General features: G+C 43.3%; 1 protein-coding gene across 1 annotated transcript; it reads left to right on the plus strand.

The window, feature by feature from the left end:
• Window positions 1-11007: 11007 nt before the first annotated feature.
• Window positions 11008-37841, plus strand: LOC310864634 (acidic mammalian chitinase-like; the record flags this gene model as incomplete). The annotated part of the gene is made up of 16 exons (XM_083773322.1): window positions 11008-11032; window positions 11299-11328; window positions 11421-11625; window positions 11736-11789; window positions 12095-12260; window positions 12355-12479; window positions 14240-14363; window positions 15212-15397; window positions 16559-16681; window positions 17136-17270; window positions 18063-18138; window positions 29487-29763; window positions 30829-30949; window positions 31371-31502; window positions 34650-34727; window positions 37821-37841. 16 exons carry the CDS (start codon window positions 11008-11010, stop codon window positions 37839-37841), a joined length of 1878 nt encoding a protein of 625 aa, XP_083629448.1.
• Window positions 37842-72089: the final 34248 nt, after the last annotated feature.

Raw genomic sequence — 72089 nt, forward strand, 5'->3', positions numbered from 1 at the left:
CGGATGTGTCTGATATTTCATATTCCATCCTAATTGGCTAACATTGGCTTTCAAATTTTGCAGGATTGGCCTGTTTTGAACAAAAAGCCTCAAAACATGAACGCAGCGTGAAATTTGACGTGAAATCTTTCACGCACTTTCCTACTAGGCTGAGGAATATAGCCCACCCATTTCACATTGGCCTGTTATAGCGCCACCAACAGGTGGATTGTGCATGCGTGCGATCAACACGGATCTGCACCATTTCCCATATTCCATCCTGATTGGCAAAGATTGGAACAAACAAACAAAAAACATGTTTATATTACTCCTAAACATTCCTATCCTCCTGGTGGAGACCTGTGCCCAGAAGGGCACTTTTTCTAGTTCTGTTTGTAATTGCACTAGAAAGTGAAAATGAAATTGGTCTAGTAAATTAGCATTTCTAATAATTGTAGTGAAGTAAAAAGTACAATATTTGCCTCTGTGATGTAGTGGAGTAGAAGTAAAGGTATCGAAAATTGGAAATACTCCAGTAAAGTAAAGAATACCTCAAAATTGTACTTACCCCATTTTGGCCTGACGTCGAAATTTAAAAAATGTCTTCTAAATTTCTGACAGTTTTCTGAAAAACCCATGTTTCTATGTCAGTCGTTCGTTGTTCTGCACGTCAACTGTGCATGTGAATTGCATGTGATTGAGAACCTGTCTTCCTTCCTTCACCCCCCTCATTTGAGAAAATGTCGGCTTTTTGGATTTATTGGTGACGACGTTGACGACGTTGACGACTATGAATAGGCCTTTACACACACTGATGGGAAATGCACAATTCCATACTTAACTGCAACACACGCACGCGAGCACACACACATTAATTTTAATAGATCAAATTAATATTAAATACTTAATCAAGCAACTTCACGGCAATTATATATTGTATTTTCTTTCGGGCAGAGAGGCTGTTCAGTGAGGTGCGTCGAATCGAGCCGTGCAGAGTCGAAGGAATGGAGATTTATTCCACGACTCTCTGGCATCTGCAGAAAGACATCTGTCCACGCTGTCCAAAGACCTGACCGACATCGACAAGAACTGTCCTGAGGTGAGGAACTACATACATAGCAGGGCGTTTTAGAGAAGGGAGAAGAGTCTGGGACGTGTGGAGCGTTGTCCAGGGTGTTTTAGAGAAGGGAGAAGAGTCTGGGACGTGTGGAGCGTTGTCCAGGGTGTTTTAGAGAAGGGAGAAGAGTCTGGGACGTGTGGAGCGTTGTCCAGGGTGTTTTAGAGAAGGGAGAAGAGTCTGGGACGTGTGGAGCGTTGTCCAGGGTGTTTTAGAGAAGGGAGAAGAGTCTGGGACGTGTGGAGCGTTGTCCAGGGTTCTGGTTAATAGCAGATCTACAAGCTCACAACAGACTAACACTAAGACATTCCCGTTGACTAAAATGTAACGGCTAAATGAAAACTATTCAAGAGACGCTGCCAAAAACAACACTGGTTCCGTACAGTACTTGTTCAGGTTATTGAGGTTCACACGTGACACATTTCTGCAGTAAGGTTTTAACCCATTCAGGACGGGAACCCCATTTGGTGTTTTTTAAGCATTATGTTATACTTAAGCTGCTGAAAAATAGCAGATCTACAAGCTCATATAGCACGGCACCGAGTATAATTATTTTGAAAACGAGTGCAAATCTTTGAATATATATTCTAGCACCGAAGTCCTGACGTAACTCGCTCATCCCTTCGATTCCCCTGGTTCGCGGAAATAATTTCTCTATGGAGAATAACATGGGGTGATCTTAATATCGTCTACTATAAGCGTTGTGGTCCAAAAATAAACAAGCTGTCTCTGCGTTATTGTCAGGGAGGTGTCTCTGTATCGTTTGCAACAGTCAGTCACTCATATATGATACAGTCTGCTTCTAGAGAAAATGTAACTAATTCAGCAGCAGTAACATTAGCGTTTTCTCTCAGTCAGTTGATTCTTCATATCCATATGAGTGAAGCGGCCGGGATGACATGTTCATTTTTCAAACACAGTTCTTATATGAAGCAATCTAAAAATCCTCCTATGGCGATTTCAATGCAACTAAAAAAATACATGAACCTGGGGACTGACGCCCTCTACTGAAAGTGACGTCAGACTTCGGTGCTCTATGGTGTGAACACAACTGATAAAGAAACATGGGTTTTTCAGAAAAAAAACTCGTTGGATTTAGAAGACATCCTCAGTTAATGTCTCCTGTTTGCCTGTTTGCTGCGTGTGTCTTTCCTGTTGTGTCTCGGACCGGTCACTATAGCGTGAACAGCACGGTGGCTCCGCTGCCGTTTGCTGACCAGTACCTGCAGCTGTCCATTGCTCTGGCCTCCTCGCTGGTGACCGGCCTGGGGGAACACTACGCCCCTCTCACCCTGGACCTCAACTGGACCTCCCTCACGCTGTGGATCAGAGACGTGGCCCCTCACGTGAGTCAACAAACCATGTACAACCCAGATTCGGCACAAACAAGGGACTAAATTATTTTCGCTCCTATGCCACCAAAATGTGGAACGCCCTACCAACAGTCATTAAGACATGTGAATCCCTTGACTCCTTCAAAACTGCTCTCAAAGGGCACCTACGGACGGCTGCAATTCGAAACTGGCCCCTGTAAAATCTGAATCACCCCCCCCCCCCATTTCCCCTCACTGTATATGTATCTTTTCCCTTTTTGCTTCCTTTATGATGAATTCCTGTTCTGTTCTTTAACTATATAGAAGTGTCTATTTGTACGTCTCTAAATGTTTTGATGAATTGAACAAAGTGGACCCTGTTGTAAACAAGTGTAATGCTTAATTGGGTCGTCCACTCACAGTTAACAGTCTTTGTATTGAGTTTGTGCTTGAAATGTACTGTAATTCTGCAAACTGTTAATTAATAAATATTTCAATCAATCAAAAAGTCACGATCTGTGGATCGGAGACGACAGTGCGTGAGTCTGTGGAGTTAATGCACATCTCTTAACCCCTTTAGGCCTGACGTCGACATTTAAAAAATGTCTTCCTAAATCATGACAATTTTCCGACCCCCATCTGAAAATATGTTGTTCTAGGGAACCCCCTCCCTAGAAGCAAAGATTTGAGTTAAAAACGTCTGAACGAATATATATTCAAAGATTTGCACTACATTTTCACGATTCTTCAAAAATAGCAGACCTACAAGCTCGGTGCCGCGCTATGAGCGTGTAGATCTGCTATTTTTCAATAGCTAAAGTATAACAACACCAAACACCAAAATGGGTTCATGTCACATTTCAGCTCTCCATAGCCAGTGTCTCTTGTATAAGAGATTTCTGATCTCAGTGGGAACCTTTTGTGAAAAGCGAAGCAGTGTGAAATATAACAGAAATATTGCTAAATGATCAGCATGAACCATTCCACGTTCTGATTTAAAAGAAAGGTACGGTATGGATAGTTGTTTATTTCATGTTATTGTCTGTAGAGCGATGCTAATCTGTACGGCTCCCATCCATTCTACCTGGTACAAGAAGAGGATGGTCTGGCCCATGGAGTCTTCCTGCTCGACAGCAATGCCACTGGTACGTTATTAATGTCATAGGTACCTGGATATCAGCTTATTAATGCCATGGGTACGTTATTAATGTCATAGGTACCTGGATATCAGCTTATTAATGTCATGGGTAAACCTGGATATCAGCTTATTAATGCCATGGGTACATTATTAATGTCATGGGTACCTGGATATCAGATTATTAATATCATGGGTAAACCTGGACATCACTTTATTAATGTCACGGGTACTACTGGGATGTCACTTGTGTGAGTACAGAGGTGATCCTGTAGGCTGTAATGTACTTATTAACTGTGCTGTGTGAGTACAGAGGTGATCCTGTAGGCTGTAATGTACTTATTAACTGTGCTGTGTGAGTACAGAGGTGATCCTGTAGGCTGTAATGTACTTATTAACTGTGCTGTGTGAGTACAGAGGTGATCCTGTAGGCTGTAATGTACTTATTAACTGTGCTGTGTGAGTACAGAGGTGATCCTGTAGGCTGTAATGTACTTATTAACTGTGCTGTGTGTGTACAGAGGTGATCCTGCAGCCTGTAATGTACTTATTAACTGTGCTGTGTGAGTACAGAGGTGATCCTGCAGCCTGTAATGTACTTATTAACTGTGCTGTGTGTGTACAGAGGTGATCCTGTAGGCTGTAATGTACTTATTAACTGTGCTGTGTGAGTACAGAGGTGATCCTGTAGGCTGTAATGTACTTATTAACTGTGCTGTGTGAGTACAGAGGTGATCCTGTAGGCTGTAATGTACTTATTAACTGTGCTGTGTGAGTACAGAGGTGATCCTGTAGCCTGTAATGTACTTATTAACTGTGCTGTGTGAGTACAGAGGTGATCCTGTAGGCTGTAATGTACTTATTAACTGTGCTGTGTGTGTACAGAGGTGATCCTGTAGGCTGTACTGTACTTATTAACTGTGCTGTGTGAGTACAGAGGTGATCCTGTAGGCTGTAATGTACTTATTAACTGTGCTGTGTGAGTACAGAGGTGATCCTGTAGGCTGTAATGTACTTATTAACTGTGCTGTGTGAGTACAGAGGTGATCCTGTAGGCTGTAATGTACTTATTAACTGTGCTGTGTGAGTACAGAGGTGATCCTGTAGGCTGTAATGTACTTATTAACTGTGCTGTGTGAGTACAGAGGTGATCCTGTAGGCTGTAATGTACTTATTAACTGTGCTGTGTGTGTACAGAGGTGATCCTGCAGCCTGTAATGTACTTATTAACTGTGCTGTGTGAGTACAGAGGTGATCCTGCAGCCTGTAATGTACTTATTAACTGTGCTGTGTGTGTACAGAGGTGATCCTGTAGGCTGTAATGTACTTATTAACTGTGCTGTGTGAGTACAGAGGTGATCCTGTAGGCTGTAATGTACTTATTAACTGTGCTGTGTGAGTACAGAGGTGATCCTGTAGGCTGTAATGTACTTATTAACTGTGCTGTGTGAGTACAGAGGTGATCCTGTAGGCTGTAATGTACTTATTAACTGTGCTGTGTGAGTACAGAGGTGATCCTGTAGGCTGTACTGTACTTATTAACTGTGCTGTGTGAGTACAGAGGTGATCCTGTAGGCTGTAATGTACTTATTAACTGTGCTGTGTGAGTACAGAGGTGATCCTGCAGCCTGCTCCTGCTCTCACCTGGGTGACCATCGGTGGAATCCTGGACCTCTACGTCTTCTTGGGTCCTGACCCCCAGAGCGTCGTCCGACAGTACCTCCAGGTCATCGGTACGGTACGGTGGTGAAAACTACACACACTGACTGAACCTATCAGGGCTCTGCCAGCCAAACCATGTTTTACTGAACCTATCAGGGCTCTGCCAGCCAAACCATGTTATACTGAACCTATCAGGGCTCTGCCAGCCAAACCATGTGTCTCAACCAGTGCACACTTCCCACTAAATCAAAAAACATCCTGGGTTCCATCCCTGCCCCATTTCACCCCATCTCTCTTTCACTCAACAAAGTCTAGCTTTTTTTTCTTTTTCTTTAACAAAAGAGCTATTAGCTGCAAAAAGTCTCTTTTAACACTTAATTTGCTAAGTAAGTAGCTATACGTCATTTGTCAGCCGATCGCCGTTTGCGGATGACGCGATCTATACGCAAATATAACTTTTTTATTGAATACTTTAGTTCATCTTTCTATGCGACCGGACAATATATAAATAACCCCGATCGCATCTTCAAAGATCCCCCCCCCCCCCCCCCTCCTGAAAAGTGGCGGCGGTCTATGGGCGGGCCGCTTCCTTTACGTGTAGATGTCAGGGGATCTAAAATGGACGCGCCCATGATCTAGTGTGTGAATAGAAGAGTCACATTTCACCCAACACCACAACACTCGATTCCCCCCTCCCCTCCTGTTTCTACATGGTTTCTCCCGAGGAGGAGGATGGGGGGGGGGTCTGTCTCTCTCCCGTTCTCGGAAAAGTATTCAGTGATGCTTGCGGAACTCGACTTTGTCTCGTTCCTTACCGCATCACTGTCGTGGCAATAATCACGTTAAACAACACCCTCTCGTGTAATATTGCTTAAGTCTTAAACAGGCCAGACACGATGTACTCTGAGGCATCTCCATCTAGGAGGCCTGTTCCATTACCATGAATGAACCAGCAGGGAACATTGACTCCATTCCCACAGTCCTTCTGCCAGCCTCTGTGGACTAGAGTCCATTACTATGAATGAACCAGCAGGGAACATTGACTCCATTCCCACAGTCCTTCTGCCAGCCTCTGTGGACTAGAGTTCATTACCATGAATGAACCAGCAGGGAACATTGACTCCATTCCCACAGTCCTTCTGCCAGCCTCTGTGGACTAGAGTTCATTACCATGAATGAACCAGCAGGGAACATTGACTCCATTCCCACAGTCCTTCTGCCAGCCTCTGTGGACTAGAGTCCATTACTATGAATGAACCAGCAGGGAACATTGACTCCATTCCCACAGTCCTTCTGCCAGCCTCTGTGGACTAGAGTTCATTACCATGAATGAACCAGCAGGGAACATTGACTCCATTCCCACAGTCCTTCTGCCAGCCTCTGTGGACTAGAGTTCATTACCATGAATGAACCAGCAGGGAACATTGACTCCATTCCCACAGTCCTTCTGCCAGCCTCTGTGGACTAGAGTTCATTACCATGAATGAACCAGCAGGGAACATTGACTCCATTCCCACAGTCCTTCTGCCAGCCTCTGTGGACTAGAGTTCATTACCATGAATGAACCAGCAGGGAACATTGACTCCATTCCCACAGTCCTTCTGCCAGCCTCTGTGGACTAGAGTTCATTACCATGAATGAACCAGCAGGGAACATTGACTCCATTCCCACAGTCCTTCTGCCAGCCTCTGTGGACTAGAGTTCATTACCATGAATGAACCAGCAGGGAACATTTACTCCATTCCCACAGTCCTTCTGCCAGCCTCTGTGGACTAGAGTTCATTACCATGAATGAACCAGCAGGGAACATTGACTCCATTCCCATAGTCCTTCTGCCAGCCTCTGTGGACTAGAGTTCTCAACTCTAGCACACACCACCACCTGTGCCCCATGCGGGACTGTACCGCCCGTTGAGAAACATTACTTCTAGAAGTTCAACCTTTTTTAGGTGTTAACCCATTCTGACCGGGCACCCATTTTGGTGTCAGCATCATGTTATGCTTTAGCTATTTAAAAATAGCAGATCTACAAGCTCATATCGCGCCACCGAGTGGCGCGATACGAGCTTGTAGGTCTGCTATTTTTTGAAAAATCGAAGAGCGACTGGCATTTTTTAGAATCTGATCTCAGGTCAGAATGGGTTAATCAGACCCAGTGTGTCCAGTGGAAAACCTCGTATGAATCTGATCTCAGGTCAGAATGGGTTAAAGGTGTGCCCCAGGGGTCAACTTTAGGACCCCTTCTTTTTTCTATTTATGTGAACAATCTGCCATCAATTTTTAGACGCAGTTTTCCCAGCTTTTTGCCGATAATACGGTCATCTACACATCTAACTCTTTCAACTGTGTTGAAGGAATAAAAGTTAAATAGCGTTTGAGGTAAATAGGATAATTTAAATAGATACATTTAAAAACCAGTTGAAGCCAGTGCTTGTGTCTTCAGATATGTAAAGGTGTCCATTGAAGTCTGCCGTACATTATGCAATGGTGTGTGAGAAAAGGACAGCCAAGGACAAATCGACAGTCTATTGTATGCAGTGTTAAGCGGAACAAGATCAGATTTCGAGGCATTTTGATAAACCACATCACAATAGTCAAATAGTGGAAGTACTAATAAAGCCAGTTTCTTGCGTACACTGAGTGAAAAGCAGTTTCTGGATCTATATAAAGCATTTATTCCGAAGTTAACCTTTTTTTTAAACATGGTTAATGTGAGATTTGAATGCGAGTTCTGGGTCCAACCATACGGTGATATATTTAATGTTGTCAGCTTTTTGCAAAGCCGTGCCATCATTACTGGTTATAGTAAAGGAATCTGTTATGGATTTGAGTTTAGGACTAGTACCAAAAATCATAATAAACCACTTTGACGTATTAAGCAGTAATTTATTATGTAAGAGCCAATATTTTCTTCATTTAATCCTAGACCTTTTTTTCATTAACTCTGCAGTCAAATGAGGCGTGGTTTCTGAATTGTGTGTTGTTTGCTTATCTTTGCTTATCATCCAGATAAAAAGAACATGAAACAACTTGTTTCATGTTTTTTTATCTGGATGATAAGCAAAGATTGACTACATTTGTGTTATTATGCATCAGTAGCCTTTCCATGTCTACTTTAATCTAATTTATAAACTCTTTTTTTGAAGAATTTTTATCCCACGATTTTGCTAATATTTTTTTCACCCAGTGTCGATTATCTAATGTAATCCTGGGTGCTACACTTCCTCTGCCAACCTGGGGGGGGGGGCAGCGGACTGACCTCATGCTTCCTTCTATGCATGAGGAGTCCAAGCTGCTTCTTTTCACCTGACAGTGGGGAGTTTCCCCGGCCATTTATAGTTAGGCCTATACTCCATTGTAAGACGGTGTTGCATCCTGAAAAGCCCAAAACTTGTCACAATGCAACGTGACATGTAGATTTGACATGTTATGTTATCATGTTATCATGATACTGACATTATACCGACCATGACACTGACCATGATACTGACCATGACAATTACCATGATACTGACATTACTGACCATAATATACTGTCATGATATGTCAGTAGTTTATCGATCAATAAATAAATAAATCAATCAATGTTTGGGAAACACTCACCCATACCTACCTTCGGCCATGCATTTATGCACAGTATAAAACATATTTAGATTTTTCTTGGTCATATTCTCCAAATCATAATAATAATAACTAAATAAATATTCACTAAACACCACTGAGCCACTAAGGTCACATTCTCACCCAATACTTCGGTAGACTCAATGCGTATGGGCGGAGAATTTGGGATTCTTGCATATTTAATTTGCTGCGGTTTGCCTTCACACTGTCATCCGCAGCAATTGGAAACGCAGCAGGGGGGACCTTTATCAATGTGTTCCATTCATAAACTAGCCTACACAGTGAAATCTATGGTGATAAAATTATACTCATAACGTGCATGTGTCGTGCCGTCTGGGACTGGACCCCCCCCCTCTCTCTCGCTCTCTCACTATATGCACGCAGCCACACTCTGTTCTTTTGGGCATGGAGGCACAGCGCTGAGCGCACTGATATAACAGACAGCAGCGCAAAATGTTTACACATTTATTGAGATGAAAGTTCCTACTCCCCACTAGTCCCCACACAGTGACAGCACTCCATGTTTACGGCACGCACAGACAGACAGAATATTCTGTAGGCTATAATACTATTACACTGTGTTACAGTGTTTATGTGTTTTCTTAAGCAATTGATTAATGTACTCGTCCTCATTTCAATCAGGGCTTCAGTCTCCTCATTCGACCACGTCTATCCACGGTAACGGGACATCTTTGCGCTGCGTGAAATATGCCTTCTCTGTCTCCAACTGTGTTCAGCTCCTCATCCGCCACATTGTTTGCTTCATTTCCTTTATTTACTGCATTCACACCTGCACCGAATCGTAATCAAGTGCGATTGGAAGCGAAGCGAAACCCCCGTTTCTGCTCGGAGTATAATGCGGTTCTTTGATTCGAATGAGCCTTCACACCTGCCAAACGAAGTGCACTTTCTGAAAATGCACAGCAGGATTCGTTTTAATCGCAGCAAAACTCTCTTGTATGAATGTGACCTAAGAAGACGAATTGGTCGAATTGCATTATGAACATCATTTCTGGCTAGACTTTTCAAGTGAATGTACACTTTAAGTCATTAAAACACCTTGATTATTCAACTTTATGCATTATGCATTATTCAACGACAGAAAATAACAAACAGCATGGTAAAATTGTGTGTGTGATTACAGCAGCACTGAAACACATGAATTTATCCAACGTAGTTTCAGGAGTGGAGACCAGCCTCTGCATAACACTGAAACTGTTGTTTGTTTGTTCTGCTCCACGACAGACCAAGCATGGGTTTTGAGTACAGCTGCACTTGTAGATTGGCTATTTTCGCTATTCTTCAAATTTGCCATCCTCCTCCACCCCAACCTCCACCGTGCGTGGGTGCGTGCGTCCGTGTGTGTGTGTGTGTGTGTGTGTGTGTGTGTGTGTTGCTTATCTTTTCTTATCATCCAGATAAAAAGAACATTAAACAAAAGATTGACCACATTTGTGTTAATATGCAACAGTAGCCTTTCCATGTCTACTTTAGTCTAATTTATAGTTATTCTCCACTGTAAGACAGGACAGAAACTTTACTGTTCCTTTGGTTAGTATTGAATTTGGTAAACATTCCTTTTCTTTTAAAGCCCCTACAGACTGGAATAATTTACCAGCTAACATTAGATCCATCCCAACATTCACAGTTTTTAAAAGTGTTTCTTTAAAGTTGTATGTTCTTGCTATCGGTAAATATGCCATATGTTTATTTCTTTATTTCATTATTTTGGTCTGAAATGTTTAGTGTTTTGTCTCGTCCATGTATGTTGTATGTCATTTGTTTTGTTTTATTGTTTACATGTACAATAATGTTGTAACATGTATCTGTGAAAACGAGATGGTACATCTCAAGGCGTCTTTTTTTCCTAATAAAGAAACTTGAATCATCATCATCTTTCACAGCCTTGTAAAAGTGCGTGCGGTGGAATGTGTACAAACCTGTATAACCTTCATTTGACTTCTAAATGTCTGCAAATCATATCATTGTTGAATAACACTTGAATGTTATCGGCACAATTAACAACGCCAGTGGAAAACTGAAAAGGGCAATTAACTCCTGACCAAACAAATGATTTATCAGAATAACGAACATTATCAAACAGATCAAACCGTTTTACAGATATGGAGAGGAATATAAGGTATATAAGAGGCTTCTGGCCTTCAGTTGTACAGACGCACCATGGGCAAGCTTCTCATCTGCGTTGGTAAGTCGAGTTAATTGCTATCGAGGAAAACATTTTTCTGTGCCGAGCAGCAGAGGAAATGAACTGTATCTTTAGATTTACCATGAAACGGATCTACTTTTCTGTTCCAAACTGTTGTTTAACAGTATGATCCATATAGTAACAGGATTTATGTATCATAATAGATTAATAACCGGAGGATAAATCTTAGTGCTTGTCCTTACTGACCCAACCACCACTCCTTTTCCTCTCTCTCTCTCTCTCTCTCTCTCTCTCTCTCTCTGCAGGACTGGCTCTCCTGCTGCACGTGCAGCTAGGTAAGACTTTGTCCACTTGGTGTGTTGCTCTCAAACGGCAAAAGACAAAAACATCAACAACAAGCCCTTATTTTGACACTCGTCCCTTGCAGGATCCTCCTACATCCTCTCATGTTACTTCACCAACTGGGGACAGTACCGTCACGGTGCTGGGAAGTTCATGCCCACAGACATCGACCCGTGTCTCTGTAACCACATCGTCTATGCCTTCGCTGGAATACACAACAACGTGATCACGACCACTGAGTGGAACGATGAGTCTCTCTATGGACAGCTCCAAAATCTCAAGAGAGTCCCGTGAGCGCACACACACACACACACACACACACACACACACACACGTACGTTCTGAAAGTGTAAACATTATATTTTATCATAAAATGTGCATGTCATTTTAGCAGCGATAGCAGCAATCTGAAGACCCTGCTGGCTGTTGGTGGATGGAACGTAGGAACTTCTCAGTGAGTATTAAAACTCCTTCAGCGCCACCTGGTTGCTCTGAGTGCCAATTCTCCCATTATAAAAAAGAGGGCGTTTAAGAAAAAAAATATATTTTTTCTTTTTTTTTTAATTACGTCTTGTCGTATTTGGCACTCATTGCAAAGACGTCGGGCTTACGGGATTACGTCCCTGGCACTTAAACAGTTCTCACATACTTACATACTGTAAAGGCACTCTTTCTTTTACTCTTTTGGATGAATCTCTCTCTCTCTCTCTCTCTCTCTCTCTCTCTCTCTCTCTCCCCCCCCCCCCCCCCTCCCCCCAGGTTCACATCCATGGTCTCCAGTCGTCCTAACCGTTGGATCTTCATCCAAACCACGATCCAGTTCCTGCGTAAGTACGGCTTTGATGGTCTGGACATCGACTGGGAGTACCCAGGCTCTCGTGGCTCCCCACCTGAGGACAAGGCTCGCTTCACCGCCCTGTGTCAGGTCAGCCTTCTGTCATGTTACAAGACATAACCACCTTAATGGCACCTTGAAATGTTGGAAATCTTTCTCTTCACCACCTCCTGTCTCTCTGCAGGAGCTGTTGTATTCCTTCGAATGGGAAGGTCGACCGAATGGCCAACCTCGTCTGATGCTCACCGCTGCCGTAGCTGCCGACAAGGGAGTGATCGACGCTGGATACGAAATTTCCAAGCTCGGAGCGTCAGTATAGATAACTGTCACACTTGCCTAGTGCGGGTAGTGTGCAAAACCGGGAAAATGTATATAAACTAGTAAATTCGCAATTTCAAAATATTGCAGAGTGTGGTTGCCGCAGTGGCTTACATATGCCCTTCCCACTAATATTGCCAGCCAATTACAATGTCGCGTCACCCCTGTGATCATGCGTAAGTAATTCGGAGGGGACTTAACCCCCAAAATTAATGTTTTTGCGACAAACGGTTACATTTATTTTTTCCGGTCAATTTGACATATGGCTCAAGTGCGTACAGTCAAAATTGTGGGAGGAGTAGTGTGTCAAACAAAAGACTAATCCAATGGAATAATAAAGTGTTGCAATTACTAGAGTCTGGTTGCAACCACACTAATAACCTCCAGGCAGTCCGTGATGCAGAGATGTTCGTCTTTATTCACTCAAACAAAAGTATTTACATTTAATACTGGACAGATGGCCCTCGCTCCTTCCACCTCCACAGCCCCTCCCACTGGAACATACCACCCTGAATTGATTCCACAATTTACACCAGTATTTCATAATGTCCAGGGACAACACATATTCATCACATTATTATAATACATCACTTATTCAATCACTTAACCATATCTAAACAATGAGAAAAACAGGTTACTGCCATACTGTAAAACCCTCATACTGTTGGTATGTTCCCCACACCCCACAGCTGATGGTTGCTCGATGGAGACAACAAGCAATTAGCAATCAACCCATAATCATACACATCCCAAAATAATATAAATCTCTGCAACATACAATACATAATAATTCAAACTTTAACCCATTTGTGTCCCGACCCTCCTGTTACATTAGAAATAACATAATCAGAACTTAATACAGGTCGGACTCGTCCAATAAATCCTCAGTGGCAGGGTGAACTGCCACAATAACACACAAACAAGTATTTGGCTGCATGGGCATTATAGGCTATATAATAGTAATATATAGTATTTGTGTCTGTTGAGCTCCTACAATTTTCATGCTTCCGTCATACAGTCTGGTGCAACGAAAGCTAAACCTCCCGTTAACGGAAAAAACGGAATGACAATCAATATCAGTTATCGCGGGGTCAAAAGAGCAAAAAATAATATTTTTTCGCTAATATCACTAATGTTGGATGTAATTTACCAAAAAACGGCCGAAATCCGCGTGATCGTGCGCTATCGTGCACGCGCGCCGTCTCTATGTGCGTCGGTGTAAAAAATGTGATATTTTGCGATCTTTTGGGGTTGATTTGAGGTTAATTTGACTTAGTTATGAAAAATATAGCATTAGCTTAGCAATCCGGACCAGCCAAACTATTGACTAGGGTCAAAATACTACAGGATGTTGTTGATCGTTCAACCGGAAGTGACTTAGGAAGATCCGTCTATTTTAGCCAAAATCAGCATAATGATGCTTTCCCGCCATCTGGTGGCGAATCAAGAGAATACATTTGCAATGAATGAACAAAAAAAAACATCTCTTCAATCCACCAGATCTTTCTTGTATGTTAAAACGATGAATTAAAAATATGCCAATTTGTTACCCAAACAAAAAAATTGGGACTGGCATTCCAAGGGTTAAGCAGTTTCCCCAGACAGTGTGTGCGGGACCTTAAAAAAAGAAAGAAAAAAAAGAAAATTATATCATAGATTTCGGAACAATTGGACCTTCCTGGTTGTCCTATGCACTTTCACTAATATTTTCTTCAAATCCCCCTGACTCCTGTACATCCTTTCATCATCAGTACCCTGGACTACATCCATGTGATGACCTACGACTTCCACGGCCCCTGGGCGCACGTTACTGGAGAGAACAGTCCTGTGTGGCAGGGCCCAGCTGACAAGGGTGCCATGATGTACTTCAACGTGGTGAGTGTGGAGGTTCCTCCACATTCAAAACACAGTGAACCCCATTGGTTCATAGTACAGACCCGTACCGCGACAGACCGCTTGGAAGACACGTTTTCGGCGAAATTAAATCCGATGGTGGCGGGCATCTTCAGAGCAGAATCCCGAGAAACATACCGAATTTCATAATTAACCTCGTCGCCATGAAACCGCGGCACCGCGGGTTATCATAATTACCCTTTGATAGCCGAACCTTTATATCAAAATGGACCGGCAGAAGCCAAGCACATACCTCTTTAACCTCTATACCTCGCCCAGGTTGCTATAGGCAACCTTCAGCGTCCCTCCAGGCACAAGGCGAAATGCGTGTGCACTAGTGTTGCGCGGGTCAGTGTTTTTCATGACACGCAGGTCCCGCATGAATTAATAATTTGACTCACCCGTGCGTCGCAGACATAGACAGTACAGTAGAGTTATGCCAACAACAGGACTGGAGACACAGAGACGCTGAAAGAAAACGCCACTAAAGACCTGAGAAAAACTATTTGAAAACGTTTGTTGTTAACGTTGTCCAACTCCTCACTTAGCCTATACAATCCACACACATGCAAACTCACACATGCACGCGCGCACGCACACACACACGCACACACTCGCGGGTGCGCTGAAGGAAGGGATAGGTGCTGCTGGACTGCTGGTGGTTATAAAAGATTTTCACTCGCTCTGGAGTGTCGGTCAGATAATGTCAGAATACAAGGATGGAAGATGGTAGTAGACAACTCACCACTGTTCAAGGACAGCACGGGGACAATAAATGTGTGCTGAAAGGCTACTGTATGCTGTATATTGTTTCCTTGTCCATATTATAGAACTACGCTATGAACTACTGGAAGAACCAGGGCGCCCCAGCTGAGAAGCTGCTGGTTGGTTTCGCCACCTATGGTAACACCTTCAAACTGGCTTCCTCTTCCAACACCGGTATCGGTGCTCCAAGCACTGGACCTGGACCTGCCGGTCAATTCACCGCCACGCCTGGAACCTGGGCCTACTATGAGGTATTAAACTCACCCTGGAACCTGGGCCTAATATGAGGTATTTAACTCACCCTGTGAACCTGGGCCTACTATGAGGTATTTAACTCACCCTGGAACCTGGGCCTACTATGAGGTATTTAACTCACCCTGTGAACCTGGGCCTACTATGAGGTATTTAACTCACCCTGGAACCTGGGCCTACTATGAGGTATTTAACTCACCCTGGAACCTGGGCCTAATATGAGGTATTTAACTCACCCTGGAACCTGGGCCTACTATGAGGTATTTAACTCACCCTGGAACCTGGGCCTACTATGAGGTATTTAACTCACCCTGGAACCTGGGCCTACTATGAGGTATTTAACTCACCCTGGAACCTGGGCCTACTATGAGGTATTTAACTCACCCTGGAACCTGGGCCTACTATGAGGTATTTAACTCACCCTGGAACCTGGGCCTAATATGAGGTATTTAACTCACCCTGGAACCTGGGCCTAATATGAGGTATTTAACTCACCCTGGAACCTGGGCCTACTATGAGGTATTTAACTCACCCTGGAACCTGGGCCTACTATGAGGTATTTAACCCACCCTGGAACCTGGGCCTACTATGAGGTATTTAACTCACCCTGGAACCTGGGCCTAATATGAGGTATTTAACTCACCCTGGAACCTGGGCCTACTATGAGGTATTTAACTCACCGTCGCCAATTAAGCCTTTTGACGCCTATTTTAATATCAATTGATTACGGTGATCAACTGCGTCTAGTATGCCCTCATAACACTCCGGTAGCGGTCAGCTGGAAACCCCCCCCCCCCCACCCCTTTTTGAACGCTAATATCTTGGATTCTTCTTTTTGTGTCAAAACAAGCTAGATGTGCCTAATTTTTTAAAACGATATGATCCTCGCTTACGAAAAGTATGTTTTCTTACTGTACATTTATATTTTATGTTTGCGGTCGCCGTTAAATATCAGATGTTTTCTTATAGGTGGAAATGTAGGCAAAAGGTGACGTGCATTCACCAAAACAAACTGCACATAAATAGACTTGTACAGCCATGTCAGAGGCAGAGATTGTACACTTCTCCAGTGCAACAAGGTTTTGCGTTCTATATAGAAACTAATACATACAGTATAGATTTCACATTTGTTTCTAATGGCTTGTCTCTGCTTCATTCAGATCTGCCACTTCCTGAACCAGCAAGGAGTCACAGACGTCTGGGATGTCGCCCAGCAGGTGCCTTACGCCTACAACAGCCAGACCTGGGTTGGATTCGACAACGTTGTCAGCTATCAGGGCAAGGTGCATAGCAGCATTTCACATAATCGCTCAGATTTGTAGACACTACTAGTTACTTGCGCGAGCAGAGCGGCGCAAGTATTGTATTCGTATGTCCGGGATCAGGGAATGTGTATTGTCTTTGGTGTTGTGTGTTGGTGGCATCGCTCGGCCAATCAGGGATTGGGTGATGACGTAACTATGTATGTTTATCTAAAAACATGTGTGACATGTGTGGATGACGTAACAGATTTAAGTTATTTATGAGGGAGGAAGTTACAAGCGTCAGATATAAGTTGCGTGCTCTGCTCGCGCACAAGTAGGCCATTCATGGCCAACTTGTGTGCGAAGCGCAAGGTGGCAGCTCGATAAGATAATTTCTAGTTCCTGCTTTTGTCATTTATTTTAACGCACTGGTACAGGTTGGCTGGTACACTGTTACAGGTACAGGTTAACTGGTTACTGTTAACTGGTACAGGTTGGCTGGCTGAAGAGGAGTGGTTTTGGTGGAGCCATGGTCTGGACTCTTGACCAGGACGACTTCAGTGGCACTTTTTGTGGCCAGGGAAAATACCCTCTGATCAACGCCCTCAAGAAGGGCCTGGGAGCCAGAGTGTGCATGTCTCCGCACACAGGTCAACCTGTCAACAGGTCAACCGGGTGTGTACACACGCACACACACACACACACACACACAAATGCACGCACGCACGCAGGCACGCAATACAAACTTCAGATTGATCATGGGGAAAGGTAGCAGAGAGGGGCAGTTTAGTGACAAGAACACACACCCTCAAAACTGTTCAGAGATTGCTACCATACCGTGAGAGTCAGGATTGCTAAATTGGAGTAAAAGACATTCCTGGACCCAGGAAACGGTGCAGCAGAGGGCAAGCAACATCAAAGCTTGGCTATAGAACCAGGCCGTATACATCTTTGCCTGTTTCTGATGTGCTCAGTACTTGACCTCTGGCTATGCTCCTACACGAGTCTGATTATTCAGATAATGGATAACAGTCTACAGTATAGTGGGTTATTGGGTTAATTCAGCGGTGACAATACTACGTAGGCCTATTTCTAGTACAGAGTTCCATCTCTTGAGACATAGCCTCGGTACCAGGCTTTCATTTTTGTTGGTGCAAAAATTGAAAGCCTGGAGGAACGCATTGGCCGCTCTGGTCTAAAAGTGGGAGTCAACCCTTCCGGGTGGGCGTCGCTCCAAATGATGTGACGTTGCGCTGCACTAGGGGGGAGAGGAGGGGCCGGGGGTGACGGACAGATCGATGAGATCCAATCAGGGTGCGCGTTTTTCTGAGCCGCGACCCTCCCATCTAGGCCAGAAATGTCTAGCGTTAGCTCAGGCTACTTGAGACATAATCCTCTTCTTCCTCCATGTGTCATGCAGGCGGCTGCTGAATTGATCTGTCTGAAATCTTCCAAGACCACGCAGGCCCATGTGGGTGGTGGGAAGGACCTGCTCCGTAGTCTAGTGATCACTGATGGAAATAAAACTGTACAATTCAAAACACCTGTCCAAGTTATTATTGGGATCCTATTGTTTTTACTTCCGTTACTTATTGCAGTTCTTAATAATAATAATAATAAACTGCATAGTATGCATGTAAGAAAACAAGAAATGAAGATCACTTAATAACATCAACAACAAAATAAATAAATACTGAATGTCTGTCCATCTTCCTCGTCGTCATCGATGCCCACCATGTGTACATTTCCACACATCTCTTCATCTGCCGCTCTTCTCGGGCGCGTCTCATTAGAAGTATGTTTTTCGATAATGGTGGCATTCATGTTAGATGGGACTTTTTGAACATTGCTCATCATTTTCAGCACATTATCTTTCAATGGGAAACACTGATTAGAAGTATATTTCTGGTGGGTGCATGAAGTAACAATTCATCACTTGCAAACATAAATGAAGATGTAGAAATAGCTTTTCTGTGACTGCCATTTTTATTTGTTATCACCAGACGACTCCAACCATTCACTTAAAAAATATATAATCTTATAATACACAGTTTATAATAATGCACTTTACATTCATGTCACTGCAAGAGCTTGTAGCTCTGTTATTTTGGCAGAATGTTCACACTGAGATGTTCTACACACTTCAGCCAGCCAGAGGACAGTAGAATCAGTCTGTGATCAACAGGTACAGCATGTATGATTGATTGATTGAAATGTTTATTTCACAGTATGTAGAACAAAAGTATACAGGTCAATACAAAATCTACTGCTACGACGATAAAACCAGAAAAAACACTTGTTTACATCAGTGTTGATTTCGTTGACTAAAACTAAGGGCCGATTCATACTCCTATTTTACCGCTGTTTCGGCGCTGTAGTGCCCAAATGATTTCGACTCGTCAGAAATTTTCAGTAGCACCGAAGAGCCGACTTTAGGACGGTCCCCGCCCCCCCCCTGAACCTCAAATGACGTCAAATTGTAGGCTCTACAGAGCCAAATGACGTCACATTGTAGGCTCTACAGAGCCCAATGACGTCACATTGTAGTCTCTACAGAGCCAAATGACGTCACATTGTAGGCTCTACAGCGCCGAACCGACTTTTATTCGGCTCTAAAATAGGAGTATGAATCGGCCCTAAGACGAAAAATGTTCATCGATTTTTTCATTTTTCACTGACTAAATGAAACTGTAAGCTATGATTACTAAAACTGATGACTAAATATACTAACAATTTTGTCAACAGATAAAAACTAAACTTTAAAATGCTATAGGAAGAGATCCAGTATAAGTCATTTTACACTTGATTGCATGCTGAAAATAGCTGAGATCTACAAACTTGTGTGTCGCAGCGCAACACGTGAGCTTGTAGATCAGCTATTTTCAGCAAGTGTAAAATCAGTCATCACGACGGCATCACGGCTCACCAAAGTACATTTTAGTCTACTAAATCAACTGTGGATTTAGTCGACTAAAATCTTATGATATTTAGTCAACTAAAACTAGACTAACACTAAAACATTCCAGGTGACTAAAATGTGCCTGAAACTAAATTAAAACTATTGAGAGAGTAAGAGACTTTGACTAAAACTAAAATCAAAATTTGCTGCCAAAAACAAGACTGGTTAACATCAGGGTCCATTGCAGCTGTCCGTAGGTGCTCTTTTTGAGAGCGGGTTTGAAGGAGTCTAGGGATTCACACCTAACTTTATATGGCATAGGAGTGAAATGCATCACAGTTTTACAAGTAAATGGCTGAAGTTTGTTTTTGTGCATAGTTCCACCTATCATTAATTCATTCATTTAAATTAAACATTTATGAATATTCATATATTTTTAATGCTCATGAATATGATCACTGGATAAAGCCTGATAAATGGATTAATGCCTGATAAATGCCTACATTGCAATATAAAGTAATAATAATAATAATAGTTGTAGTTATATATAATGTAATATTATACTAGTTTAATTCACAAACATTAATTTAAAGTTTGTATATGCTGTCATTAAAATGCTTACTATAAAAAAAATACTAAAACAGCTAAAATACTAACATTCATGGTCATAAGCTCATAAAACAAATAACAATGCATAGTGATTCCATGATTCATAATAAAGTAACAGAGCAGGCTCTGAATGAGAAGAGCCGCCGGGCGAATCCCCGTCATTAAGAACGGACGCAGAACGGATCGTTCACGGAAGTGACCGGATCGGTTTCGTTCACCAAAAAGAACTAGTTATTTTGATTCGTTCGTTCATGACCGACTCATCTCTGACTACACTGGACCATTGATTGATTGATTGAACACAGCTGGTGCAAACAATTCGTCTCACTCAGGAGTCTGTACACTACTATAATATATTACTACATAGCCTACATAGTTACTGTACTATACTACAACTCTACACTTGCAGCTTATATTGTTAGTGTTTAGTTGTTATTTATAATAATAATAATAGTTATTATATATCGCGGTGCTAACTGCTAAAGACGTGTGGAACAGTGGAGCCATGATGGAAGGACAGTCGACGCTCAGAACAAGAAGTAAATGTAAAGAACGTATTTTCCACAACGAGAGGCCAGACAGGTAATAATAATAATAATAACAATAGCGGTCAATGTAACGAGGTATTTTATTTTAGAGTTCTGTGTTGTGTTTACTTTGAGGGACGAGTTCAGCTTCTACATGTTTTCTATTTACACATGTGTGTTTGGTCAGTCTTATATTGGACCGTTGCAGCTGCGCATTATACATGTTTTATCAATTTACACTTTTCTACTGTATGTATGTCAGTAATATTGGGCGCGTTCTGAAATGAGTAACATAATAATCATTAATTTCTGTATCAATGCGGACATAACGTGGTAAATGTTCATAAGCACACAATTGTACAAAATGCTTTTTACACTTGACTTATCTCCATAGTCCTCAGTACTGCAGCCCCATCATGCCATATAGGCTATGCCAGTCTAGCCTTAACATCTACATTTATATGTTATTCAATATATTACTTTAGCACAAAATATAGGCTTTTCTAAACCAAGCCCTCATTCAAAAGTTATGTAAGTGAGTAAAAATAAATGTTATTTATAAAGCACCTTTCAAAACAAAGTTAGAAGGTGCTGAACAATTTGCACAGTAGCCTAAACAAAAGAAGAAATTTTAAAACAAGGAACATATCACAGTTGTGACTATCAGAACAAAAACAAACAAGGCAGAACAGAAACATAGGGCTATAAAAATGAATGTAGGCTGTCTGTCATTGTATTTTCTGTGAATTAACTCACAGTTTAATCCACTGATCCTCAGCCATTTTAATTTCAAGGACCCCCAATTTAAATGTATATGAATTAGCCTAGGGTGACAGGGTCCTAGAGGCCATTTCATTATGATTTTCATCTCTGCACTGGGACCCCATGTTACAGACATGTTTACAATATTTTACAACAGTAGCTACTTATATTTTGTTATTTAAAGCTGTGATTATTTATTTAAGAAGCACTATTCTGAACCAATGTTCGCCTTTAAATTTAAAAAAAATGTAATCATCCTTAACCTTTAAGCTAAGGGGACTTAAAATCATTGTTTTAATCGATGGCCTTCATGCCCTGGCAATTGGCCTTGTGCCCTCAAAAAGCTGACCACACTAAAGGCCAAGTGGCTCCCCCCCACCCCGCGAACCCCCACACGGAGTTGCACCACTGATTTTTTTTGGGACTCATACGAATTTTTTGGGACTCATTTGAATGACCACCTGTGCATCCCGGGACCCATTACATTGAAAACCTATTTACATCACTATAGGCGAGTTAATGCTTTAGCTCCGAGAGGAGGGTCCGTGTCAGGATATCCCTGAGCAGGTAGAAATGGAGTCGAGCCATACTTAAAACATCAGGTTTTCACCCCAAGGTCTCTACAGAATGACCTGGCTTATTAATATTTATGCTGACAATCTCCCAGAACAGAGCCATGCCTCCAAACATGAATGTTGAATATTGTAATTAAATTACTGTATGCAAATTTAAATTGTATTAAAGCTTGTGTTGAACTGTGCTTTCTACAAACTGTTAATGACTGTGACTTTTAGGCCAACACTTCCCTCTAGTGGTTACTCAGAGTAATGACAGCCTTACGCGTTTCACCACGCAGAACAAATAATGTAATAAAATATCATTTAACAATCTAATTAATATATTCATTATTAGGAAAAACGAGTTATTAGATAATACAATAAATAATAGACAATGTGTTTATTTTCTTAAATAAATAAATATCATTTAAAATGTATTAATTAATAGAACTAGTTGTCACGATCCGTGACGTTTTCTGTTGTGCTTTTGTTTTGTAGTATTTTTGGTCCCTTGGTTTCCTCTGTTGCTTTTGTTACCTGTGTTGTCTCACCCCCTGTGATTATTAGTTTTCTCCACCTGTGTCTTGTTTGTCTCTCAGCCAATCCCTGTGTTGATTTTGTTAGTTGTTCACCTGTGTCTAGTCAGTCTTTGTTTATTTATATGCCCCAGTGTGTTTCAGTCCTTTGTCAGATCCTCATTGTATGTCATGAGTGTACGTCCTAGTTTTTCTCCTCGTGTTCCAAGTACCTAGTACCTTTGTTCCTAGTAGTCCTGCAACAAACAGTCAAAAAGTGCTTTAGTTTTCGAGATACCCCTACCGGAGTTAGGACCAAACACAACATAGTTTTTCCTCATCTCTAAGGCCTCCCATACATGAAATGGATTCTTGTATAAAAATATTTTACTGCAAAAGTGGTGAAATTGTTATTTAAAGTTATACACCTCAAACTAAAAATAAAGCCTGTCCGTCTGGTGGTTGAGGCACTTAAAGGCATGTAGATTCACAATGGAAGCTCTGAGAGGTTCAAAACTTGGCATACTTGAAGCCAGAACATACCTCTACATTCTAGAAAAGACTGAATGTCAATATCTGAATGTCAATATGAGATATAGTCATTTGAACACATACTTACAGTAGGCGGAATTGTACATCTATGTAGATGTCTTCTCTACTTTGTAGTGACTCTGGAATGGATTGTCATAGCAACACATATGATGGCTTGTAGGAAAGGTGAGGTTCTACTGAATCCAGCAATACCAATTGTGTAAATGTAGCTTGCATAATAGTGGAGTTATGGCACAAAACATATATGGTGTCCCAAACGGGGGGAAATAAAACTAATGAAATCTACAGTATCACATTAGTTTTATTTTTACTTCACTTATCAAGGGTGGGAAAACATAAACAAATCACTTGAGTAGAAGTCCCTAAAATGTATGAAATGTCTCAAACTTGAGAAATGAGAAATTGTGAACAAATAGATGCCGCTTCAATAGAGAAATATGCAAGCCTAGATTGGAACTACTAACTATTATTATGTTGCAGCACATGACCTGGATGTTCCCTCATCAAGCTCAAATCTCAATATTATCCTCATAAATATAAATAATCAAGTTATTCATTTCTGTTATTTGAGTTATTTGGTTACAGTCAATTTATACTACAGTATTTGGCTCCACCTATGTGCATCTTATGTGATCTTATAATGTGAAGTGTATCGGAAATCGGGGCCGATCATGACATTTTTAAATGATCAGATCAGGAGCACAAAAATGTGATTGGGACATCCCTAGTATCAATATGATAGCCATATCATGATATTAGACTGTATATTGTCCGTGGTTTGGGATATTGTACTATTGTGATATTGGAGGAGTTGCATAAAAATATAATTTTCAGATGGGGAAAAATCGGTATCGGCAGATACTCAAAATTAAAATGATCTTACTAAATGTTGCTCAACAGAGAGATGATGATGTTCATAAAACCGTGGCTCTATATACAGACAATATGCTGCAGTAATGAGCAAGTTGCAAATGTTGAGTGAGAGCATGCCTGCACCAGTCTCATCAAGAAGTCTGAATAGGGTTGATACAACATTGTTTAACATACAAAGATATTTTTCAAAGATATTTTTCATTTGTGTGAAGGCCAGTACAAGACCAGAACATCTGACAGCCATTATGGCTGGTACTGGTATGTGTACCAGAGACTTATGGTCCTTCATGCAGCATCAGAAAGGTTGATGAAGTTGTACATCATCTGCTCCTCTCGTACCCAGATCTCTTTGTGTATGATGACAAATATACAATAATACTGGTAATATGCCGAGGCGGCAGTGCCTCAGGGATAGAGTGGCCAATAGAGCGGCTGGATGGAGAACCGTGAGGTTCGCAAGACAAATTTCAGTGTGAACTAACAATATACCGTTAGTACTATATCATACCATATTCTCAGTTCGATCCAGGGCTCCCCCAGAGTTAGACTCTGAACCCCTAATTGATCCCGATGTGCAGGTCGGTGCCTTGTATGGTTTCCTCTGCCATCGGTGTGTGACTGAATGTGTGAATGTAATGCACAATCTATGTAAAGTGCTTTGGATAAAAGCTCTATATACTGTAAATGCACCAATTTCCATTTACGGTATATAAACTCCTTGACTGTTATGATGACATACTGAAGACACTGACTCTGAGGAAGAAGATGATATTGTCTAAATACAAACCCTGGAAACATACAGCATTATAATTTGTAGAACATGGAAAGTCTGATGTTGCATGCTCTAAAAGTGTGCCCATGGGAAATGGGCACAATGAGAGAAGATGCAAATATCCAAGAAAATCCAGAACTACTACATAGACCTGCAGATATATCGATGAAGAAAACCATGGACCAGTGTCTTCAGTATGTCATAACTCTTATTTATTGAAAGTGATGACTTGTCATCACTTTCATTTATTTAAAGAAAGATGTTAACTATTTCAGTGAGATTAATAAAAGCTTTGACATAGATACTGGTCTGCTGTTCTAATTCTTTGTTTTATAGCTGCTATATTTCGTTTAGATATTTAGTGTTTTAGGTAGCATTTATGATATTTGTCATCATATGCAAAGAGATCTGGGTACGAGAGCAGCCGATGTACAACTTCATCAATCTTTCTGATGCTGCATGTGAAGGCCCTGTCTCTGGTACTCTGACCAGTGACCATGTGAAGGCCCTGTCTCTGGTGCTCTGACCAGTGACCATGTGAAGGCCCTGTCTCTGGTACTCTGACCAGTGACCATGTGAAGGCCCTGTCTCTGGTACTCTGACCAGTGACCATGTGAAGGCCCTGTCTCTGGTACTCTGACCAGTGACCATGTGAAGGCCCTGTCTCTGGTACTCTGACCAGTGACCATGTGAAGGCCCTGTCTCTGGTACTCTGACCAGTAACCATGTGAAGGCCCTGTCTCTGGTACTCTGACCAGTAGTCCTGGTTTTGTCTATGAACTGATTGCAACAAGACCGCGAGGACTTTTTTGTGCTATCCCTTTTGGACTAATTGTATGACTGTACTCTGTTGCTGTTTTTACATTTATGTCTAATAAACTATTAAATCCATCAATCAATCAAGCAATTGTGCTGGCCTTCCCACAAATGAAACAATATATTTGTATGTTAAACAGTGTTGTATCCTATTCAACAATGTTGTACCCTATTCAGTCTTCTTGACGAGACGGCATGCTCTCACTCTGGTCTTACTGGAGTAGTTTTCTCAACATGATACAGTATATGATGAGGAGAGGAGAGTATATTGAATTTGGGTTTGCCAGGGTTTTATGAACATCATCTCTCTGTTGAACAACAGTTAGTGTTGAAGGTCTTCTGCCGTGGGCTTTATACATTATGGGTCTTGTTTCGTGCCTTTTTCCAACTGTTTAGCAAAGATGATACAAAGATTTGGATCCAATATTCCATTTTGGTAAAAGTTTAAAGATACACTTCAGAATTTGTACAGTATCTATGTTGTGCATTGCGCACACTATTTTTAGGCTATAGTATGTGCAGTAACCATATTACAAGTGATACTAATTAAGTCTATTTTCCATTCTGGTGAAATAGTGTCAGGGCAGGGTTCTGCTATTGTCAGTGTAGACTACTGGACAGGCAGTAGGCTCTGTTACACTAAAGAGAACTAAATGCTAGGTCACTCTCCACTCCAGTCAGCTAAATAGCTACTTGATTTGACAAGGTTCATCTCATCTTTTCACATTCCAAAATATGTGAAATGATTTTACCTGTCATTTTATGAAGAAAGCCACATACTGTAGGCAATAAGATGCAGGTGGAGCCAAATACTGTAGTGTAGTATAACTTGACTGTAACCAAATAACTCAAATAACAGAAATGAATAACTTGATTATTTATATTTATGAGGATAATATTGAGATTTGAGCTTGATGAGGGAACATCCAGGTCATGTGCTGCAACATAATAATAGTTAGTAGTTCCAATCTAGGCTTGCATATTTCTCTATTGAAGCGGCATCTATTTGTTCACAATTTCTCATTTCTCAAGTTTGAGACATTTCATACATTTTAGGGACTTCTACTCAAGTGATTTGTTTATGTTTTCCCACCCTTGATAAGTGAAGTAAAAATAAAACTAATGTGATACTGTAGATTTCATTAGTTTTATTTCCCCCCGTTTGGGACGCCATATATGTTTTGTGCCATAACTCCACGATTATGCAAGCTACATTTACACAATTGGTATTGCTGGATTCAGTAGAACCTCACCTTTCCTACAAGCCATCATATGTGTTGCTATGACAATCCATTCCAGAGTCACTACAAAGTAGAGAAGACATCTACATAGATGTACAATTCCGCCTACTGTAAGTATGTGTTCAAATGACTATATCTCATATTGACATTCAGATATTGACATTCAGTCTTTTCTAGAATGTAGAGGTATGTTCTGGCTTCAAGTATGCCAAGTTTTGAACCTCTCAGAGCTTCCATTGTGAATCTACATGCCTTTAAGTGCCTCAACCACCAGACGGACAGGCTTTATTTTTAGTTTGAGGTGTATAACTTTAAATAACAATTTCACCACTTTTGCAGTAAAATATTTTTATACAAGAATCCATTTCATGTATGGGAGGCCTTAGAGATGAGGAAAAACTATGTTGTGTTTGGTCCTAACTCCGGTAGGGGTATGCCGACTTCTGGGGGCCATTGTCGCAGTACTATAGTTCCTAGTTATCAATAAACTCTGTTGCATTTGACATCCTCTGCCTCCGCCTGTCTGTCTGCACTTGGGTCCTACACCTTCTCTGCCCTGCACTGTGACAGAAGGATCTGACCATATTGGACCCAGCGGACAGAGGTTTGTTTTTTTGATTTTTGCCAAGCTGCTTTGGCTGTCCACCATGGCTGAGCTGCCTTTTTCTGCCAAGGACTTTGGTATTGCTAAGGACACCTTTAATGAAGATCCTCAGTTCCTTCACCAACTGGCTATTTATTGGAGGCGGGATCCAGTGTTTGCCCAGTATATGGGGTTTTTCAAATGGGAGAGGCAGGGAGCCATTTTTCCCCAGCTGCCTCAAGAGGTAGTCCCACCGGCCTCCCCTGCTCTTCAGCCCACTACCCCTCCAGTTCTCCAGCCTGTTCTCCAGCCCAGCTCTCCGCCACCCAGCCTGCCTGGCCCTCCGCTGTCTGGCACTCCGCTGCCTGGCCCTCCGCTGCCCGGCACTCCTCTGCCCGGCACTCCGCTGCCCGGCACTCCTCTGCCCGGCACTCCGCTGCCTGGCACTCCTCTGCCCGGCACTCCGCTGCCCGGCACTCCTCTGCCCGGCACTCCGCTGCCCGGCACTCCGCTGCCCGGCACTCCTCTGCCCGGCACTCCTCTGCCCGGCACTCCGCTGCCCGGCACTCCGCTGCCCGGCACTCCTCTGCCCGGCACTCCGCTGCCCGGCACTCCTCTGCCCGGCACTCCGCTGCCCGGCACTCCGCTGCCCGGCACTCCGCTGCCCGGCACTCCGCTGCCTGGCACTCCTCTGCCCGGCACTCCTCTGCCCGGCACTCCGCTGCCCGGCACTCCGCTGCCTGGCACTCCTCTGCCCGGCACTCCTCTGCCCGGCACTCCTCTGCCCGGCACTCCTCTGCCCGGCACTCCGCTGCCTGGCACTCCTCTGCCCGGCACTCCTCTGCCCGGCACTCCGCTGCCTGGCACTCCTCTGCCTGGCACTCCGCTGCCCGGCACTCCGCTGCCCGGCCCTCCGCTGCCTGGCACTCCTCTGCCCGGCACTCCTCTGCCCGGCACTCCGCTGCCTGGCACTCCTCTGCCCGGCACTCCGCTGCCCGGCACTCCGCTGCCTGGCACTCCTCTGCCCGGCACTCCTCTGCCCGGCACTCCTCTGCCCGGCACTCCGCTGCCTGGCACTCCGCTGCCCGGCACTCCGCTGCCCGGCACTCCGCTGCCTGGCACTCCGCTGCCCGGCCCTCCGCTGCCTGGCACTCCTCTGCCCGGCACTCCGCTGCCTGGCACTCCTCTGCCTGGCACTCCTCTGCCCGGCACTCCGCTGCCCGGCCCTCCGCTGCCTGGCACTCCTCTGCCCGGCACTCCGCTGCCTGGCACTCCTCTGCCCGGCACTCCGCTGCCCGGCCCTCCGCTGCCTGGCACTCCTCTGCCCGGCACTCCGCTGCCCGGCCCTCCGCTGCCTGGCACTCCTCTGCCCGGCACTCCGCTGCCTGGCACTCCTCTGCCCGGCACTCCGCTGCCCGGCACTCCGCTGCCTGGCACTCCGCTGCCCGGCCCTCCGCTGCCCGGCACCCCTCTGCCCGGCACTCCGCTACCCGGCACTCCTCTGCCCGGCACTCCTCTGCCCGGCACTCCGCTGCCCGGCACTCCTCTGCCCGGCACTCCTCTGCCCGGCCCTCCGCTGCCCGGCACTCCGCTGCCCGGCACTCCGCTGCCCGGCACTCCTCTGCCCGGCACTCCTCTGCCCGGCACTCCGCTGCCCGGCACTCCTCTGCCCGGCACTCCTCTGCCCGGCACTCCTCTGCCCGGCACTCCGCTGCCCGGCACTCCGCTGCCCGGCACTCCTCTGCCCGGCACTCCGTTGCCTGGCACTCCGCTGCCCGGCACTCCTCTGCCCGGCCCTCCTCTGCCCGGCACTCCTCTGCCTGGCACTCCGCTGCCTGGCACTCCGCTGCCTGGCACTCCGCTGCCCGGCACTCCGCTGCCCGGCACTCCTCTGCCCGGCACTCCGCTGCCCGGCACTCCGCTGCCCGGCACTCCTCTGCCCGGCCCTCCGCTGCCCGGCCCTCCGCTGCCCGGCACTCCGCTGCCCGGCCCTCCGCTGCCCGGCACTCCGCTGCCTGGCACTCCGCTGCCCGGCACTCCTCTGCCCGGCCCTCCGCTGCCCGGCACTCCGCTGCCCGGCACTCCGCTGCCCGGCACTCCGCTGCCTGGCCCTCTGCTGCCCGGCTCTCCACCTGCAGTCCCGTCTGCAACTCCAGCTCCGCTAGACAACGCCTCTGTTGCCTCGTCGCGGCCCCCAGGCCGACCTCCAGACACCTCCTGTGCCTCGTCGCGGCCCCCTGGTCGCCCGCCAGACGACAACACCACAGCTTCGTCTCCGCCTCCCGGCCGTCCCCCTGAGGTCATCCCTGCCTCTGCCCCCGAGGTCGCCTGTTCTTCCCCCTCCCATCCTCCAGGTCGCCCACCAGACATTACCTGCTCAGCCCTAGTCCATTCCCCTGGTGCCTCTGCCTGCAGGTGTCACCCCACTACGACAACCATGCCCATGTGGGGTCCAGGTTCCCAGACCTTTTTTTCCTTTTCTTGGCCCCATGGCTGTCTCCCTCCTCCGGACCCCCACCACCCACCCTGCTCAGTGTTTTGGACAATGTTATGGACAATATATGAGGGATGTCTGGAAGCCATCCCTTGAGGGGGAGGTACTGTCACGATCCGTGACGTTTTCTGTTGTGCTTTTGTTTTGTAGTATTTTTGGTCCCTTGGTTTCCTCTGTTGCTTTTGTTACCTGTGTTGTCTCACCCCCTGTGATTATTAGTTTTCTCCACCTGTGTCTTGTTTGTCTCTCAGCCAATCCCTGTGTTGATTTTGTTAGTTGTTCACCTGTGTCTAGTCAGTCTTTGTTTATTTATATGCCCCAGTGTGTTTCAGTCCTTTGTCAGATCCTCATTGTATGTCATGAGTGTACGTCCTAGTTTTTCTCCTCGTGTTCCAAGTACCTAGTACCTTTGTTCCTAGTTCCTAGTTATCAATAAACTCTGTTGCATTTGACATCCTCTGCCTCCGCCTGTCTGTCTGCACTTGGGTCCTACACCTTCTCTGCCCTGCACTGTGACACTAGTTTGAACTTAATAGAACAACTAGTTAATACAATAAATAATACTAGACAATATGTTTATTTTCTTAAACCAGGCAGAACAAATGTAATAAAATATGAATTAATGGATCTATTTTATTAATAGGACAGACGGAAGGCAATTGATCTTTTGGAAATTAATATGGAAGAAACTGTTTAATGTGTGTACCGTCACTTTATTACCATTTCTTTAAAGACAGGCAGCGCTGGTTGGCAGGTATAAATACATATATAAAGTCCAACATATTTGTGCCAACATTGTGATTAGATTGATTTAATTTTTCTAAACAGTCTACAAAGTAATTTGAGCTAAAGTTGTCAAATAATTGTCTGAGCTTGTAGATCTGCTATTTTTGAAAAGTCAAGAAAATGTGGCGCAGCTCTTTGAATATATATTCTTTTAACTCATATCTTTGCTTCTGGGGGTCCCTGGAACAACATCTTTTCAGATGGGGGTCGGCCGCCATCATTTTTGTCACAGGCCTGCTGCCGCTCGCCGTCTACCACTTCAGAGTGACCGCGGTCAACCTGCCCACCTCTCTGACCCCGTGGTCTGCACTGACCCCATCGGTGACCTCTGACCCATGGTCTGACTGCAGAGACCCTATCGGTAAGTCAGTCGACGCTTGTTAAATCGATAAATGACTAAACTGTTGAAGATGGAGTGTAAGTGATGTGTTTAAAGCCAGTCTTCATTTTGACAGCAAATTTCATAGTCCTTTGAATAAAAAAATTGTCATATTTTTGTCATCTAAAATGTTTTAGTGTGTCTACTGAATATCAAGATTTTAGTTGATTTCATTCTGCAGTACAATTTTCGTCTACAGTTTAATTTGTTGACAAAATTATATTTTGGCGGGCCTGACAATTTAAGCTCTGAAAAGAGTTGTGCCACATTTTCATGATTTTTCAAAAATAGCAGACCTACAAGCTCGTAGCGCGCGCTTGATTCCAACTCATGAACTGTTTTGCAACGTGATTCTCTCTGCAGGACTACATGGTGCACGTGACAGATGGAAGGTGCCTTGGCCATAGAAGTGTGTGGTCATCTCTGCGCCGGGAACGGACGGTCCCCCTGGGAGCTGGACGCACTGCAGGCCAAGACGCACACGCTCCAAGACAGGTGTGTGTTTATCAGGCAGCCTTATCAATAATATCTCTCAATTTTACAAGTGGGAAAAGTACTAAAATAACGAGTAAAAGTATCAATACCGGCCGCTATGTAGAAATACAAGTAAAAGTCCAGAATTCAAAATGTACTTGAGTAAAAAGTATGCACAATGTCCCAATTCACAAATCTTCAAAGGTTTTGAAAATAGCAGATCTACAAGCTCTCTCTACTATTTTCAACTGGCTAAAATGTATAGGGCTGACGGGGTAATATTAATCTACAAAGAAAACATTTCTAATAATTGTAGTGGAGTAAAAAGTACAATATTTGACTGTGATGTAGTGGAGAAGAAGTAAAGGTATCAAAAATTGGAAATACTCCAGTAAAGTAAAGAATACCTCAAAATTGTACTTTTAAATTTAGAAAATGTCTTCTAAATTCTGACAGTTTTCTGAAAAAAATGTTTCTATTTCAGTCGTTCTCAAACATTTTAATGTCAAGGACCCCACAAATATATTATGTAATTGGCCACCGACCCCCATCTGAAAATATGTTGTTCCAGGAACCCCTCAGAAGCAAAGATTTGAGTTAAAAACGTTTGCTCTGAAAGAATATACATTCAAAGAATTGCACCGCATTTTCACGATTTCTCAAAAATAGCAGATCTACAAGCTCATAGCACGGAACTCGGTGCCGCGCTATGAGCTTAAAAAAAAAACATACTTTCATTACCTTATGGGTGGACTAAAACCGCATTGCTTTTATTTTGAAGCCCATGTATTCTCACAGTGCACGCAATCTGCACGTCAACTGTGCACGTGAATTGCATGTGATTGAGAACCTGTCTTCCTTCCTTCACCCCCCTCATATGCCAAAATGTCGGCTTTTTGGATTTATTGGTGACGACGTCGGTGAATGAAGCCCAGCTGAGCATGCAGCTCCACAACACGGTAGGAGCATGATTACCAAACTTCCTCGCAGGAGGACAAGTTAAATCCCATTATGCTTTATTGCTTTATTTAACCCCCTCTAACCCGCCTCGCCAATAAAGTTAACTTAAAAGGTGTGTTAAGATGCTGCATCGTAAGGCGGTGTTGCGCCCTGAATGTGTCATGCTTCTGAAGTTCAGAACGCTTGGGCGATGTGCCGTGAGCTTGTGGATCGTCTGTTTTCGGCACACGAGTCGACACCGTTGAACCACAAAGTAAATATGGCAAAACGTGCACACATCAATGCCTGCCAGGCTGCCAAGTCTCAACAATATAATCACTGGTTGGCTTGTTATTGTGTTTTCAGAACGTGGTTGTTTAATGGTTGTCTCACTCATCTCATGGTGATAGTAAGCAGCGTGCCATGTAGGTTGTGAAAGTGGCACGTCCAGGGTCCTCCTTATCGAAGAACAACTAAGAGAGCTACCTCTAATGTTGTCATTATTAAAATAAAATGCTAGTATTTACATAACTTGTAACTTCACTGTGTAAAGCAGTTGAAAGGAGGATTTTCAAATGTCCATAAATCGTAATCCAGGAGAGCTGTCATTGGTGGATCTTCTGCCATTCAAATTTCTGATTTAATTGTACCGTGCCTTTGTACCGCGCCGTCCCGACATGTAAAAGCTTCTGACGAAAGTTATACTAAAGTGTGTGTGGGGGCGGGGTGCGGGCAAACTCCGACTGTTAAAGTGAACGAGTATGGTGGCACTGGGAACTTCATAAATTCTAACTTCTAGCCGGCAATAAAATAATTACGATGAACGATGAACACGATGCAGTACAGAAGAAAACCTTCACGGAATGAATAAATGCTCAGTTCTCCAAGGTAATCTAAAGCCTTTTCCGGTTATTACTGTATCATTTATACAGCATGGCCTGTATTTATTGTACACTTCGCTGCTCCTGCGTATGATTGTGGCTTTCATGTGTAAGCATGTCGATGGCAAATCAAATTATGTTGAACCTCGAAGGTGAGACGTCTTAACTGGGTGTCTCAAAGCTGGACTGAACTGATCAGCGAAATGATTTGAGCACACTGGCAGTAGGCCAATACAAGGAAGTAACCAGCCCACACACACCTTTTACATTTTGTTTTACAGTGGTTGGATCCGGATGAAATGTTGCATATAGTCCTATATACGGTACCTCATAGTTGACTTAAGTCACTGACTGTCCATGCGAAGTTGGAGATTCTCACAGGAGTGAGCCATGCTGTTATCTTGTTATTTGTGGGGTGCTAGCCCCTACAACGTCTGGATTTCAGACATGAAGTCAAGCCAAGTTTTATTCATGCCCCACCAAAACATCATCATGCCCCCAAAAATCATCATTCCCCAAATACATGGGCGTCATGTGCAGCCAAGACTATAGACCACCGAAGTCTGACAAAATGTATACATCCTAACTGGCTCCCCCATTCTGAATCCCAATAGAATTTTCTTATATCTTGTCAAATAACTGTTTTCCAAAAATAAACAAATGATCCCAGCAGTTTCACTCATATGGGTATGAAGCTCCCATATGAGTTATGAACTCCCACAGGCAAGCTATCTGCAGAAATATGTTAAATATGTTAAAATTATTTCACTAATTGGTCTTATGTAAACATCATGTATGGGCTCTTTAGACAACACAACACTCCCTCACTGTGTGTTGCTGTTTATCGCTGCAGCCCTTGCTCCTTCTGTTTCAGTCCTTTGATAGTTCCAAATCACCCGTTGTTACAGCAGAGAGCGGAGATTGTCTGTAAATGTAAACACTCAGAACACGCATGTAATATTTCATAATACATTTCGATTTCAGCTCTGACATTACTTTTATATTCAGACATGCTCTAGAATGTGAAGAGTCTGCCTGTGCTATTATCTCATTTTGGCTTTAAAAAATCATGAAAATGTGTGCAAATCTTTGAATATATATTTTCTTTGACACAGAACGCTTTTTACTTAAATCTTTGCTTCTGGAGGTCCCTGGAATAACATATTTTGAGATGGGGGTCAGCGGCCACTAAATTGAAACATAGGTTTTTCAGAAAACCCATGATTTAGAATTTTGTAAAATCTGGTCTCAGTCCTAAATGGTTTTACCGCCATTTGCTGCTATCCTTCTGCAAGTAATTTCCTTCCAAAATGCAAAAGCTAAAATTGTCCTTTCCCTTTCTCCACAGACCAAAGAGCGCGGCTCCACCAGAGTTCACGCTCTGAACAACATCAACAAAGTACTTCAAGTCCTGCATCAAAACAACGTGAGTGCACTGATCACATCTCTGGCCTGTTTGTTTCATCGTCTGTCTCATTTCATTCAGTCAACAGATGCTGTAATTTAATTTATTTGTTATTAACATATGCTGGATTCAGCACAAATGCACGCATGCACACACACATTTACTTTGTAGATTTGGATTATTATTGCAAAACATACATTTACCACTTCAGCACTATACACATTTTGGTCATTTGCAAATAGCCGATCTACAAGTTCACAATGCATCGCGATGCAAGGTTTTTGTTGAGTGCACAGGGGTTAGGGTTACACACACAGGCTAAACACTCAAAAATAGTCATAGGAAACAGTAGCAAAACAATGTGTGTGTTTTCACAAACCCTCAAAGCTGGACATAGAAGGGGCTAGCGCCCCTCAAACCTAAATATTGATGGGATATAAATGGGATAATAGATGGGATATAAATGGATAAAGTGTTTAAAATTATTGTGATGCTGTATTAACTACTTTTTGCTGGGGACCCCCTGGAACCCCCCTGCAGTGTTTTATTAGACTAAGAGTAACGTTAACTCCATAGACGCATATAAAAACAGAAAAAGAAGAAAGAAGTTTACTTGTTTTTTAATCCTTTTTGTATTTATTTGTTTTCTTTTAAAGGAAAATAATGGCTGGTATCCTGGAACGACAGCGGTACAGGGTGGGAGAGGTTCAGATGTGATCAGGTGTGTAGGGTGACCCTGCCTGTGGGAGATGGGCTAGTTAGGCTGACCCTACCACTCCCTCAGGCACGCCCGGAAGGTCCCCTTCCGTGCGTGTGATGATCGGACTTCGCTGTCTGGTTGTCCACGCGGCCCTTACTTACACCTGCCATCTCGTCTGGAAGTCCCTTGGTGTCCACGCGGCCCTTACTTACACTTGCCATCTCGTCTGGAATCCTCCAACAGAGCAGCCTCCTCCTCTGAAGACAACTGATGGTGGAGACAAAGTACGAACCCCCTTAAGGAACAAAAGTCACAAATTCGGACTTGAACTGTCGCTCAAAAAAAATTTGATTAGGTTCAGGTTCAGGTTAATTTATTTGTTTGTCCCCGAAGGGCCATTTGGTGTAGAGTAAAGCATAACAGGCAGACCCATGAAAAAACCCATGAATCACATAAAACACAGTAAAAAAAGAAAAAACATGGTACACATAGGAAATATGTGTACCGGTGGGGGCAGCGGCTGTCCACCTCTGAACAGTGCTCAGTGGGTCAATGGAGACCCAATTGGTCTCCGGTTCCAACTCTGATGTTGCAGATTTACCCCCTTTACCCCCCTGCCTGGGGTTTAAGAGGATTTACCCCCTTAACCCCCCTGGGGTTTGAGAGGTAAGACATGATCCAGGCTACTAAAATTTACTTTTTTTTACTTTTTTTGAGGCCGTTCTCACAATCTGTTGGGTGTTATTTTCCCTTTATGTTCAGGTTTCCGTACCAGAAAATGATGGAGAAGGAGATAATTGACTCAATAAATGCACTGTAGAACAGTTTCATTAGAGATTTGTCAACCTGAAATTTGGCGAGCCTCCTCAAACAAAAGAGGTGTTGTTGGCCTTTCTTAAACAGCAAATCACAGTTTACATCGAATTTCAGCTTGCTATCAAATGCAAAAAAATGCCCAAGTATTTGTAGCTGGTCACCAGGTCAACTTGCTCACCATGGACAACACTGCTCTGGGGGGGATCTCCTATAATAATAATATCTGGGCCAAGTGGCATTTCTTCCTCAGCCTAGTGGGTATATGCATGCACAGTTTAACCACAATCGGACGCTGCGTTGAGTAGTTGTCGCGATTTGTACAAAACGGGTACAAAGCGGGCTACTCCTGAAAAGTTTAGAAGCCAATCCTAGCCAATGAGGGTGGATTATGAGAAATCAAACAAACCCATATTGATCACATGACTATGGAGAGCATGTGTACCGATTTGCGTAAAAAAAATCACGGGAATCACACGATGTGTTCATGATTTGCAGCATTTTGTTTGAAACTGTGCACTTTGGACTTTGGAAGCCAATTTTAGCCAATCAGGATGTAGCCTGAGAAATCTGAAAGACCTGTTTCGTTGAATGGCTCTAGAGGGACTGTGTACCAATTTGCATGATGTTTGGACAAAATCTGTAGGTGTACTGTCCAAAAACTTGTTTTGCACAAAGTGGCCTCCTGGTGGCACTACTAACAGGCCGTTCTGGAATTTTTGGGGCAGAGGTTCATCGTTGGCATCCAGGGAAAATTTGGCATCGACCGGGTTAACGGTGCCGGAGATTAGCTGTTCACAGACGGACCGACACAAGTGCAAAACATGCTCTCTCCCCATGCCTTCGGCCTGGTGGAGACAAAAAGCTTGTAGATCGGCTATTTTTGCTACGACAGTAATATGCAACTTGGCCCTCTGGATTGAGTGTGGAACTATAGTGGCCCTCTGGAGTGAGTGTGGAACCAGAGTGGCCTCTCTGGAGTGAGTGTGGAACTATAGCGGCCCTCTTGAGTGAGTGTGGAACTATAGTGGCCCTCTGGAGTGAGTGTGGAACTATAGCGGCCCTCTGGAGTGAGTGTGGAACTATAGCAGCCCTCTGGAGTGAGTGTGGAACTATAGTGGCCCTCTGGAGTGAGTGTGGAACTATAGTTGCCCTCTGGAGTGAGTGTGGAACTATAGTGGCCCTCTGGAGTGAGTGAGTGTGGAACTATAGTGGCCTCTCTGGAGTGAGTGTGGAACTATAGTGACCCTCTGGAGTGAGTGTGGAACTATAGTGGCCCTCTGGAGTGAGTGTGGAACTATATTGGCCTCTCTGGAGTGAGTGTGGAACTATAGTGGCCCTCTGGAGTGAGTGTGGAACTATAGTGGCCCTCTGGAGTGAGTGTGGAACTATAGTGGCCCTCTGGAGTGAGTGTGGAACTATAGTGGCCCTCTGGAGTGAGTGTGGAACTATAGTGGCCCTCTGGAGAGGCGTCTGGGAGAAATGCGAGGCCCTGTGCGAGATGTCGGGGGAATAATAATGAATTAATACTTACTTGCCTTACTTTACTTTGCCTTCCCTTTCCTACAAATATTATGCCCCTCTCCTCTCCTCTCCTGTAGGCCAGAGGTTGCCAGTACTAGAACCACTGGTGGTGCTTGAGCACCCTCTGGTGGTCCACAGAGGAGTCACACCTAGCTGTTAATAGAAGATTTGAGGACGGATTGATTAGACTGAGTTTAGTCAGAGCAGCAGAATTATTGTCTTATAGGAATGGAAAAATGAACGTACTCATTATGCAGAATGTCCCATTTAAAGTTTACAAATGTATAAAACAATAAATCGAAAATAGACGATCTACAAGCTCACAATGCGTCGCATCACGACGCATTGTGAGCTTGTAGATCGGCTATTTTCAATAGGCTGAAATGTATATAGGGCTGAAGTGGTTAATGTTGTAATAATAATTGTAATAATAATAATACAATCTACAAAGTAACTATAGTAGCTAAAGCTGTCAGATAAATATAGTGGAGTTACTTTAGTCTGTAGTAGTAAAAGTGGACATTGGAAATTCTCAAGTAAATCTCAAATATCTCAAAACTGTACTTAGTAGACATGTAAATATCCATGCCTTTATGAATAAATACGTTTATATCCATGCCTTTATGAATAAATACGTTTGTGGATGTTAGCACATTCTGGACGGGAACCCCATTTGGTGTTATACTTTAGCTATTGAAAAATAGCAAATCTACAAGCTCATAGTGCGGCACCGAGTGCCGCGCTACGAGCTTGTAGGTCTGCTATTTTTGAAAAGTCTTGAAAATGTGGCACAAATCTTTGAATATATAATCTTTCAGAGCGAACGTTTTTAACTCAACTCTTTGCTTCTGCGGGCGGGAACAACATATTTTCAGATGGGGGTCAGAGGCCTAAATACAGGTAATTTTTGGGGTCCTTGACATGGAAATGTTTGAGAACCACTGACACAGAAACACGAGACAAATCATCCCCCCCGGCATGTTTCTGTTGCGCTCCACTAACCCTAACCCTAACCCTTTCCAACTTTACAAGTAATTAAAATCGCGCAATTAAAAACAATATAAAATTTTTACAATGTATTAGTTTGTGCTTAATCAAACAGTGCTTTACTGGCCTTGTTATGCGAGCGCACTTGTGAGATGATTTTGGAGCGCATGCGGTGATGCGGCATATGTGATTATGATATTATAAAAAAAAAGGCATAAATGGACTGCACGCCTTTATTTCCAAGTGACAATGACAAGCATACAGCTTGCCTATTTGTAGTAAGTACTAGCAGGCTATAGGCGTAAGGGGCTTAATCATTCACCATTTAAATAAGTGCTTAGACAGGTTTTGACAGTTTTGACAGTTCAGATAAAAGCGAGATCATTTTCGGGGCTCAGGGGAGGACGGGACCGCGGCGTGCGTCGCCAACACATACCAGCACACATGCAAGCAAGCCTTCATCCATATGTTTATGATTCGTTCATCAATGATCAAATCACTACATAAACGTTGATTATGACTGCCTTGACGACATGATGGCCTATCTCTCATGCAGGCATCACTGACACTCACCCACAGGACTTTAATATCACAGCAGTGCGCAGTCTCACGCCTTCGCCGTGCACTGCGCACGAATGGGTAAAATTAATATAGGCCAGCCCAAACGTATTCCATTCATGGCGATGCGATGTCGATGTGTCATGTAGGTGCGTGCGTGCGTGGACATGACAGCAAGGCAAGAGAGGTGAGAGGGAAACAGACAGGGTAGGCCTACAACTTTATTTAATTCATGCAGGTGTTCGTTGTTTTTTAAATTAACAACACACCAGTTAGTTGGGCTTGCGAGTTGCGTGTGCGTGCAGCGTGTGTGCGTCTGTGTGTGTGTGTGTGTGTGTGTGTGTGTGTGTGGGTGTGTGTGTGTATGAGAGAGGGGGGGTGACTTGAGGCGGGCAGAAAGGCACGGTAACCATGGTTTCCAGATCGTATAGCAGTGTTTCAGGTCGCAAAAACGAGGGCGAGGCTTGAGTTCTTAGGGCGTGCAAGATCAAAATCAGCCGTGACATTTATTAACGTGAGAACGAAATTAAGGAAGGATCAGCTGTTTGCGATCACTTTATAAATGCCTTGGCGACGTGGGTGTACTACGAAACCTGCACTCGAATCTGTGGCAGATTTTACACTCGATTGATAAATGAGGGCCTATGATCCTATAGTTTACTGTCTCTCTGCATTCTATGATCCTATAGTTTACTGAGACGCTACACTGTCTCTCTGCATTCTATGATCCTATAGTTTACTGAGACGCTACACTGTCTCTCTGCATTCTATGATCCTATAGTTTACTGTCTCTCTGCATTCTATGATCCTATAGTTTACTGTCTCTCTGCATTCTATGATCCTATAGTTTACTGAGACGCTACACTGTCTCTCTGCATTCTATGATCCTATAGTTTACTGTCATTCTGCATTCTATGATCCTATAGTTTACTGAGACGCTACACTGTCTCTCTGCATTCTATGATCCTATAGTTTACTGTCTCTCTGCATTCTATGATCCTATAGTTTACTGAGACGCTACACTGTCTCTCTGCATTCTATGATCCTATAGTTTACTGTCTCTCTGCATTCTATGATCCTATAGTTTACTGTCTCTCTGTATTCTATGATCCTATAGTTCACTGTCTCTCTGCATTCTATGATCCTATAGTTTACTGAGACGCTACACTGTCTCTCTGCATTCTATGATCCTATAGTTTACTGTCATTCTGCATTCTATGATCCTATAGTTTACTGAGACGCTACACTGTCTCTCTGCATTCTATGATCCTATAGTTTACTGTCTCTCTGCATTCTATGATCCTATAGTTTACTGAGACGCTACACTGTCTCTCTGCATTCTATGATCCTATAGTTTACTGTCTCTCTGCATTCTATGATCCTATAGTTTACTGTCTCTCTGTATTCTATGATCCTATAGTTTACTGTCTCTCTGCATTCTATGATCCTATAGTTTACTGAGACGCTACACTGTCTCTCTGCATTCTATGATCCTATAGTTTACTGTCTCTCTGCATTCTATGATCCTATAGTTTACTGTCTCTCTGCATTCTATGGCCCTCATTTATCAACCATGCGTACGCCAAAATATGGGCGCACGCCGAAATTAACGACATTTTCGGGATTTAACATTTCCGGCAAAGCTTGAAATTGAACGTGACAACGTTCAAAACCCACGTCTGCTCGGGACCTGGCGTACGTTTTGTCCTCACCTGTTTTTCTGTCTTAGAACGGCGGAGCAGCATTGTTTGACCAGCTGAGAGGCTGTCACAGGCATTTAAACATATGTTTTCACTCCTAAAATGTTAATATAAAACGGTATGTGTATGCAGTAAAAAACAAGAGAGAGATTTCCAACTTTACAGGTAATTAAAATCACGCAATTAAAAACAATATAACATGTTTACAATGTATTAGTTTGTGCTAATCAAACAGTGCTTTACTGGCCTTGTTATGCGAGCGCACTTGTGAGATGATTTTGGAGCGCATGCAGTGATGCGGCATATGTGATTATGATATTATTAAAAAAAAGGCATAAATGGACTGCATGCCTTTATTTCCAAGTGACAATGACAAGCATACAGCTTGCCTATTTGTAGTAAGTACTAGCAGGCTATAGGCGTAAGGGGCTTAATCATTCACCATTTAAATAAGTGCTTAGACAGGTTTTGACAGTTTTGACAGTTCAGATAAAAGTGAGATCATTTTCGGGGGTCGGGGGAGGACGGGACCGCGGCGTGCGTCGCCAACACATACCAGCACACATGCAAGCAAGCCTTCATCCATATGTTTATGATTCGTTCATCAATGATCAAATCACTACATAAACGTTGATTATGACTGCCTTGACGACATGATAGCCTATCTCTCATGCAGGCATCACTGACACTCACCCACAGGACTTTAATATCACAGCAGTGCGCAGTCTCACAGCTTCGCCGTGCACTGCGCACGAATGGGTAAAATTAATATAGGCCAGCCCAAACGTATTCCATTCATGGCGATGCGATGTTGATGTGTCATGTAGGTGCGTGCGTGCGTGGACATGACAGCAAGGCAAGCGAGGTGAGAGGGAAACAGACAGGGTAGGCCTACAACTTTATTTAATTCATGCAGGTGTTCGTTGTTTTTTTAATTAACAACACACCAGTTAGTTGGGCTTGCAAGTTGCGTGTGCGTGCAGCGTGTGTGCGTCTGTGTGTGTGTGTGTGTGTGTGTCTGTGTGTGTGTGTGTGTGTGTGTGTGTGTGTGTGTGTGTATGAGAGAGGGGTGTGACTTGAGGCGGGCAGAAAGGCACGGTAACCATGGTTTCCAGATCGTATAGCAGTGTTTCAGGTCGCAAAAACGAGGGCGAGGCTTGAGTTATTAGGGAGTGCAAGATCAAATTCAGCCGTGACATTTATTAACGTGAGAACGAAATTAAGGAAGGATCAGCTGTTTGCGATCACTTTATAAATGCCGTGGCGACGTGGGTGTACTACGAAACCTGCACTCGAATCTGTGGCAGATTTTACACTTGATTGATAAATGAGGGCCTATGATCCTATAGTTTACTGTCTCTCTAAAATACGGTCAAAATGAACATAAGAGGACGTCGGCTGGTACTAGAATGCTTGAATTTTATATAGGCAAAAGAAATGGTACAGAAAAATGCAATGAATTAGTTTGGTTAGTCAATGGCTAATACGGCAAAACTAGGCTGAGACTTTTCTTCTTCTCAATGTAAACAACAATAATAAAGCCCGCCTTGGTCCCCCGGATATCCTGTGCTAAACACAAATGCATCATGGGATATGCAGTTCGACTTATAATTCGTTTCTTAGTAAGCAATATCAATCAAATAAATCATACTGTGAATTAAATCGACTTCTTTTGTTTATAATCAATTCTCTTTTTAACTAATAATAATAACAATATGCACATTTAACTGTTATGCAATATAAATATTACACAAATGAACTGTAACCTAAATTAAGTTACAACATCCTCCCACCCATGAACTATTTGTTCATCTAAATCTCAAGACAGTACAGTAACTGAATAGGTCTTCTCAGCAAAGTCCCTGTGGGAGTGCGGACCATGCACGACCTGACAAGTCCATCTCGGCCTGTAAACAGTTCTGTGATTCTCCCCAGTTTCCAGGTTTGTCTGGGGGTATTGTCCTCTCCAATGAGAACAACGTCACCCACTTTCAGTGGGGTGGGCGTCGGTGTGTCGCAGCGGTGTGCTGACTTCAAGTCCATGAGGTAATCCTTACGCCAAGCGTTCCAGAAGCGGGTTGTGAGCTTCTGCCTGTACTTCCATCTTCGAGTGATCTCTGCTTTGTTGACAGTTGGGTGCTGTGTGTCGGCAGGGAAAGGCTTGGGTGGCAGTGAAGTCAGTCATTTTCCCACCAAGAAGTGGGCTGGGGTGAGTGGCTGTGGCTCATCCACTTCGTTGTGCACAAACGTCAGAGGCCTTGAGTTTATGATAGCCTCCACTTCTGTCAGTACTGTGCACATCTCTTCAAAGTTGAGTGAAGCTTTCCCAAGAACTTTCTTCAGGCATGTTTTTACTGATCGGACCATTCGCTCCCAGAATCCGCCCCACCAGGCTGCTCGTTCTGCGATGAACTTCCAGGTGATGCTTCTTTCTGAGAAAAACTCTAACAGCTGGGGTTCTTTGATAGCTTTCCACAGCTCTTTCAGGTCCTGGTCAGCTCTCTTGAATGTTCTGGCGTTGTCTGAGTAGATTATCTTGCATAATCCCCTCCTGGAGACGAATCTTTTCAGCGCTAACAGAAAGGTCTCTGTTGACTGATCTGAGACCAGTTCCAAGTGTACTGCTCTGGTTACAGCACAGGTGAAGAGAGCTATGTATGACTTCTTCACAGAATCACCTGCTTTCACATAAAGCGGCCCTGCAAAATCCACACCTGTGACTTCGAATGGTGGGGATTCCGTTATTCTGTCTTTGGGCAAGGGCGCGGTGATCTGCCGTCCGGCTTTTGCCTTGAATCGTTTGCAGACTGTGCAATTGGCCACAATGCTCTTGACCAGCTGCCTGGCACGCAGGATCCAGTATCTCTCTCTCACTTGTACGAGAGTGTCTCTCACTCCTGAGTGCATCACTTTAGCATGACAGCTCTGTATCAGCAGCTCTGAAAATCTGTGCTTGTTGGGCATAATCCATGGGTGCTGCTGTCTGTATGTGAAGTCGGACTGCTGGAGCCTTCCTCCCACGCTGAGCAGCTCGTGTTCATCCAGGAAAGGTTTCAGTTCTTTAATCTTGCAATCATTGTTCAGGCTCTTTCCTGCCTTCAGTTGTTTTATTTCCTGGCTGAAACTCTGTTGTTGTGTAGTCTTGATCCAGTACTTTTCTGCCTCGAAGAGCTCGTCAGTAGTCAGTTCTCCCTTTGTCTTTGTTTTTGTTTGTGCATTGGCTATGAATCTCTTTATCCAAGCTTTCACTCTGAGGACTCTTTTCAGCTTGCTGTATCCTTCCAGCTGTAACACTGGTTCAGTGGGGTCTGTGTCGTTTGCAGCGAGCTGTACAGTGATTTGTTGACTGGACTTGAGTTCTGCATTCACGTTGCCTTGAACATGTTCATCGTCAGTCTCCTCTGACTGATCGGGTGTAGTCAGAACGCTGGGTCCATTCCACCATAGCTGGCTCTGTATCAGTTTTTCGACACTTTGTCCTCTTGTTGGTAGGTCAGCTGGGTTGATTTTTCCTGCTATGTGTGACCATGTTTCAGGGTTGGTCAGTGACTGGATCTCGGTCACTCTGTTTGCAACAAACTGTTTCCACTTCTGCGCTGAGCTGCAAATCCAATGCAACACAATCATGGAGTCTGTCCACATTCTTATCTGTTTGGGTTCCAGTTTTAGAGTAGTCATCAAGTTGTTGGCTAGTCTCGCTCCAATCACAGCTCCCATGAGCTCCAGGCGTGGCAGTGTCATTTTCTTGAGGGGGGCCACTCTGGATTTGGATGCGACTAGGCTCATTATCGGTTCTCCGTCTGGTGATTCACCTTGCAGGTAGGCAGCAGCACTGTAAGCTCTTTCACTTGCGTCACAGAACACATGTAATGTCAGGGCATGTTTGTTTTGTATGTCTGTTTGATACCACCTTGGTATGGCGAGCTGGTGTAGCTGGGGCAATTCTGAACACCACTGTTGCCATTCTCGAGTCAGGTCAGGTGGCAGTTCTTCATCCCAGGAGAGCCCTCTCTCCCACATTTCTTGAAACATGCACTTGATTCTGATGGTGAAAGGTGTTAGGAACCCGAGTGGGTCGTAGATGCGTGCAGCTGACTGTAGAACGCTTCTCTTTGTGTTCTTCATTTCTTTTAGTATGTTTAATAGCGGTCTGAGGTCAAAGGTGAAGTCATCGGTTGCTGGTCTCCACACTAAACCCAGCACTTTGAGCACTGCTCCGTGTGTCTCTGGTGCTAGTGTGTGTTCTGTTGTGCCCTCCTCCCATTTATTCTCCAGCTCATGAGAGTTGGTCATCCACTTGCAGAGGTCCATCCCGGCGCTTGACAGCATCTTCTTTGCAGTTGTTGTCACATGGTAGGCCTCTTCAACACTGTTTGAACTTGAAATAAAATCATCCACGTACAATGACTCTCTTAGTGTCTCCACAACCTGTGGTTGTTCTACTTCGTATTGTTTCAGGTGATGTCTGATTGTAGCTGCGAGCAGGAATGGACTTTGGGAGGCTCCAAACACCACTCTGGTCATCCTCAGCACGCGTAGCTCTCCATCTTCTTCTCCACTTGGTGGACGTGAGAGCCACAGGAATCTCACAGCATCTCTGTCCTTCTCCACAATGGAAATCTGCAAGAAGGCCTTTTTTATGTCAGCCATGAAGGCTATCTTATGTTGTCTGAATTTAATGAGGACACTGAGTAGATCTGGATTCAGGTTTGGTCCTGTGAGCAGACAGTCATTGAGGGATGGACGGCCATCTTCATGTGACGATGCGTCAAACACCACTCTCAGTTTTGTGGTCACTTTGTCTTCTCTGAGTACTGCATGGTGCGGTAAGTAGTATTTCACATTGTCTGTATTTGCGCCCTTAGGCACATCCTCTGCAATGTTCTGCTGTAAATAGTCCTCCACCACTTCATTGTATCTGCTGTAGAATGTGACATCCTTCTTTAGTCTTTTCTTCAGACCTTCAAATCGTTTCGCAGGAACTCTGTAGTTGTCTTGTAGATCTGCTCTTTCTGGTTTCCATGGCAACTCCACGTGGTATCGTCCATCCTTGAAAATTGTCGTTCTCTCGAAGATCTGCAGAGCCTCTTCTTCTGCTGGGTTCTGCGTTTTCTCACTTGTGATACCCAGAGACTCAATTTCCCAGAATGCACATAGTTGCTTGGAGACAAGTGTGTCCTCTTCAAGTGGAATGAACATGCAGGTTGCCTCGGCGACACTTGACATGGACACTGGTCCCTGCACAGACCATCCAAAAGTGCTCTCCAGTGCTACTAATGTCTCTGTCAGTCTCTCCACTCTCCCTGAGACTATTTGCCAGTAGTAGTCTGCTCCTATTAGAACGGAGAGCTCGGGGTCGTCGTCGTTGCCTGGAAAATCTGCTAGTTGTAGTCCCTTTTTCTTCATCTCGTGCTGAATCTGGTCACCAGGAACTTTCATCACAGCTGAGCACACCTGTGGGGTTTCTATGGCCTCAATTTCAATTATCTGCTGGTTGTCCCAGACATTCTGTAGAATTACTCTCACTGTGTTGCGCCGTGAGCTTGTAGGCACAGTGGAGCCAAACGTGTGAAGAGTGAGTGTTTCTTGTCTTATTACTGGTAAGTTCAGGCTCCTCACCAGGTTTTCATGGATGAAGCTTCTCTGACTCCCTCCATCGAGTAAGCAACGAGCTATTTTCCTTCCTGATGGGCCTCCCACCCATGCCTTAGCCGTTTGCAGCAGCACAGTGTTCTGTCCTGGTTTCATCTTTGCTGGGTGAGGAATGACTGAGGAAACAACAGCATCTTCTGTAGCGGTAGGTAGCTGCCCCTCACTCTTCTCACCGGTGCACACAGCAATATAGTGTCTCCTTCCACATTTTTCACATGACACATCCTTCACTTTGCATGTCTTCGCGATATGTTTCTGTCCTAGACACACAAAGCATCTTCCCATTTTCTTGATTTTTTCTTTGCGTTCAGGAATGTCATAGTTAGGGCAATGTTCAGACTTGTGCTCTGCACTGCCACAGAATACACAATTCCGAGTACTGCCTGTCCTCTCCTGGCTGGCGGTGTGCAGTGCAGCAGCAGATTGCATGCTGGGTCTGTTAGTCTTCGTGTCTTTGTACGAGCATGACTGCTTCCATGGTTTGCTTTCTGGTTTCTGTTCTTGAGTGTATGACGATGTCATTTGCAGTGCTCTTTCCCTGCTCTGAACCTCTTTCTGTAGGAATTTGACTATTTCATCAACTTTCCATTCATCATCACTTCCCCTCTGACGGCTATATTCAAGAGCTATGTCATCTGGAATCATCTTCATTAAAATTGGGCATAGTAGGCTTCCGTAGGTGTCTGACACTACACCCAGTGACTCCAGGCTCCTAATTTGAATTTCACATTCATCATATAGCTGCCTTAGTGCATGCACATCAGAGGATTTCTACACAGGATTTAGATTCAGCAGCCTTGACATGTGAGCACTGACAACCAGATCTTTCCTTCCAAATCTGCTTTGCAGTAATGTGATCGCGCTGTCATAATTAGAATCCGTGAGCATCAGTCCTGCTACTGCCTTTGCAGCTTGTCCAGTGAGATACGTTTTCAAGTAGGTAAACTTTTCACGTTTGCACAGTGCATCATTCGTGTGAATAGCGGTCTCAAACTGGCTCCAAAACTCCTGCCATTTACTGACATCTCCATTGTATTTGTCAATAATCAACTTCGGTAGCTTTACAGAATGCCTCTGTGCTAATGAGTTAGCCGAATTAGCGTCGCTCACCCTTTGTATGGCTGGCATTTGGAGCTGGTGGTCTCCCTCTTCTTGCCGCCTTATCATGCGCTGTGCGCGGCTCTTAGACGAGACGACACGGTTCTTGTAATCCTCCGTTGTTTCGATCTCGTTCTCCAGGTCATCCAGCGCCGTACGCCGTTCAATTGCGTTGTCCAGGTCCAGTAGACTGTCCTCCTTCGCCGACAACATATCCAATAAAGTGCTCAATTGATCCACGTCCGCGTCTGGCTTGGCCATTTCTGCGTCGATATTGTTCAAAAGTCTTGTAGTAATACCTCTTATTGCACCCCGTTTTCTTCTCATTCTTTCCATTTCTTTACGTTCCTCTTCTGCTCTCAAAGCAGCAACAGCGGCTGCTGCGTCTTGTACGTCTCCCTGACTCATCTCCTTCCCGGGTTTCGGCACCAAAAATGTAGATTAAAATACGGTCAAAATGAACATAAGAGGACGTCGGCTGGTACTAGAATGCTTGAATTTTATATAGGCAAAAGAAATGGTACAGAAAAATGCAATGAATTAGTTTGGTTAGTCAATGGCTAATACGGCAAAACTAGGCTGAGACTTTTCTTCTTCTCAATGTAAACAACAATAATAAAGCCCGCCTTGGTCCCCCGGATATCCTGTGCTAAACACAAATGCATCATGGGATATGCAGTTCAACTTATAATTCGTTTCTTAGTAAGCAATATCAATCAAATAAATCATACTGTGAATTAAATCGACTTCTTTTGTTTATAATCAATTCTCTTTTTAACTAATAATAATAACAATATGCACATTTAACTGTTATGCAATATAAATATTACACAAATGAACTGTAACCTAAATTAAGTTACAACACTGCATTCTATGATCCTATAGTTTACTGAGACGCTACACTGTCTCTCTGCATTCTATGATCCTATAGTTTACTGTCTCTCTGCATTCTATGATCCTATAGTTTAGTGAGACGCTACACTGTCTCTCTGCATTCTATGATCCTATAGTTTACTGAGACACTACACTGTCTCTCTGCATTCTATGATCCTATAGTTTACTGTCTCTCTGCATTCTATGATCCTATAGTTTACTGTCTCTCTGCATTCTATGATCCTATAGTTTACTGTCTCTCTGCATTCTATGATCCTATAGTTTACTGAGACGCTACACTGTCTCTCTGCATTCTATGATCCTATAGTTTACTGAGACGCTACACTGTCTCTCTGCATTCTATGATCCTATAGTTTACTGTCTCTCTGCATTCTATGATCCTATAGTTTACTGTCTCTCTGCATTCTATGATCCTATAGTTTACTGAGACACTACACTGTCTCTCTGCATTCTATGATCCTATAGTTTACTGTCTCTCTGCATTCTATGATCCTATAGTTTACTGTCTCTCTGCATTCTATGATCTTATAGTTTACTGTCTCTCTGCATTCTATGATCCTATAGTTTACTGAGACACTACACTGTCTCTCTGCATTCTATGATCCTATAGTTTACTGTCTCTCTGCATTCTATGATCCTATAGTTTACTGTCTCTCTGCATTCTATGATCCTATAGTTTACTGAGACACTACACTGTCTCTCTGCATTATATGACCCTATAGTTTACTGAGACGCCACACTGTCTCTCTGCATTCTATGATCCTATAGTTTACTGTCTCTCTGCATTCTATGATCCTATAGTTTACTGTCTCTCTGCATTCTATGATCCTATAGTTTACTGTCTCTCTGCATTCTATGATCTATAGTTTACTGAGACTACACTGTCTCTCTGCATTCTATGATCCTATAGTTTACTGTCTCTCTGCATTCTATGATCCCATAGTTTACTGTCTCTCTGCATTCTATGATCCTATAGTTTACTGTCTCTCTGCATTCTATGATCCTATAGTTTACTGAGACACTACACTGTCTCTCTGCATTCTATGATCCTATAGTTTACTTTCTCTCTGCATTCTATGATCCTATAGTTTACTGTCTCTCTGCATTCTATGATCCTATAGTTTACTGAGACGCTACACTGTCTCTCTGCATTCTATGATCCTATAGTTTACTGTCTCTCTGCATTCTATGATCCTATAGTTTACTGTCTCTCTGCATTCTATGGCCCTCATTTATCAACCATGCGTACGCCAAAATATGGGCGCACGCCGAAATTAACGACATTTTCGGGATTTAACATTTCCGGCAAAGCTTGAAATTGAACGTGACAACGTTCAAAACCCACGTCTGCTCGGGACCTGGCGTACGTTTTGTCCTCACCTGTTTTTCTGTCTTAGAACGGCGGAGCAGCATTGTTTGACCAGCTGAGAGGCTGTCACAGGCATTTAAACATATGTTTTCACTCCTAAAATGTTAATATAAAACGGTATGTGTATGCAGTAAAAAACAAGAGAGAGATTTCCAACTTTACAAGTAATTAAAATCGCGCAATTAAAAACAATATAACATGTTTACAATGTATTGGTTTGTGCTTAATCAAACAGTGCTTTACTGGCCTTGTTATGCGAGCGCACTTGTGAGATGATTTTGGAGCGCATGCAGTGATGCGGCATATGTGATTATGATATTATTAAAAAAAAGGCATAAATGGACTGCATGCCTTTATTTCCAAGTGACAATGACAAGCATACAGCTTGCCTATTTGTAGTAAGTACTAGCAGGCTATAGGCGTAAGGGGCTTAATCATTCACCATTTAAATAAGTGCTTAGACAGGTTTTGACAGTTTTGACAGTTCAGATAAAAGCGAGATCATTTTCGGGGGTCGGGGGAGGACGGGACCGCGGCGTGCGTCGCCAACACATACCAGCACACATGCAAGCAAGCCTTCATCCATATGTTTATGATTCGTTCATCAATGATCAAATCACTACATAAACGTTGATTATGACTGCCTTGACGACATGATAGCCTATCTCTCATGCAGGCATCACTGACACTCACCCACAGGACTTTAATATCACAGCAGTGCGCAGTCTCACGCCTTCGCCGTGCACTGCGCACGAATGGGTAAAATTAATATAGGCCAGCCCAAACGTATTCCATTCATGGCGATGCGATGTCGATGTGTCATGTAGCTGCGTGCGTGCGTGGACATGACAGCAAGGCAAGCGAGGTGAGAGGGAAACAGACAGGGTAGGCCTACAACTTTATTTAATTCATGCAGGTGTTCGTTGTTTTTTAAATTAACAACACACCAGTTAGTTGGGCTTGCAAGTTGCGTGTGCGTGCAGCGTGTGTGCGTCTGTGTGTGTGTGTGTGTGTGTCTGTGTGTGTGTGTGTGTGTGTGTGTGTGTGTGTGTGTGTGTGTGTATGAGAGAGGGGGGGTGACTTGAGGCGGGCAGAAAGGCACGGTAACCATGGTTTCCAGATCGTATAGCAGTGTTTCAGGTCGCAAAAACGAGGGCGAGGCTTGAGTTATTAGGGCGTGCAAGATCAAATTCAGCCGTGACATTTATTAACGTGGGAACGAAATTAAGGAAGGATCAGCTGTTTGCGATCACTTTATAAATGCCGTGGCGACGTGGGTGTACTACGAAACCTGCACTCGAATCTGTGGCAGATTTTACACTCGATTGATAAATGAGGGCCTATGATCCTATAGTTTACTGTCTCTCTGCATTCTATGATCCTATAGTTTACTGAGACGCTACACTGTCTCTCTGCATTCTATGATCCTATAGTTTACTGAGACGCTACACTGTCTCTCTGCATTCTATGATCCTATAGTTTACTGTCTCTCTGCATTCTATGATCCTATAGTTTACTGTCTCTCTGCATTCTATGATCCTATAGTTTACTGAGACACTACACTGTCTCTCTGCATTCTATGATCCTATAGTTTACTGTCTCTCTGCATTCTATGATCCTATAGTTTACTGTCTCTCTGCATTCTATGATCTTATAGTTTACTGTCTCTCTGCATTCTATGATCCTATAGTTTACTGAGACACTACACTGTCTCTCTGCATTCTATGATCCTATAGTTTACTGTCTCTCTGCATTCTATGATCCTATAGTTTACTGTTTCTCTGCATTCTATGATCCTATAGTTTACTGAGACACTACACTGTCTCTCTGCATTATATGACCCTATAGTTTACTGAGACGCTACACTGTCTCTCTGCATTCTATGATCCTATAGTTTACTGTCTCTCTGCATTCTATGATCCTATAGTTTACTGTCTCTCTGCATTCTATGATCCTATAGTTTACTGTCTCTCTGCATTCTATGATCTATAGTTTACTGAGACTACACTGTCTCTCTGCATTCTATGATCCTATAGTTTACTGTCTCTCTGCATTCTATGATCCTATAGTTTACTGTCTCTCTGCATTCTATGATCCTATAGTTTACTGAGACGCTACACTGTCTCTCTGCATTCTATGATCCTATAGTTTACTGTCTCTCTGCATTCTATGATCCTATAGTTTACTGTCTCTCTGCATTCTATGATCTTATAGTTTACTGTCTCTCTGCATTCTATGATCCTATAGTTTACTGAGACACTACACTGTCTCTCTGCATTCTATGATCCTATAGTTTACTGTCTCTCTGCATTCTATGATCCTATAGTTTACTGTTTCTCTGCATTCTATGATCCTATAGTTTACTGAGACACTACACTGTCTCTCTGCATTATATGACCCTATAGTTTACTGAGACGCTACACTGTCTCTCTGCATTCTATGATCCTATAGTTTACTGTCTCTCTGCATTCTATGATCCTATAGTTTACTGTCTCTCTGCATTCTATGATCCTATAGTTTACTGTCTCTCTGCATTCTATGATCTATAGTTTACTGAGACTACACTGTCTCTCTGCATTCTATGATCCTATAGTTTACTGTCTCTCTGCATTCTATGATCCTATAGTTTACTGTCTCTCTGCATTCTATGATCCTATAGTTTACTGAGACACTACACTGTCTCTGCATTCTATGATCCTATAGTTTACTGTCTCTCTGCATTCTATGATCCTATAGTTTACTGTCTCTCTGCATTATATGATCTTATAGTTTACTGTCTCTCTGCATTCTATGATCCTATAGTTTACTGAGACACTACACTGTCTCTCTGCATTCTATGATCCTATAGTTTACTGTCTCTCTGCATTCTATGATCCTATAGTTTACTGTCTCTCTGCATTCTATGATCCTATAGTTTACTGAGACGCTACACTGTCTCTCTGCATTCTATGATCCTATAGTTTACTGTCTCTCTGCATTCTATGATCCTATAGTTTACTGTCTCTCTGCATTCTATGATCCTATAGTTTACTGTCTCTCTGCATTCTATGATCTATAGTTTACTGAGACTACACTGTCTCTCTGCATTCTATGATCCTATAGTTTACTGTCTCTCTGCATTCTATGATCCTATAGTTTACCGTCTCTCTGCATTCTATGATCCTATAGTTTACTGAGACACTACACTGTCTCTGCATTCTATGATCCTATAGTTTATTGTCTCTCTGCATTCTATGATCCTATAGTTTACTGTCTCTCTGCATTCTATGATCCTATAGTTTACTGAGACACTACACTGTCTCTGCATTCTATGATCCTATAGTTTACTGTCTCTCTGCATTCTATGATCCTATAGTTTACTGTCTCTCTGCATTATATGATCTTATAGTTTACTGTCTCTCTGCATTCTATGATCCTATAGTTTACTGAGACACTACACTGTCTCTCTGCATTCTATGATCCTATAGTTTACTGTCTCTCTGCATTCTATGATCCTATAGTTTACTGTCTCTCTGCATTCTATGATCCTATAGTTTACTGAGACACTACACTGTCTCTCTGCATTATATGACCCTATAGTTTACTGAGACGCTACACTGTCTCTCTGCATTCTATGATCCTATAGTTTACTGTCTCTCTGCATTCTATGATCCTATAGTTTACTGTCTCTCTGCATTCTATGATCCTATAGTTTACTGTCTCTCTGCATTCTATGATCCTATAGTTTACTGTCTCTCTGCATTCTATGATCCTATAGTTTACTGAGACACTACACTGTCTCTCTGCATTCTATGATCCTATAGTTTACTGTCTCTCTGCATTCTATGATCCTATAGTTTACTGTCTCTCTGCATTCTATGATCCTATAGTTTACTGAGACACTACACTGTCTCTCTGCATTATATGACCCTATAGTTTACTGAGACGCTACACTGTCTCTCTGCATTCTATGATCCTATAGTTTACTGTCTCTCTGCATTCTATGATCCTATAGTTTACTGTCTCTCTGCATTCTATGATCCTATAGTTTACTGTCTCTCTGCATTCTATGATCCTATAGTTTACTGAGACACTACACTGTCTCTCTGCATTCTATGATCCTATAGTTTACTTTCTCTCTGCATTCTATGATCCTATAGTTTACTGTCTCTCTGCATTCTATGATCCTATAGTTTACTGAGACGCTACACTGTCTCTCTGCATTCTATGATCCTATAGTTTACTGTCTCTCTGCATTCTATGATCCTATAGTTTACTGTCTCTCTGCATTCTATGGCCCTCATTTATCAACCATGCGTACGCCAAAATATGGGCGCACGCCGAAATTAACGTCATTTTCGGGATTTAACATTTCCGGCAAAGCTTGAAATTGAACGTGACAACGTTCAAAACCCACGTCTGCTCGGGACCTGGCGTACGTTTTGTCCTCACCTGTTTTTCTGTCTTAGAACGGCGGAGCAGCATTGTTTGACCAGCTGAGAGGCTGTCACAGGCATTTAAACATATGTTTTCACTCCTAAAATGTTAATATAAAACGGTATGTGTATGCAGTAAAAAACAAGAGAGAGATTTCCAACTTTACAAGTAATTAAAATCGCGCAATTAAAAACAATATAACATGTTTACAATGTATTGGTTTGTGCTTAATCAAACAGTTCAGATAAAAGCGAGATCATTTTCGGGGGTCGGGGGAGGACGGGACCGCGGCGTGCGTCGCCAACACATACCAGCACACATGCAAGCAAGCCTTCATCCATATGTTTATGACTCGTTCATCAATGATCAAATCACTACATAAACGTTGATTATGACTGCCTTGACGACATGATAGCCTATCTCTCATGCAGGCATCACTGACACTCACCCACAGGACTTTAATATCACAGCAGTGCGCAGTCTCACGCCTTCGCCGTGCACTGCGCACGAATGGGTAAAATTAATATAGGCCAGCCCAAACGTATTCCATTCATGGCGATGCGATGTCGATGTGTCATGTAGGTGCGTGCGTGCGTGGACATGACAGCAAGGCAAGCGAGGTGAGAGGGAAACAGACAGGGTAGGCCTACAACTTTATTTAATTCATGCAGGTGTTCGTTGTTTTTTTAATTAACAACACACCAGTTAGTTGGGCTTGCAAGTTGCGTGTGCGTGCAGCGTGTGTGCGTCTGTGTGTGTGTGTGTGTGTGTGTGTCTGTGTGTGTGTGTGTGTGTGTGTGTGTGTGTGTGTGTGTGTGTGTGTGTGTATGAGAGAGGGGGGGTGACTTGAGGCGGGCAGAAAGGCACGGTAACCATGGTTTCCAGATCGTATAGCAGTGTTTCAGGTCGCAAAAACGAGGGCGAGGCTTGAGTTATTAGGGCGTGCAAGATCAAATTCAGCCGTGACATTTATTAACGTGGGAACGAAATTAAGGAAGGATCAGCTGTTTGCGATCACTTTATAAATGCCGTGGCGACGTGGGTGTACTACGAAACCTGCACTCGAATCTGTGGCAGATTTTACACTCGATTGATAAATGAGGGTCTATGATCCTATAGTTTACTGTCTCTCTGCATTCTATGATCCTATAGTTTACTGAGACGCTACACTGTCTCTCTGCATTCTATGATCCTATAGTTTACTGTCTCTCTGCATTCTATGATCCTATAGTTTACTGAGACGCTACACTGTCTCTCTGCATTCTATGATCCTATAGTTTACTGAGACGCTACACTGTCTCTCTGCATTCTATGATCCTATAGTTTACTGTCTCTCTGCATTCTATGATCCTATAGTTTACTGTCTCTCTGCATTCTATGATCCTATAGTTTACTGAGACGCTACACTGTCTCTCTGCATTCTATGATCCTATAGGTTACTGAGACGCTACACTGTCTCTCTGCATTCTATGATCCTATAGTTTACTGTCTCTCTGCATTCTATGATCCTATAGTTTACTGTCTCTCTGCATTCTATGATCCTATAGTTTACTGAGACACTACACTGTCTCTCTGCATTCTATGATCCTATAGTTTACTGTCTCTCTGCATTCTATGATCCTATAGTTTACTGTCTCTCTGCATTCTATGATCTTATAGTTTACTGTCTCTCTGCATTCTATGATCCTATAGTTTACTGAGACACTACACTGTCTCTCTGCATTCTATGATCCTATAGTTTACTGTCTCTCTGCATTCTATGATCCTATAGTTTACTGTTTCTCTGCATTCTATGATCCTATAGTTTACTGAGACACTACACTGTCTCTCTGCATTATATGACCCTATAGTTTACTGAGACGCTACACTGTCTCTCTGCATTCTATGATCCTATAGTTTACTGTCTCTCTGCATTCTATGATCCTATAGTTTACTGTCTCTCTGCATTCTATGATCCTATAGTTTACTGTCTCTCTGCATTCTATGATCTATAGTTTACTGAGACTACACTGTCTCTCTGCATTCTATGATCCTATAGTTTACTGTCTCTCTGCATTCTATGATCCTATAGTTTACTGTCTCTCTGCATTCTATGATCCTATAGTTTACTGAGACACTACACTGTCTCTGCATTCTATGATCCTATAGTTTACTGTCTCTCTGCATTCTATGATCCTATAGTTTACTGTCTCTCTGCATTATATGATCTTATAGTTTACTGTCTCTCTGCATTCTATGATCCTATAGTTTACTGAGACACTACACTGTCTCTCTGCATTCTATGATCCTATAGTTTACTGTCTCTCTGCATTCTATGATCCTATAGTTTACTGTCTCTCTGCATTCTATGATCCTATAGTTTACTGAGACACTACACTGTCTCTCTGCATTATATGACCCTATAGTTTACTGAGACGCTACACTGTCTCTCTGCATTCTATGATCCTATAGTTTACTGTCTCTCTGCATTCTATGATCCTATAGTTTACTGTCTCTCTGCATTCTATGATCTATAGTTTACTGAGACTACACTGTCTCTCTGCATTCTATGATCCTATAGTTTACTGTCTCTCTGCATTCTATGATCCTATAGTTTACCGTCTCTCTGCATTCTATGATCCTATAGTTTACTGAGACACTACACTGTCTCTGCATTCTATGATCCTATAGTTTATTGTCTCTCTGCATTCTATGATCCTATAGTTTACTGTCTCTCTGCATTCTATGATCCTATAGTTTACTGAGACACTACACTGTCTCTGCATTCTATGATCCTATAGTTTACTGTCTCTCTGCATTCTATGATCCTATAGTTTACTGTCTCTCTGCATTATATGATCTTATAGTTTACTGTCTCTCTGCATTCTATGATCCTATAGTTTACTGAGACACTACACTGTCTCTCTGCATTCTATGATCCTATAGTTTACTGTCTCTCTGCATTCTATGATCCTATAGTTTACTGTCTCTCTGCATTCTATGATCCTATAGTTTACTGAGACACTACACTGTCTCTCTGCATTATATGACCCTATAGTTTACTGAGACGCTACACTGTCTCTCTGCATTCTATGATCCTATAGTTTACTGTCTCTCTGCATTCTATGATCCTATAGTTTACTGTCTCTCTGCATTCTATGATCCTATAGTTTACTGTCTCTCTGCATTCTATGATCTATAGTTTACTGAGACTACACTGTCTCTCTGCATTCTATGATCCTATAGTTTACTGTCTCTCTGCATTCTATGATCCTATAGTTTACTGTCTCTCTGCATTCTATGATCCTATAGTTTACTGTCTCTCTGCATTCTATGATCCTATAGTTTACTGAGACACTACACTGTCTCTGCATTCTATGATCCTATAGTTTACTGTCTCTCTGCATTCTATGATCCTATAGTTTACTGTCTCTCTGCATTATATGATCTTATAGTTTACTGTCTCTCTGCATTCTATGATCCTATAGTTTACTGAGACACTACACTGTCTCTCTGCATTCTATGATCCTATAGTTTACTGTCTCTCTGCATTCTATGATCCTATAGTTTACTGTCTCTCTGCATTCTATGATCCTATAGTTTACTGAGACACTACACTGTCTCTCTGCATTATATGACCCTATAGTTTACTGAGACGCTACACTGTCTCTCTGCATTCTATGATCCTATAGTTTACTGTCTCTCTGCATTCTATGATCCTATAGTTTACTGTCTCTCTGCAGTCTATGATCCTATAGTTTACTGTCTCTCTGCATTCTATGATCTATAGTTTACTGAGACTACACTGTCTCTCTGCATTCTATGATCCTATAGTTTACTGTCTCTCTGCATTCTATGATCCTATAGTTTATTGTCTCTCTGCATTCTATGATCCTATAGTTTACTGTCTCTCTGCATTCTATGATCCTATAGTTTACTGAGACACTACACTGTCTCTGCATTCTATGATCCTATAGTTTACTGTCTCTCTGCATTCTATGATCCTATAGTTTACTGTCTCTCTGCATTCTATGATCCTATAGTTTACTGTCTCTCTGCATTCTATGATCCTGTTTTTTTGATTGATTGAAATATTTATTAACAGTTTGTAGAATTTACAGTACATTTTAAGCACAAACTCAATACAAAGACTGTTAACTGTGAGTGGACGACCCAATTAAGCATTACACTTGTTTACAACAGGGTCCACATTGTTCAATTCATCAAAACATTTAGAGACATACAAACATTTAGAGACGTACAAATAGACATTTCTATGAAGCTAAAGAACAGAACAGGAATTCATCATATAGGAAGCAAAAAAGGGAAAATATACATTATACAGTGAGGGGAAATGGGGGGGGGGGGGGGGGGGGGATTCAGATTTTACAGAGGCCAGTTTCGAATTGCAGCCATCCGTAGGTGCCCTTTGAGAGCGGTTTTGAAGGAGTCAAGGGATTCACATGTCTTAATGACTGTTGATAGGGCGTTCCACATTTTGGTGGCATAGGAGCAAAAAGAATTTAGTCCCTTGTTTGTGCCGAATCTGGGTTGTACATGGTTTGTTGCACTCCCTCTGGTGTTGTGGGTGTGGACTTCGTTTACATTAAGGAAGTATTTAGACGGGTACATGGGTATCTTGGTGGTGTGTCGAATCTTGTGGACCAGACCCATTGCAAGATGCTGTACTCTGTCGTCGACCCTAAGCCATCCCAGCCTGTCAAAGTGGGCAGGGGTGAGGTGGGTTCGGGGCGTGAGGCCAATTAGGAGACCAGTTTGTTTTGGGAGGTCTGGAGCCTTGTTTTAAGGGCCTTTGAGGTGCTGTGGTACCAAGAGGTGGATGCATAGTCAAAGAAACCTTGTACGAGGGCTCCTGTTAAGGTCTTCAAGGTGTTTTTGCTGACCAGTGAGGAGATCCTGTAAAGGAATCTTGTTCTTTGATTGACTTTTTTGATTACGTTGGTGGCCATTTTATCACCGGAAAGATTGGCCTCCAGGATGGAACCTAGGTAGGTAATCTGATCTTTTCGTGTGATAATATTGTCACCCACTCTAACCAAGAAGCCATCTGCCTTGCTGAGATTACTATTTGATCCGAAGAGGATGGATTCAGTTTTTCCCAGGTGTAAGGATAGTTTGTTATCAGCGAGCCAGGTGCAGATTCTACCGAGTTCAGAGCTGAGGGTCTTTTCAACCTGCAGTTTGTTCCTGTCCGAGACCAGCAGTGCTGAGTCATCTGCGAACAGGAACAAGTTGCAGTCACAAGCTGAAGTCATGTCGTTGACATATAAGGAACAGTAAAGGCCCTAGTATGCTTCCTTGTGGGACACCACAGCTCACTGGGAGGGGAGGGGACAGTGTTCCGTTCACCTCCACCATCTGTTCTCTCCCCTCCAGGTAGGATTGCATCCAGCTCACTGATGTGCTATCAAAACTAATAGCTTTAAGCTTGTTAACCAGTATGGAGTGGTTCACGGTGTCAAAAGCCTTTTGGAGGTCCAGCATGACCATGCCGCAGTATTTTCCAGCGTCCACCTCGTGTTTGATGTGGTCGCTCAAATAGAGGAGGCATGTGTCAGTGGAGTGGGATGTTCTGAACCCAGATTGGAACTCGTACAGCAATTTATTAGTGGCAAGATACTTTTCAACCTGTTCATAGACTATTTTTTCCATCACTTTCGAGATGGAGCTTAGAATAGAAATAGGGCGGTAGTTGCCGGGTTCTAATTTACTCCCTTTTTTGTACAGGGGGGTTACTTTGGCCAGTTTCAAATCTTGGGGGACCTGTCTCTGTTTGATGGAGAGGTTTACTATGTGGGTGATGACGGGAGCAATGGAAATGGCTGAGTCTCTGAGAAATTTGGAGGGTATATTGTCATGGCCAGTGGCCTTGTGGGGTTGGAGGGCACTCAGTTTTTTAAGTACCTCCTCAGTTGTTACCATTGCCATTTTAAAATCATCTTTACAAACACCTAGGTTTGTGTAGAAGGCTTTGATGTGCTCTACACCAAAACGCCCAGAGTGGGAGGGCAGTTTGTTAATCAGCATTGTTGCAATGTTTGTAAAGAAGATGTTTAAGTGGTTGGCTACATCGAGCTTGTCAGTGATGAGGGTGTTATTCGATTTGATGTCTATGTTAGTAAACCTGGTTTTTAGTTTCTGACCACAGCCTAGTTGGTTGTTTAGTAGCCTAGCTTCCAGAGCTCCCGAGGATTGTTTTTGTTTTCCTCGGCTTTATCATTGATAAAGTTACTTTTGGCTGATTTGGTCATGGCAGTTACACTGTTTCTTAGCTTGTTACATTGGGTTTTTAGGATGACCAGTTTGGGTGACATTTCTTCTTTTCTGGTTAGGGTTAGGCTTTTCTTCTCTTCTAACCCTAACCCTAACCTTTCCAGGAAACCTGGTAGGTCCGGTCGGTGAGGTAGGAAGAGAACCACTTTAGTGCCGTTCCACCGATGCCTAGCTCCGCTAGGGTGTCTAGGAGCAGCTGGTGGTTCACTGTGTCAAATGCTGCTGACCTGGTTTCCAGGTCGTATAGCAGTTGTTCATGTCGCAAAAACGAGGGCGAGGCTTGATTTCATAGGGCGTGCCAGATAGATTTCAGCCGTCACATTTATTAACGAAATTAAGGAAGGATCAGCTGTTTGCGATCACTTAATAAATGCCGGGGCGACGTGGGTGTACTACGAAACCCACACTCGAATTTGGGGCAGATTTTACACTCAATTGATAAATGAGGGCCTTAGTGTCTTGCTCAAGGACACAGAATGGGAGACCTTCCATTTCCCAGGTGGCCTACTCTACCGAGCTCCTGAGCCACTGCCGCCCAAAAACATGAATATTCTAAAATTATGATTTGATCATTTTGTATAGCATACATAATGTCCTGTCGTTTTATCATATATCATGCAACACAACAAGCAGAGTTGTTGAAATATGAATACATTTACAGTTTCATATAGATTGATATTTGATATTTTCGCCTGGCCAACTTGTATAATTCCTGCATACGTTACTGGCGTGTCACTACAATGTTTTCATAGCATGTTAGTAACAGCACGTCCCTAGCAGGACTTTTACATTCTTGTTGTGTTCATATAGTTTTAACCCATTTTGGGCGGGAACCCCTTTTGGTGTTTTAAGCATTATGTTGTACTTTAGCTATTGAAAAATAGAGCTTGTAGGTCTGCTATTTTTGAAAAATCATGAAAATGTGGCCCAAATGTTTGAATATATTCTTTCAGAGTGAACGGTTTTAACTCAAATCTTTGTCCCTGGAACAACATATTTTCAGATGGGGGTCGGAGGCCATTTACATATATTTTTGGGGGTCCTTGACATAAAAAGCAAAGATTTTGCACACCTACAGGCAACAGGTGCGTAGGAGAGGGTACGATGCCCGATAATGAAAAAGGAACAAACACTGTCTTCAAATGCAGTGAACCAACTTTAATAGGGAAACAGCAACGTTTCGGCCTATGCGGCCTTCATCAGGCTATCTCTGAGAACCACTGATATAGAAACATGGGTTTTTCAGAAAACTGTCAGGATTTAGAAGGCATTTGTAGAATCGATCTCAGGTCTAAATGGGTAAATAAGCAGACTTATTTCAAGATGCTCCACTGTTTGTGTTCATATAGTCTCCATAGTAAAGTGTCACTACCTGCACTAACCGTGCAGCCAAACCAGCCAAACCCAGATGAGCATGAAGAGACCACACGCTGCTCGAGCTGTGAAGATCAGAAGACAAGATAAGTGCTTCACGCCTTCCATTAGACTGGTAGAGAGCACACACACACACACACGCACACATGCGCACACACGCACGTACGCACGCACGCACACACGCACACACACACACACACACACACACACACACACACACTGACACACACCACAGCAGAGGCAGTAACTGTCAGCACTCCCTGTGCGGTTTATTTTAGGGTTTATTTTTCTTCAGGTTTAAAGTAAACATTATTTTCTAAACAGGTTTGTGATTAGACAGCAACAGAGCACATTTCTGACCTTATACTTTTAGTATTAGTATCGGTGTGGTGTGTTGTGTTCCACATGCAGTGAGCTTGTGTGTGTGTGTGTGTGTGTGTGTGTGTGTGTGTGTGTGTGTGTGTGTGTGTGTGTGTGCGTGTGTGCATGCGTGCGTGCATGTGTGTGCGTGTATGTTCAGCACAGTTCATTTGGTCTCACTCCATGTCTCGGCTCAGTAAAGACTGCTTCAAACTCAAACGGCTAACTCCACCACCTCTCCCCCTCTCATGCAAGTAATTGAGAATATATAAAGTCACACCACCAACATCGATGAGGCAGTATTGCTTTGTTTTCAAAATATACGGTTTTCTTAATTTCCTGAAACATTTATATATTTTTCATTTCCTGAAAAATGACCATTTTGGAGTTAGGTGGTTTCTTCCCGACAGCAGAGATATGCTACACAACCACAATGTTGCACATAGACATACAACAAATCCCCATGAAAAGCAACACTAAAGGCCCTGGCACATTCAAAGTGTCAGAAGCCCTCAAGCCCCAGTCCAAATGCACTCATTCAGGGACGTTGCTGACCATGTGGTTGCCCTGCTGCGCATGATATCATAATTATGTTTGTGCTGAGTACATCCACGTATGTTAGCGTGGGGCGTCCTCGTGATCGATGCCCGTGTGTTGGTTCCCAGAGCACCAGTTTGCTGGCTGGCAGTTCTTGATGCCTTTGGCAGTGTCCTGCTAGTCTCATTCTCCTGGCTGCTATTTTCTGGCTCACCCTTGGTAATCCCTCATATACAGAGTCTTGTTAGTGACATGTACAGTCTTGCTGATGTTAAGTTCTGCACGCAGCATTCTGGTGTAGCACCCGTCAAGGGACTTCTGCAGGGTTGGCTTCAGGGTCCAGCATTCACTGCCGTATAGGAGAACAGACTCCACTGAGTCCACAAGCTGAGTTTGATTTGTCGGGGGGGATTGGAGTTCCATACACTGGTTCCTCACTTCCTTCCTCACTTTCAGGTCTTGCTCGGTTGAGTTGACCCATGAGCCCAGGTACTTGAAGTCCTTGACTTCCTTCAGCACAGTGCCTCCTGTTGTTGTGAGAGGTGGATGTTCCGGTGAGATCTTATAGGTGATAACCTCAGTTTTCAAATTTTGAAAATTAATTGAAAAGGAATCACTCAGCCTCATGGTGGCGCTATAACAGCCCACTTCACGCTTTCCCCTATAACTCTTGAACCGTAAGTCATAAAATCAAAATGTCCTTTTCCATGGATTCCTTGGATCATGACGGATTTCCCCACATATACCCCATTTCTGTCTAGAATGAAATTGCACCAAATTTGCATTTTCTTCAAAACACACTTTTTGCTCCACCTCCAACAGATTTTGTCCAAATCTCACACAAATTGGTACAAAACTCTGGCGCTATCCGATTACTTGAACACTGGCAGAATTTTGACAGTCCATACCGTCCGGCCGTAATCGGCTTCCGAAGTGAGTAGGAGGGGCCTATTTTACAAAGAATGCCACAAATAATGAACGGAACGTTCAACCCACACAGAATTTCAATCACATATCGAGAGTGGTTCAATCAATGTAGCGCCAAAAGCAATTCCCTTTAAACCCATGGGGGCGCCACAAATGCCAAAAATGTCACTGTTTGTTGAAAAAACTATGTTGGGGGGCTCAATCCCCACCAAAATACTTACACATGATCTCAGGGGTGATGTGACCATTTAATTGACAGGAGGATAGACACTGAGTAGAGGGCTTGGAAATGGAATGGAATGGAAAATACTTTATTAATCCCGAGGGGAAATTGATTTGTTACAGCAGTAACAGGCAGCCAGCGTTATGCAGCGCTTATACAGAAGAGAGAGGGTGATTGATTGAAATATTTATTAACAGTTTGCAGAATTACAGTACATTTCAAGCACAAACTCAATACAAAGACTGTTAACTGTGAGTGGATGACACAATTAAGCATTACACTTGTTTACAACAGGGTCCACATTGTTCAATTCATCAAAAATGATATATGGACCCCGAGTCTGTACTAAATATATAGAATAACAAATGTCTTGCCTATAATGACAAACCCGAGGCTATGTTCATTGGAGATTGACAGTAATGTTAGTATTAGTAAATAACTAAAAAGTAGTTTTGGAAAAATGGAAACTTGTCAACTGCAGGATGTGGTTAGAGACGTCATTTCTCATAGATCTGCTGTGTTTTCCTGTAAGTGAAGATGTTATCTTCTGATCTAGAATGAGTGTGTTGGCCTAAAAATAAAAATAGGGGGTTGTTGACTGCAGGTGTGTACTGCGTAGGACAAAAGTGCATTTAGGGAATCTTTGAAAAGCAGAAAAGCACACTGTCTTCCGACAGTGTGCTTTTCTGCTTTTCAAAGATTGCTCTTTACTCCGTCCTGATGAAGGTCTGACGACCGAAACGTCGTTTAATAAGGAGCAACAATGTGTCAAAAGTGGACCATCTATCCATAAATGCTTCAAATTAGACACACGCGTTCCTCCACTCCACCACAGGGAGTGCAGTGCCCGGCCTTGAGTCGGTCTGACCCACAGTTTTCCAGAACCGCCACTAAAGGCTAGCTCTGCCCAGGCTCTGGACAGGGCCGCCGCCTATGCAGGCTCTGGACAGGGCCCAAATTAGCCAAGTGATTACACCTGAACACCCCTGCATGGATCTTCACTTTTTTCTTATCAGAGTTCTATTAAAAGTTGAGAATGGTTTAACATTTTCAGAATTGTATAATGCGTGTATATGCTTTTTTATCATCTGTCCAATCAGGTGTGTGTCTCTGTGCCGTGCTGTCAGCGGAAGCAGCCACACTCACACTGTACCACCACCAGGCCAGCCTCCCTCCACCTCCACTGGGCTCACAAAAACACTATCAACCTGAATTACCTCAAATTCACAATCCAGTCAGGTGAAAAGTTAAATGGTATAGCCTACCTTTTTCCTATATATCAATGCATTGCTGTATTGAAATTGAGATTAGTTTTGTTCTAATTTCACAGCTTGTGCTTGAATTGATGATTGCTTACTTGTAAATGGCTGTACAAAAGTATAAATGTACAACAAGTAAAACATTAGGTCAAAGTGGTTATACTGGTTGTGATGCCATGTTAATAAATGTTACTGTGGACCCCCTGGAAGCCCCTTCAAGGACCACTGGCGCATGCATGCACGCATGCACGCACGCACGGCACGCACGCACGCACGCACAGTGGGGTTTGACTGCATGGGATCTTTTTTTAAAGACTGTAAGCACATCCTGTGGTTTAAACCTTTCAGGTAAACACTTTTTGAAAACAAGTTTTTGATGAGACATGATCAATAGTGTTAGTGGTGTGTGCGTGCGTGCGTGCGTGCGTGCGTGCCTGCCTGCCTGCCTGCCTGCCTGCCTGCCTGCCTGCCTGCCTGCCTGCCTGCCTGCCTGCCTGCCTGCCTGCCTGCCTGCCTGCCTGCCTGCCTGCCTGCCTCTATAGAAGTGTGAGTGTCCTATCTATGTGCCGCATTCCTGGCTCTTACTAATTGTAGTTTTGGTGTCATTCAGGTGTTTTTGGTTTGGAAAAACACGGATCTGCTTCCTGTTTGTAACAATATCCACACAAAATGTATATAATCCAGCACTGAGTCTGTGAAATTATTCACGTCAGTGCTTCCGGGCCACTACAAATATCCCAGTCTGTGGTGCTGAAGCAGTCCTGGAGCCCAGGGATAGCGTCCTCAGGCCACGTCCTGACTAGCCTGACCTAAGCAGAGACATTTCTGGCCTAGATGGGAGGGTCGCGTCTCAGAAAAGCGCGCACCCTGATTGGATCTCATCGATCTGTCCGTCACCCCCGGCCCCTCCTCTCCCCCTAGTGCAGCGCTACGTCACATCATTTAGAGCGACGCCCACCCGGAAGGGTTGACTCCCACTTTTAGACTGGTTCAGCCCACGGCTTTTTCCAGGCTTTCATCTTTCGCGCAGACGAAATGAAAGCCTGGGTATCGAGGCTACGTCCTGACAGACCTGACTTTGAGCCTACTAGATCAGATTTTTGGTGTGTACCATTGATTGATTTAAATATTTATTAACAGTTTGCAGAATTACAGTACATTTCAAGCACAAACTCAATACAAAGACTGTCAACTGTGAGTGGACGACCCAATTAAGCATTACACTTGTTTACAACAGGGTCCACCATGTTCAATTCATCAAAACATGTAGAGACGTACACATAGACACTTCTATATAGTTACAGAACAGGAATTCATCATAAAGGAAGCAAAAAGGGAAAAGAAAAATATACAGTGAGGGGAAAAGGGGGGGGGGATTCAGATTTTACGGGGGCCACTTTCGAATTGCAGCCGTCCGTAGGTGTTAAGACTGAGTTGTGTTCTGAACTCAAATGCAACCACTCAAGAGGCAGGAAGACAGTTAAGAACTTTATTGTCCAAATAAAGCAGGATAATGACAATGTATAGATATACAGTATATATCCATATAAATACATAAATACTCTATAGTATAATTAGGTAGATATGTATCTATGAGAATATATAACGCTATACTTAGGGGAATTCCAAGGGGGTAGTCGAAGACGAGCTTGTAGATCGGCAGCCAAACAAACAGTCCAAGGGGTGACGAACTCCAGGAGTGGCACGGCAGATAGCCAGGTCTGGAGGATGAGAGGAACAAACTAGAAAAAGTGCCCTTCTGGGCACAGGTCTCCACCAGGATAGGAATGTAGGACATTGCAACTTGCCTTCATCTGGTGGTTGGATAAAAGGGCAACAAAAGTAAATTATCCACAGATCCGTGCAGTTAGAGGTAAAAACACTTTTCGGCCAGTTATAGCGCCACCTTGAGGCTGAGTTGAAATTGTTCATGTGGCATTTCGTCCTCGGCCTAGTGGGAATGTGCGTGCACAATTTCACAGAAATCACGCAATGTGTTCATGATTTGCAGCATTTTGTTTGAAACTGAGCACTCCTGTGTACTTTGGAAGCCAATCTTAACCAATCAGGATGGAGTCTGAGAAATCTGAAAGAACCGTTTCGTTAAATGGCTCTAGAGAGACTGTGTACCAATTTGCGCGATGTTTGGACAAAATCTGTAGGTGTACTGTGCAAAAACTTGTTTTGCACAAAGCGGCCTCCTGGTGGCGCTATAACAGGCCGTTCTGGAAATTTTCCAGAAAAAGGTTGGAAAAAACCTGGAAAAGGTTCATCGTTGGCATCCAGGGAGTGTGTGTGCAAAATTTGGCATCGACCGGGTTAACGGTGCCGGAGATTAGCTGCTCACGGACACACACACGGACGGACGGACACACGGACGGACGGACGGATGGAGTGCAAAACATACTCTCCCCCCACGCCTTCGGCCTGGTGGAGACAAAAAGGTGTGTTTTAAGATTTCGTTTAAAAATGTCCACAGATTCAGAGAACCGTAGATCCCTTGGCAGGCTGTTCCACAGCACAGGGGCATAGTAGCTAAAGGCGGCTTCTCCATATTTCTTTGTGTTAGGGGTCTCTGGAATCTCTAGGAGACCAGCACTAGATGATCTAAGGGGTCTGCCGGGCACATATAAGTTTCGCCCGAGACTCGTATGCACCGTCCCAGCCGTCCCGCCAATTTTGAAGCGTATGCACCGTCCCAGCAAATGACGTAATGACTAATTGTGCCTGATACGGCAGAGGTGCCAGATTACATACATGTACAGTATACATAGGAGCATTACCTTTAATCCTCCCGACACTAAAACATATCGTCATTACGTCACGTGCTTGTTGCCTACTAGTGTGCAACAAGCAAGTATGCACTCGACAGAGTGCAGTTCTAGTTGTATATTATGTTGCACAACAGCGATGCAATGCGTTGTGACCCTGTAGTTTAGATCAAGTCGGACATTTAGTTTTTTTAAATTATTTGAAACTTTTTGCCTATAAAATAGGGATTTATTATTAATAGATTAATTTATGTACGATTAAATCAATTTGTTTAACAGTTGCACAAATAACTGTGATAAATACAGTACAGAATAATTCACAAAGTAATTTGATATTCTTTCACCACCATGTTACTAATACGTACAGGGTTAGGGTTAGGAAAGGAACAGTATGTATAATGTAGACTATTCCTTTGGACCATAACAGTCACATGATACAAGTGCATCACATTACAACCATTTTGTTTAAATACAGAATGAATCACGTCAAATGTCTTTCGCTGCATGTACTGTGCGGCCGAATGTAAGTCACTCATGTGTGCCGTGAACAAAACAAAAACAATTGAGCCTTTGTTCAGCATTGCTTTTGCATTGTACAGTCCAAATAAATTGCAGTGTCGCCAAAAAGGCAGAAGGAGCGAGAGCACTTTCATCATCATCATCGCCATTATAATTTTTCGACCGCGGTCGAGATCATGGATTTCACAATGCCACGCCAGACTTTCCGGTCCTTCATTGCCATCCCCAGTTTCTGCTTACTGATGCATGTGTCCCTAGCGATGACATCAGGGAACGACAGTTCTCTACCTCTGGTCTGCTTTGAGGCAGGACTCCAGAGAAGAAGGGAAGATATAACCTCATTGTCAGCTCTGTAGCAGTGGCCGGCAAACTGTGTTCTTCTGGATCGGACTAGTGAAGAAACACGGGGAAGGTTGCCGTATATTAGATTAGTCGATGGGTGGCTCTTCCAAGACAGATTTTATTTTCCGCTCTCATTAGAAGGCGGGTGTAAGTGCCATCCAACCGTTTCTCTAGTTTCTTTGAAAGTGTCCATGTCTCGGAGCCATAGAGTAGAATCAGCTCAACGGTCGTCCTAAATATTTTTACTTTTAACATCTTACTACTGGGATGACCAGATCTTATGCATGTCATTGCAGGCTGACCAGGCCATACCCTTCCTAGTTTGAAAGGAGTGTTTCCAAGAACTGATGAACCAAGAAGTAAGGAAGACATAGTTGTGTCAGCCAGCCAGCCAGCCAGCCATCCAGTTATAGACGATAGAGTTAATAGCTCACGGCTATTCAAACTATTCAAAAATGTTATTTAACCCATTCTAGACGGGAACTCTACATTGTAACTGTACCTTTAAGAACGGGGACTCCATGTTGTATCTTACCCCTTCAGGCCGGGCACCCGAATTCGGGTTTTCCTGTAGTTTCTACCTTTTCCGGTCTCACGGCCAATGAAATGGATCATGAGTCGATGACGTATGTGTTCCTGGATATCGCAATGCATTGTGGGATTTTTTTTGGGCCGTTTTTTTTGTATTAAAGCAACTTTATTTGTCGGAGATTCAGTGCAGGTTTTTTTTTGACAATAACATTACAACATGGCACAAGCAGCAAGAGCACACCGTAGTGGCGAAACCGAGGAAGATGCATTGAGCGACGGCAGTGATATCTGCGATGACTACAGTAGCAGAGACGAAGACAATGATAACATTGCTAACGATCCCGACTATTTGCCTCCGTCGGAACCATTAGACAGGGCTCAATGGATCAGGGATATGTTTAGTGACGACGACGATTCCGGCGACGAAGATGATGCTCCTTTCCGTGGGTTCCATGCAGACTGGGTAGCAGACGAATCCGACTTCCAGCCAACGGAAAAGAGAGATTTTATCCACACACCAGGGGTGAAAATAGATATCGCGCCAGATGCAACGCCCGGACAAGTTTTTGGACACATTTTCACAGATGAATTGTGGTCGCATCTCATTACAGAGACGAACACATTTGCTAGACAGTCCAGAGACGCTAGACCAGATCCATCACCCCAATCCAAAATGGGTAAATGGAAGTCCGTTACTTTGGTTGAAATGAGAACATTCATCGGCCTTTGCATCGCTATGGGAATCATGCGTCTACCAGTCCGTAGAGATTACTGGCGACAAACAAAGCAATTGTTCCAGACCACCTTCTTCAAAGTGATGTCCCGGGACAGATTCAACGTGATTTGGAGGTAATAACAACACTAATACAAACTGAGTATGATGATAATTATAGGGCGCGTTCGGAAATAGCGCTCTGTGCAATGCAAACTAATAGGCGAGTGCGCTCCGGTGCGGTATTTCCGAACGTACCCATAATAAGACAATATGATAGTAATAGCAATATAGTATGATAATACTATGGTCTGTAGACCACTGCTTGAACACCAACAACAACAACCAAACTTTGTACACAGAAGTAAACACTACTAATTGTGCCATAGTAATAATATTGTATTGTATAAATAAAAAAACACATTTGCACTTTACACAATACACTATAATGAAATATACACGCTATATAATGTTGAGTGATACTGAGGGTAATAATTGATGTTGACGCTGTGAGGAAAAAGTACGCTCAAAATGGCGCCTAGGCCTGTCCTTTGTTTTGTCCAATGGAACAATGGAAAGACCCCAACCCCCATCGACTGAGGCAGTCGCCATTTTGAACGTACCTTTCAATAGTTTACTTTATTGAGATGGCTTTGATAAGAAGTGTTATTCAATCATTGATACAAAGTAGTAGTCTAAATGTAAAATATAAGCATAAGCAAAATAGAAAGTGTATGTCTTATGATGATAATACATAACTAATGCATAATGAATGTTGATAAGTATAATGGCAATTCACCTGGAATACTGCAGTGTATATTGTGAGATTCAATTTATTGTCAATGTACAATACAAGTACAGCACAGCTAAAAGTATTGTTATTACTGAATAATATACATATCAAAAGTATAATAATACTGTAGTGTATATTGTATGTTATTACTGAATAATATACATATACATATAAAAGTATTATAATAAAGTATAAACATTACTATACAAAAAAAGCATAAACAATGTAAGTGACTAACATCTATGTGAATTTCCAGCTATCTACACCTCCAGGATAACGAGGCAGTTGATCTGAATCGGGAGGACAAACTGTGGAAGCTGAGATGGTTCCTGGATTTCCTCGTCGCTCGATTCCAAGCACTGTACCAAGTCAATGGATTTGTTACAGTGGACGAGAGCATGGTGAAGTTCAAGGGACGTCTGGGTTTCAGACAGTATCTCCCCTTGAAACCTACGAAATGGGGAGTGAAGGTCTGGGTCATGGCAGAGAGCTCCACAGGCTATTGCATCAACTTCCAGGTAAGAGAATAACGCACACCAAGTAGCTATCATTTGCAAATATTTATTGTAAGAGTTGAGTGAAATTTCAAACACCAAAGCTCTTCCTCAGACTTGTTTTTCTTGCAATCTTTCAGGTCTACACAGGGCGTGAGGCAGCAACGCACGAGAAGGGTCTCTCACAACGTGTGGTGATGGAGCTAGCCAAACCGTTCTACTTCACCAACCTGGCTGTATTCATGGACAACTTCTACACTGGGGTGGAGTTGTTGAAAGACATGAAGAACCATGGACTCTACGGCTGCGGAACTGTTCGTGCCAACCGGAAAGGACTCCCAAAGGCCCAGACGCTGAGCAAGAAAGCCCCGATGAAGAAGCATGACTACAAAGTGGCTCAAAACAATGAGCTCACGTTCTGCGTTTGGAAGGACACCAAGGTGGTCATGGTGCTGTCCAACTACCACGACCCCAAGGCGACAGGGACGGTGAACAGGAGGAGGGAGGGCGCAGTCCGTCAATCGGAGGTGACGGTGCCAGGATGCCTCTCCGACTAT

This window comes from Protomyctophum parallelum (genome assembly GCF_964188405.1).
Source record: "Protomyctophum parallelum genome assembly, chromosome: 9".
Taxonomy (NCBI): Eukaryota; Metazoa; Chordata; class Actinopteri; order Myctophiformes; family Myctophidae; genus Protomyctophum; species Protomyctophum parallelum.